This window comes from Gossypium hirsutum, chromosome D11 (genome assembly GCF_007990345.1).
Source record: "Gossypium hirsutum isolate 1008001.06 chromosome D11, Gossypium_hirsutum_v2.1, whole genome shotgun sequence".
In the NCBI taxonomy this organism is placed as follows: domain Eukaryota; kingdom Viridiplantae; phylum Streptophyta; class Magnoliopsida; order Malvales; family Malvaceae; genus Gossypium; species Gossypium hirsutum.
In genome coordinates this window covers 47,658,501-47,730,589 of record NC_053447.1, presented here as the reverse complement: position 1 = coordinate 47,730,589, position 72,089 = coordinate 47,658,501, and the positions used below count along the sequence as shown (strand labels likewise).

The following is a 72,089-nucleotide window of genomic DNA, read 5'->3' as shown; positions in this document are numbered from 1 at the left end:
TTTACCGAAGCTTTATCAAGGATTTCTCAAAAATTTCTAAGCCCCTGTGTTTGTTGTTAGAGAAAGATATAGTGTTCAATTTCAACAAAACATGTTTGAAAGCTTTTAAAGATCTAAAGAATCGGTTAATTACAGCCCCAATAATCGTTACACCTGATTGGAACTCACCTTTTGAGTTGATGTGCAATGCAAGTGATTATGCTATTGGAGTTGTGATGGGTCAAAGAAGAAATAAAGTATTCCACCCCATTTACTATGCAAGTAGAACCTTGACGGGATCCCAACTCAATTATAGGGTAACTGAAAAAGAACTATTTGCTATAGTTTTTGCTTTTGACAAATTCTGTTCATATCTTATAGGTACCGAAGTTACAGTATTTATTGACCATGCGACCATTAAATACTTGCTCACGAAGAAAGATGCAAAACCAAGGCTAATTCGTTCGATACTTTTACTCCAAGGATTTGACCTTGAGATCTAAGACAAAAAAGGTGTCGAAAATCAAGTAGTTGATCATCTGTCGAGGTTGGAGCAAGATAAGGTAACCAAGTCTGGTGTGCCTATCAACGAGAATTTTCCAAATGAGCACTTATCTGAGGTAAGTCAAATTCATGAAATACCCTGGTTTGCTGATTTTGCCAATTATCTTGCATGTGGAATAATTCCTCGAGAAATGGCATCCCAACAAAGGAAGAAATTCCTTCATGATAGTCAGTATTATTTTTGGGAGGATCCGTTTTTATTTAAACAATATGCAGATAATATAATCCAAAAGTGTGTAGCTGAAAGTGAGATTGCTGAGATCTTATATCATTGCCATTCATCTCCAAGTGGGGGACACTTTGGTTGTTCACGTACTACAGCAAAAATTTTCCAAGCAGGTTTCTTTTGCCCTACACTATTTAAAGATGCTTACGCTTATGTGAAGAACTGTGATAAGTGCCAAAGAACCAGAAATATATCAAGGAGGGATGAGATGCCCTTGACAAACATTTTGGAGATTGAATTGTTCGATGTATAGGGAATTGATTTCTTAGGCCCATTTTCATCTTCATACGGGAACAAATACATCTTAGTTGTTGTGGACTATGTATCCAAGTGGGTTGAAGCTGAATAATACCCTACAAATGATTCTAAGGTAGTCATGTGATTCCTACATAAGCATGTGTTTACACGATTTGGGACACCAAAAGCTATTATTAGTGATGAAGGTTCTCACTTTGTGAACAAATAGCTTAAGTGGTTGCTTGACAAATATGATGTGAAGCACAAGATTGCTACTGCCTATCACCCCTAGTCTAATGGACAAGTTGAAAGAGTGAACCATGAAATCAAAGGTATCCTTGAAAAGGTAGTACACCCTAACAGAAAAGATTGGTCTCGAAGGCTCAATGATGCATTATGGGCCTATCGAACGGCATTCAAGACTCCGTTAGGAATGACTCATTATTGGTTAATCTTTGTAAAGGCATGTCATTTGCCATTAGAATTGGAGAATATAGCTTACTGGGCTTTGAGGTAGTTAAAATTTGATCTTAAGTAAGCTGGTGAGAGAAGGATGTTACAACTTGATGAGTTGGAAACACTGAGGTTGTTATCCTATGAGAATGCTAAAATGTGTAAAGAAAGATCAAAGAGATGGCATGATAGTCATCTACAACCTTACGAGTTTAAAGAAGGTCAGAAGGTGTTGTTGTTTAATTCAAGGCTAAAGTTATTTCTTGGGAAGCTGAAATCCTGATGGAAAGGACCTTATACCATCCACCTAGTTTATCCTTATGGAGCTATTGAATTGTACAACAATTATGGAGGTACATTTAAAGTTAATGGTCAACATCTCAAACACTACTGGGATGGTAAAATTGAGCGAGTTGAATCTTTGTTCAAATTAACAGGCCCTTCATTTTTCATAAACTCGTCTTGTAAATAAATAAATAATTAGAAATTATTTTTCTTAATTAAGTACATTTAATTAATTCTGTCTAAGGAGATTGAAACTTAAGCAGGACCGCTGTGACCCCTCCAACCTTTCCTGGGAATTAATTTAATGTAATTTGTTAAGAAGAAATCTTCTGATTAGGTTTTAAAATGTTTTTCTAGATTAAATTATTTTGATAAATTTTAAATTTTTATGTTAATAAAGGGGGTCAAATTTTGCCCAAGTACTAATAAGTTTTTTTAGTGAGATACAGTCTGAGTTTGAGGCCCAATATAGCAAAAATGAGGGAAAAATTTAACCCTTGCCGTCACACCCATTACTTGCCGCCCAAGTAATTTTAATTTAGCTAAATTTTTGCTACATGTTACCCTAATTTTTCCCTATATATACCCCTCTCCATTCTACTAAATTTTAATATCCCTCAAAGTAATTTGCTTACACCCTAAAATTCCTTAAAATCTCTTTTTTTGTGCCGCTAGCCTCAAATCTCGAAAGGAATCTCTAGCCATTTTCTTTTCTTTGGCTGAAACTACCTAGTGCCGCCACAAGCATCGGCGATAACAAGAGAATTGCCGAAGCATCGGCGTTGCTGCTGCACGCATCTGTTATTACCGTCACATACTACTATTACTGCCGCATGTTATCGTTGCTGCCGTAACTCCTTTGCCGTCGCAAGGTTTACCGAAGCAAGATCCACCCTCTTTTTCCTATTTCTCTTTTGCCTCTGCAAGACAAAACTTTACCTAATTTTTGGGAAAATAAAATGTCTCGCAAAAGAACTAGATCGTCAAAAACTACTTTTGAAAACTTGATTTTGATCGATGAAGAAGTGAAAGAGCGATTTGATTCAATTTTCAAGCATCAACCTGTGATGCCAGAAAAGGGTTTTAACCTGAAGAGCAATGATGTGATGGTTGTCCCTGTGTCGATTAGAAAGATAATCAATGCTCTGAAGTGGGAACGATTCTGTGATGCTCGTTCACTTCCTGATGATGAACTAGTTCGAGAATTCTATGCTAGTTTGATTACACAAGATGCTACTGAAGTCATCGTTCGAAAGAAAAAGGTATCTCTTACTTCTGAGTCCATCAATGATTTGTTTAATCTACTTGATGTTGAGGAAGATGAGTACTACCCTATGATGAACAATATCAATTGGGATTTTCTTCAACAAGTGCTTGATGTTGTGACAAATCTGGGATCCCAATGGATTATAAGAAAGTATGGAAGCCATTATTGTCGAGGAGAATATTTAAAACCAGTAGCAAAGGTATGATTTTATTTTGTTCACTACGGTTTTATGCCTATCTCACATAGTTCCACCATCTCGATGGAACGAATGCTCTTGTTATATGCAATTTTGACAGAAAAGTCCATTAATGTTGGGAAAATTATCCTCAAGGAAATTCACGATTGTGCTAAAAAAAAGGCAGGAAGTGCTTATTTCCCCTTATTAATCACTTCACTTTACTTAAGGCACCGTGTTAAAACACAAGAAAATCTAAAGGGGCAGTATGTCCAAGGGTGCATCACAAGTCATGATCTTGAAAGATTAGTAGAGAGAGTGCATGAGTTGAACCAAGGCGAGCACGAGGAACCAATTGATCCAAAAACTGAAGAGTCAACAAATAAAACTGAAACTGAAGTTGATTCAGTTACAGACACTGAAGAAGAAGAAGAATCTGATAAGGAACCAAATAGTCCTCAACCAACTGAAGGAAATGAAAACTCTGAACCAAGGGTTGAGCTAGAAGAAGAACCAGTCAAGCTAAGTGTTGAACCAGAATTTACAACTCTATTGCCGACTCCTGCAAGTACTTCAAAGAAATCAGAGTTGTCAATTTTGATGGATATGTGCAAGTTCATGCACAATCAACAACAAACTTACTGGAAACATGCAAAAATTAAGGATGATTCAATTTGAAATACTTTTAAGAATATCTCTAAAACTTTTGTTCCTGAGTTCCCAAATGCTATCTTTGAGACATGGACAGAAGATACTGACGATGCAAGCAGAAATGGAACTAAAGAAGACAAGAGAAATGAGTCAGAAAAATAAAATGGGGGATTTCTTGTCTTGTTATTTATTTAATTGTTTTTTAGGTCTTTAGGAATTTATTTCTTTAGTAATTAGGATTTAATTTTTGCAAAATAAAACAGAGCAAGCATGAATAAATACTTCTTTAGAAAGAAAAATACTAAGTGATGTGGCAATGAGAACGAACAAGTCTAGGATTGGGTTATTAGGAAAGACTTGGTATTTAAGCAGTCTTAATGACTCACCTCTCTTTCTTTACAACCCTACCTGGTGTTCAATTTTCATTCATTACTTTGTTCTTGCAATGAGGACATTGCTTCTTTTTTAAAGGGGGGTAAGGCAATTAAATTGCTCAAATTTTAAAATTTTCAAGTATGTTTCAATCATTTCTTTCATAAGTATATTTTAATAAATGAATGTTTAGAGAAATTCTTTTTAATAAGATGCTTGTATACAAGTATGAATGATGATTTTATCTGAGTGATTGTACGTTATCATGAAAAATGGAATGTTTTTATGATCTTAGTCTTAGGTAATGTTTGCCATAAAAACTTAGTTTCTCTTGAGATCAGACATGCATAAAGGTTTATATCTGTAGAATTGACTTAGTAACTTTCTTAAGGCGAAATCCTAGGTGACATAAAAATAAAAAATGATATAGGCACCATTTTCTTTGGACCGTTTGAGCCTTTTCAAGCCTACCTTATGATATTAGACCCTTCAAACTACAATTTTGAGCTTTAAGGAATGTTTTTGAAATTAACCTACATTATAAGCCAGTACCATCTTTTTAAAATTATCCTAATTTTGTGCACCTATCTTAACTAAAGTTGTTTTGGGAGTCAACATTTGAGGAAATTTTCATAAAGATGTATATGCTCATGCTTATAAAAAAATAAAAAATAAAAACAATCACAAAGACAAAGAAAGAGCGAAGAAAAGTTCGCCTAGTCTTCAAAAAGGAAAAATGTATAAGCTTGAGTTCAAAATCAGTTTGGGGGTGTTCCAAAGGTTCACTTGAAGAAAAAGGTCGAATTTCGAGAAATCCAGGACAAGTTAAAGGTTAAGATTTTTGAAACTGAAATGTCCCATCTTTTAAAAACCCTACCTTTAACCAAGCCCCATTACAACCTTATAAAAGACCTATTGATTTGATGATTATGTCACCTACATTAGTGGAGAGGAAATATTAAGTTTAACATATGAAGATCATAAATAAGCCTTATGATTGTTTGCTTGATTGATGAGAAATTGTGTTGAATGAAGAATATTATCTATGGTTGTGACATACATGCAAACTATGATTCATGTTGGCATATCTTGAAACTTAGAATAAAATTTTCAAAATGTTTGTATATGAGTTACTTGTTAATAAAGAAGATCTATGAGCATGAATTTGTTAATGCACGATTATGAGACGAAGATAGATACTACTTACACTCTTAGCAAAATTTGCCTTAACAAGACCTTGTGTTGTGCATGAACATTACTCGGGACGAGCAATGATTTAAGTTTGGGGGTGTGTAAAAGGAAAAATATATAAGATTTTTCCCATATAGTTCATCACCTTTTTACTTAAAATTGTTGTTAAAACCAAGTACTTGTTTAATAAATTAATGAAATATATGAAAATATGAAATTAGGACATAGAAATTATTAAAATGTGATTTAATGTTTTATTATATAGTTTTCATGCATAAAATGGCTTATTTTATATTAATTTAATCATATTATATTTTAAGCTATGAAGTGGGCCTTGCATGATTAAATTAAATAATAAAATATAATGTTATATTTTAATAATTCATTTTAAATATTTCATTAATAAAATTGGGTTTAATTACTTAAGTAAATTGAATAATTAAAGTGGATAAATTAATTCATTTGGTCCTCTAAACTATCTACTATTTTTGATAGGTCTAAGAGTTTTCTTCTCATTGCAAAACCATCCAAAGTGGGGACCAAGTCAACCCAATTTTCAGCTGCACATGGCTGATTATAAACCAATTTTTGGTTTAATTATACAAGGCCCTTGAAAAGTTGAAGAAATTAGAGATTTACCTGAAGATTTGTTGGAGATTGAGCCTTAGTCCTGAGTTGTTGTGGCATTCAAATTGACCAAAAATCAAAGAAAAAATTAGCCACATTTCCTCAATTCATGGCCGACCACTCTTGGAGGAGGTTTCAAAGGATGGACACTCCCATTTTTAGCAAACTAGCTCCATTGCCTCACCTATAAATAAGAGCTCATTTCTCACCTTTTTCAATCATCCCTCTCATCTCTCATCCTCTCTCTCAACTCTCTTAGCTCTCACACCTATCATCATCCTTGCATAAGGATTTTAGCAAATTAGCCTCTTAAAGATCCCTCAGTCGGCCACCTTGGAGAGCCATTAGCAAAGGAGCAATGCAAAGAAGCGAAGGAGCCTCGTCAGTCAGAGTCTTGGGTGACGGCCACTCTTTATTGGGTTTAATATTTTTTTCTTTAATTTAATTTAAAGATGTTTGCTATGAATCCTTTGTTCTTGTTTACAACAATGATAACTTAATTTTATTTAAGCTAGGATGATTATTTTAATTAAATAATATTTACTTGATTCATGGTTATAATGTTTGTGCCTCAATTGATCATGTTTTCAATTAAAATCAAGTCTATATTTCGTTCATACGTTATTGAAATGCACTTGAATTAGCTGAGCGATCCTAACCAGACGACAACTAATGGACGCATAATTGAAATGTGTATGCTCAATTTAGATCCTAACTCGATTAAATTGTAGGTTGCATAACAACCCTAACCAGGCTCTGTTATCTGTATAGTTTTTAGATTTGTGTGATTAAATTGTTTCAAACCTAACACGTCCCTATTACCTCACATGAATGTTAAGAAACCCTTAGTAAATAAGGCTCGATTATAGCTTAGTTGAATGTAAGATCGTTATTTATGTAGCAGATTTGTGAAGCTCAGAAAGTTGATAAGGAATTGTTAGCAAAATGGGCTCAATGTGATTTGAATTCTGATTCAGAGTTTCCAGTTGATGCTAATGATTATTTAAGATTCAGAGGTCGAATATGTGTATCGAGAAATTTAGAGTTGATTCAGATGATTTTAAATGAAGCTCATAGTAATTGTTAGTCTTTTCATCCGGGAAAAACGAAAATGTATAATGATCTAAAACAAATTTACTGGTGGTCTGGTATAAAACGTGACATCTCAGAGTTCGTTTCTAAATGTTTGATCTATCAGCAAGTTAAAGCTAAGCATCAGGTACCGTCTGGTTTCTTGTAGCCGATTATGATTCCTGGGTGGAAATTAGATAGAGTGACTATGGATTTTGTGTCGGGATTACCCCTATCTCCAACAAAGAAGGATGCGATCTGGGTTATAGTTGACAGATTGATGAAATCAGTTCATTTCATTCCAGTACGAACGGACTATTTGCTTGATAAGTTAGTTGAGTTGTATATTTTCGAGGTTGTGAGATTGCACGAAGTATCTATTTCTATTCTTTCGAGTAGAGATCCGAGGTTTACATCGCGATTTTGGAAGAAACTGCAAGATGCACTAGATACAAAGCTACACTTCAGTACCGCTTTTCACCCACAGACGGATGGACAATCCGAGCGAGTTATTCAGATGCTTGAGGATATGTTACGATGTTGCATTCCTGAGTTTGAAGGTGCGTGGGAAATGTATTTGCCGTTGATTGAATTTGTGTATAATAACAGCTTTCAATCGAGTATTAAAATGACACCTTACGAAGCTTTATACGGTCGCAAATGCCGAACATTTTTGTACTGGACTGAACTTAGTGAAAATAAGATTCATGGGGTCGATTTGATTAAAGAGATTGAACAGAAAGTGAAAGTGATTCATGATAGTCTAAAAGCATCATCAGATCGTTAGAAATCTTACGCAGATTTGAAACAAAAAGATATTGAGTTTCAAATTGGGGATCGAGTGTTTTTGAAAGTATCTCTGTGAAAAAAATACTTAGATTTGGTAGAAAAGACAAGTTAAGTCCGAGATTCATCGGGCCATATGAAATTATTAAGCGAATCGAACTAGTTGCTTATAGATTGTTGTTGCCACCTGAATTAGAAAAGATTCATAATGTATTTCATGTATCGATGCTTCGACGATATCGATTTGATCCCTCACATGTGATTTCCTCGTCTGAGATTGAGATTCAGTGTGATATGACATACGAAGAAGAATCGATCTAAGTTTTAGATCGTAAGGTTAAAGAACTAAAAAATAAGAAAATTTCATTAGTGAAAGTCTTATGGAATCGACACGGGGTTGAAGAAGCTACGTTGGAGCTCGAGCACGCTATGAGAGAGGAATATCTAAACCTATTAGCTGGTAAGACTTTTGGGGACGAAAATCTCTAATGGGGAAAGAGTTGTAACAACCCAGTTTTAGCTAAATCGGAACAGTGGTTTCGCAAAAAAAATCATCGAGTAAGTCATTTCAGTTAGCATCAAAGAAGTTCTGAGATAATTTTAATAGTTCAAAGGCTACTGTGGGTTATTCTAGAAGAGACTGAGACAGAAACCTGCGAGTTCTAAAGTTAGTTCAATAGCTAGTGTTGGAAATGTCAGATCAAATCAACCTGAGTGCAAACATTGCGGTAAACGGCATCCCAACAATTGTAGATTGAATAATAGGGCTTGTTTCAAATGTGGATCATTAGATCATTTCATTTGTGAATGTCTTGAGTTGGCCGAACAAGATACAATGCAGAATACGAGGTCGAGTAACACTGTATCTAGAGGTAGACCACCCAGAAACACGGGTAATGTGAGTGGTAGCCAGAGAGGAACTAAGGACACTACTGTTAGATCTGAAGCCTGCGCACCTGCCAGAGCTTATGCTATTCGCGCTCGCGAAGAAGCTTCGTCTCCAGATATTCTTACTGGTACTTTCACTCTCTATGATACTACTGTGATTGCATTGATAGATCCAGGATCAACTCATTCTTATGTATGTGAGACTTTAGTATCCAGTAAGACTTTGCCTGTAGAGTCTACTAAATTTGTTATTAGAGTATCAAACACCTTAGGCAGATGTGTTTTGGTTAATAAAGTATGCAAGAACTGTTTCTTGATGACTCAAGATTTCTGTTTTCTGGCCGATCTGATGTTATTGCCATTCGACGAATTCGACATAATTCTGGGTATGGATTAGCTAACATTGCATGATGCGATTGTGAACTACAAATGAAAGATGATCGATTTGAGATGTTAGAATAATAAAATTATCTGGATTGAGTCATATGATTTGAATGGTTTACCGGCAGTGATTTCTTTGATGTTAACTCGAAAACATGTGAGAAAGGGTTCAGAAGATTACTTTGCCTATGTACTCGTCTCTAAAGTGATCGAAAAGAAGATTGAGTCAGTACCAGTTCTGTGTGAATACCCAAATGTGTTTCCTGAAGAGTTACCAGGTTTGCCACCGATCAGAGAAGTTGAATTTGGTATTGAGTTAGTGCTGGGAACAACTCCGATATCGATAGCTCCGTACAGAATGTTACCGACCAAATTAAAAGAGTTGAAAGCTCAGTTGCAAGAGTTGACAGATAGAGGTTTCGCACGACTGAGTTTTTCTCCCTGGAGTGCTCCAGTAATATTTGTGAAGAAAAAAGACAGTACTATGAGCACCGATGTCTGCACCACATCCCGGTCAGTTCCCTCACAAGCACTACACTATGTACCACCATCACATACTGCATCTACACCTCCTCTAGGTGTGTATTTTGCGACACGTTCGTCCCCAGCATATTATGCTTCGATTCTGACACAAATGTTGACACGAATGTCATCATCAATGCGGACACAAATGTGACCTAAATTGTACATAGACGAAGACGGGGGTGAGGATGAAGATAAAGACGAGGGTCGAGATGAAGATGATATCTTTTTTCCTTTACTTTGTGATGTAAATATAATTGATATCAATAAAATATGATCATTTTTTTTGTTATATTTGTGTTGCAACTAATAATTCAATTTGTTAAATTCAAATCTATATTGTACAAAATTTTCCATCTATAAGATTTAATATCAAACATTTAATGATAATTTTATAAATATTTAAAGGTAAATTATTGCACTTGGTTTAGCCTTATTCGCTATTTCACCATGGCAAACAAATATATCGAGGGTAATTTTATTATTATCACTAAATTTCTATGAAAAGTTGAAAGTAAAAAGTGCAATGTGACCAAATAACCTGTTAGGTATACAAAATAATGAACATATTTTATACAAAAAAAGAAGCATTGTAAGAAATTTGTGTACAATAAAAATGAATAAAATTTTTTTTAAAAAATAAATAAAATATGTTAGCAAGGCGTTGTCCTCAATGCATCCCTTAAATGTTGATATGTTGCCTTCATATGCCTTGGTTCCTACAATAGCCGCATTGTAATAGCCCATTTTCCAGTGATTTCGAAAATAATGGTTTTGGGACCACAAATACGACAAGTGAGTTTGTAAATATTATAATTTAATATTTACAAGTAAATTATAATATTATATTGGATTTTGGTTTAATAATTTTTCTAATTGAACGAATAGTAAATAACAAGTAGGTTGTCCCTAAAATCAAGTGGTTTAGAAAATGATGTTTCGAGGCCTCATTTTTGTAAACTGGGCCCGTAAATATTTAATATTATATAGGTGTATTGAAGTTCAGTCTGAAAATTTTAGTGATTTGTTAATTAATTAAAGAAAAAAAGACTAAATCGTAAAAAATGTAAAAGTTATTCTCTATTGATGTTTATTACCTAAATTGCATAATTAATGTTGGTGTAGAGATTTAAATGGAAATTAGACCCTAGTGTAATGTAGGGGGCGGTAATGTTTTGTTTTAAGTGAATTTTCTTAATGTTAAAATAATTTTAATTAGTTATAATGTATGAAATTAAGTAAAATAAAAACCAAATTTTACTTTTATTCATCATCTTCCACTGAAATAAGAAAACATGGCATGAGAAGCCATTGTTAAAGACTTCCAAGGTTCGATCATTGATATTCTCTTGCATGGTAAGCCATTTTCACCCGTTTCTCGTAATTTTTATGTTTTTGATATCATTACAACTAGTTCCAGCTAACCCGTATCTCCGTTTTCAAAACTGTTAAAGTTTGTTAAAATTACCATTGATGATTTTTGGATGTTCCTGATATTAAATGAAAGATTTTGAAACTAGGAAATGTTTTAGGATTATTTTGTTAAGTAATTTTGGTTAGTTTTAAGTTTAATTGCTAAATTAAAAAATAATAAAATTGACATGAAATTCTTGTAGTATTTTAATAAATATGAGCTGTAATTGCATAGGGAAAAATTCGGCTAGCATAAACTTGGTTTACTTGTGATAGATTTAAAAGTTTCTGGTTGATGGACTAAATTGAATAAAAGATAAAAGTGTAAAATGTTGATAAAAGGTCAAATATGTGAATTTTAGTATTTAAAAGTATTCGAATTGAATAATTGAATTAAATTATTATATAAATCAAGAAACGAATAAATCGATAGACAAACGCGAAAAAGTAAAAATTGCTAATTAAACTTTGGAGTCGTTTTTATTGTAGAATCAGTTTAGGTAAGTTCGTATTAAATTTGTTTATATGTGAATAGGTATATAAATATGTTTATGTATGTACTTATAATATACATACTTAACTAAGGTAAGTGTTAAAAATGGAAACAAAGAACCAATTTGTAAAATATGGCAAAGGTATATATATGAATTAAACTGTAAAAATAATGGATTGAAATGTAAAGAACATAAATGTTATGAGTTGAAATTGAATTATATTATGACATGGTGTGTGTTTATCTTGTGAAATATGGGATTATGCCATTAAGATGGAAAGATTACAAAATGTATGTGATTATGGAAAAAGTTGTAAGCATGTATAGGTTATGGTATACAGGATAAGCTATTGTGAACTTAGTGAATAGTTAGGATACAAATGACATGTCACAAGGCGTAGCAGGCTTTGCGTCGGTGTATATTTAGTAGGCTTCGTGCCGGTGTTTTTGGTAGTAAGCGCTTTGTGCTGGTGTTTTATTTAGTAAGTACTATATATCGGTGATGGATATTGTATTGATGGCTTGAGGTCTTACAAGTGTTACAGATTTTGTAAAGCTTGTATGGGCAGCATCGTGTATTGGTTAATGTCCTTATGTTAGCTCATGCGAGCATTACCCTTCCGTGTATCCGAAGTCAATTTACTATTGTTATTCAGGCAAAACAGTTAATTATCAAAATGAAAATGGAATAGAAAGATATGATGATTTATATCTTGATATATGATTATTGACCTGTTATGTTCAGCTATATGAAATTTGACGTTTGTTATCTAATGTTTTAAGGATGTTTGAATGAAACAAAATTGTGTACATGTTTTGATTGAATGCTTGTTGTATATACATTTGAATTGCTGTGCCAATGAGGGCATATTGGTTAGGCACAAAGGTTGATTGTGAATTGGTATGTTTTGGCTTGTTTAGGCATATTTTGGATAGGTTTAATTTTGATTATTGCATTGCTTGGAGCCCAAGTATTTGGACAATTTTTGTGAATAGCAATCTCTTTATTGAATGTCACGGTATAACCGTTATAAAATAAACATGTGTAAATGGAAAAACATATAGGATTTTCCCTATATTGTTCATCATCTTTTTACTTAAAATTGTTGTTAAAACCAAGTAATTCTTTAATAAATTAATGTAATATGTGAAAATATGAAATTAGGACATAGAAATTATTAAAATGTGATTTTATGTTTTATTATATAGTTTTCATGCATAAATGGCTTATTTTATATTAATTTAAGTATATTATATTTTTAAGCTATGAAGTAGGTCATGCATTATTAAATTAAATAATAAAATATAATGTTATATTTTAATAATTCATTTTAAATATTTCATTAATAAAATTGGGTTTAATTAATGAAGTAAATTGATTAATTAAACTGGTTAAATTAATTCATTTGGTCATCTAAATTATCTGCTATTTTTGATAGGTTCGAGAGTTTTCTTCTAATTGCAAAACCGTCCAAAGTGGGGACCAAGTCTACCTAATTTCTGACTGCACATGGCTGATTATAAACCAATTTTTAGTTTAATTATACAAGGCCCTTGAAGAGTTGAAGAAATTAGAGATTTACCTGAAGATTTGTTGAAGACTGAGTCTTAGTCCCGAGTTGTTGTGGCATTCAAATTGACCAAAAATCAAGAAAAAATCAACCACATTTCCTCAATTCATGGCCGGCCACTCTTGGAGGAGGTTTCAAAGGATGGACACTTTCATTTTTAGCAAACTAGCTCCCTTACCTCACCTATAAATGAGAGCTCACTTCTCACCTTTTCCAATCATCCCTCATCCCTCTCATCTCTCATCCTCTCTCTCGACTCTCTTAGCTCTCACGCCTATCATCATCCTTGCATAAGGATTTTAGAAAATTAGCCTCTTAAAGAGCCCTCGGTCGGCCACCTTGGAGAGCCATCAGCAAAGAAGCAACGCAAAGAAGCGAAGGAGCCTCGTCAGTCAGAGTCTTGGGTGACAGCCACTCTAAATTGGGTTTAATCTTTCTTTTCTTTAATTTAATTTAAAGATATTTTCTATAAGTTCTTTGTTCTTGTTTACAACAATGATAACTTAATTTTATTTAAGCTAGGATGATTATTTTAATTAAATAATATTTATTTGATTCATGCTTTTAATTTTTGTGCCTCAATCGATCATGTTTTCAATTAAAATCAAGTTTGTATTTCGTTCATACGTGATTGAAATGCACCTGAATTAGCTAAACGATCCTAACCAGACGATGGCTAATGGACGCATAATTGAAATGTGCATGCTCAATTGAGATCCTAACCCGATTAAATTGTAGGTTGCATAACAACCCTAACCAGGCTATGTTATTTGCATAGTTTTTAGATTTGTGTGATTAAATTGTTTCAAACCTAACACGTCCCTGTTACCTCACATGAATGTTAAGAAACCCTTAGTAAATAAGGATCAATAAAATGAATATTTACTAAGTAAAGGATTCCGAAAGGACCTAATTTGGTTTCCAAACTCATGAAAGATCGAGTTGCCATGGAATGTTTTTCCGAATATTATTAAGCATGATGATAATAAATTAAGTTTAATTAAAGTAATTGTCCTAGTTTATTTATGTTATAATTGTTGCAAGTTGTGTTAAATTTTGCTAAAATCTATTTCATTCATATAGTCTGCATATTAGGATAATTTACATTAGGGATCATTGCATCTAGTTTATACCACTTCTCAACTATATTTTGTTTTTATTTTTCAAATTGTTAATATAATTTTAAAAATTAAGTGACTTAGCACAAATACAATCCCTGTGGAGAGGATAACTCGATACTTACTTATTACTTGATAACGACTGTGTACACTTGCACAAACCCGAGCGTTACAACATGCTACAGAAATTAAATTCGTCTTAAAATGAGGTACATAAAACATGTTCTTTAAAACAATCTGCCTAAATTTATCAAAGTGTAAAATAACTTCTCCCACTACTTCGGCTGAAACATAGCTCCCATCTCCAGTTCGCAACGAGAGGCTCCTATCACGCAGACTTCTCATTTCGCTAAACCATTGTAAAGAAACACACACATGGCTAGTGGCTCTAGAATCAATCACCTAATTGTCAATTGATTATTCCTCTAAGCAAGCTTCAATCACAAAGAGTTTCATACATTTGCCTTTTTTGGCTAGGTAATCCAAATACTCATTACAGTTTTATCTGAAATGCCCTTTCTTGTTACAGAAGAAATATGTGACCTTTATAGGATATTTTGACTTTTTAGCATTTTTCTTATCCACATGAGGTAGAACCAAAGACTTAGTCAATTTCTTCTTTTTTTCCATTAGCTTTCTGCTTCCCCTTAGAAGACGAGGGGCTCATAGCTAAGTTTGCCTTAGATTTCTCCTGAACCGGCTTACAACCATTCAGTATCAATTCATAGGATTGTAGTTCCTTCATGAGCTAAGTCAAGGTAAGTGTCTTGTTCCCCAAGTTGTAAGCGGCTCTAAAACCAGTAAACTCCTTAATTAAGGATTTGAACACTAATTCAATTTGCGTGTTCATGTCTAGTTCAATCCCATTGTCCTTCGCTTTCGCAAAGAATCCAATAAGTTTAAGCATATTTTTTTTGACCGAAGTGTCAAGTTTCTGTTGAGAGTTCATCAAATTTGTAATAACGAATTGTCGAGCCAATGCTACTTTACCTCCGAGCAAATCCTCTAAATTTGTCATGATCTCTTTGGCAGTACAGAAATTCGTGTGTTACAAGCTAACATATAACATCGTGCAATTGGGTCAGAATCTCTCCAGCGATTTCTTTCTTTGGGTTGAGCTTCAAGAGGGCAGGTTTTGCATTTCTCACAACTAAAAATAATCAGCAAGTTTCATTTCCATTCTTGAAAGTTATCCACATTTTATTTATTCTCAACATAAATGCTAATAAGAAATTTGTGTGTAACCATTAACTCAATATCCATCATGAACATGCTCTCATTTGTGAGTCATCTTGGGACAATCTCTTTGAGAGTCATGCATGACTAGTTGTCCTTAAAAGGAAATCTCATCTAGTGAACCCACATGACAAAGTTTACCTTAGGGTACGGCCAGGGTAGGAATCGACTCGAAACTTTATCATGCTTTCACTTAGGAACCATCAATGTAGGCCATGATTCTTGTTCAATGACCTTCTCCCACTCAATATTTTAAAAACATACAAGGTTTTTTATCTCAAATTTCAAGAATGGTCATACAATAGTCCTAGTGGCATTCTTACCTAATCTAAATGACATACTTCCAATATATGCATGGCATGCTATGGAAATTTTATAATACCAATTCACAAGACTCAATCAATCATAAAAATAAACAATTTTGATTCTCCACAGTTTTTCTTTTAAGGGACAAATCGAAGAAGTGAATGCAAACTGTGCACCAGGTAGGGTCCCAGGAAAGGGAGGTGAGCCAAAATTGACCACTTAAAAACCAATTTTTTCCTAGCCAGAGGCAATCCTAGACATGCACATTCTCATCACACTTCTCACAATTATCGAATAACATAAAGAAGTGAATAGAACAGTACAACACATGTATTTTCTCATTAGCACACTTCTTATTTTTTTAATCTATCAGTTGTGGATCATCTTATATATATATCACAATTATAACATTACATAATATAAATATTATAAACAAGTATAAAACATATATATAAGGAGATAGGTAATTAAAATAAAATTGTTAGCCAAGGTTTTCATGGTTCTATTTTTAGAAAATAAATGGAAAAATAAAATTACATAATTTTTCACCACAATGCATTCCTTGGGTCTTCAACCGCCATTGCATCTTTTCCTCTTCATGGACTCTTTTTGGAAAAATTACATTTAAGTCTTATGTCCATTTTCGGCTCAAAAAAATTCTATGAATTTTAAAAAATAGCCCTACGTGGATATGATAGTCCATGGTCTATTTCCTAAGAACTACAACCTCTACAATAAAAAAATTATATAACAAATATATAATATCACATCCATTCCCATATATAACTCAAAACATGCATAAAATCTAAAGAATGTCACTTTCTATGTAATCAAATCATTCAAGAAGAAGAGAAATTTATTTTAATTATCTGTTTATACTTATAGATAGAACACATCCTGGCTCAATACCAATTGTTGAAAAAAAAGGGGTTTTGAAAAATGTAGCGTAAAATAAATTAGGGAAAAACCAGAGTTTTAAAAAAATTTCCAAAACAATATCTTTTTTGCGATATCTAAAGTAATAAACACTTAATCAAAATTGTACATTTTCGATTTGTTTAGGATGAGCACTTCGACCGAGTAGCCTTCTTCGCTATCCTCAAGCTCACGTTTGTCGAGTCTGGGGTAATTACTAATGGGGTAATTTCACAATTTATCTAAATTTTTGGGTCAATTTGTAAATAAAAATCTCTAGAAATTTTCTAGAATAATCTCTTCAGTGAATTTTTTCTCTACAACTTTCTCTTGAATTCAAGTGTGTGTAAAATAATGACCCAAGGCTCTATTCAGAATTAATTCATCTTGGGTCCAGTCCAATGTATCATTCTACCAATGGATACATTTATGTCTCTACTCATGGAGTCAACTGCTCCGATAGCCAAGACTAGCTATCTCCCCAATCGGAATTGTAGATGACATAATAATCCTTCTCAATATTTGAATCAAATGCGTACTTTGATTCTTTTACGGGATTATGGAATCATTTAGATTATTTACTGAAGTAAGTTATCTTTCTCGCAATGTAAACATTCTTACAATGCCACTTATCTTCAGTTTGAACTTTAAACAATGAATGAGCTAATATTTGTAACACCTCCTTACCCAAGACCATTGCCGAAGTCGAGCACGAGGCGTTATCTGACTTTACTTACTAATTCGGAACACAAAATTTTGTTTTTAAAATTAATTTCACTATTCCCCACAAAACTATCCACCTGCGCAACTATCACTAATTTAATTATAAATCAAGTTACGAAACTCAAAATTTAGATTTGTAAATTTTCTCTGAAACTAGACTCATATACCTTCTTACCATAAAATTTTCAGAATTTTTTGGCTTATTCAATTAGTACAGTTTATTTGTTAAATTCTCCTCTGTTTCACTACTCGACAGTTCTGACCTCTTGTCACTAAAATTAAATTATCTTATTGTAAAGAATTCATATAATATTATTGTTTGATTCTTTTGAAAATTTACTCACTAAGGAATCTATACATATAAATTATGACCCATAATTCTTTTTGTTTAATTTTTAATGAATTTCTAAAGTCAGAACAGAGGACTTCAAAAACCATTCTGACCTTGTCTCACTAAAATTCAATTATCTCAAAATATAAAATTTTTTTGCCTACACTATTTCTTTAATGTAAAAATAGACTTGATAATATTTAATTCTATATATCATTCACTCTCTAATTCCATTTCTACTATTTTTGGTGATTTTTTAAATTCACATCACTGCTGTTGTCCAAAAACTGCTTCTTTGTATTAGCTACCATTTAAACATATATAACACCAAAACATGTTCTTTACTAACCATTTCAATAGCTGATCTTTAGCCATATCATATGAACATACTCAAAATGAATAAGTCTCTATACATGCCATAGCTTTAAACGTTTTGAAATTACATAATACCGAGATGTCTGTTGATAGTGTGATACGAAGCTCCGACGATCCCTAATTCGATTAAGCTCAAAACACTATAAAACAAAGGAAAAGAAGAAAGGAGTAAGCTACTAATAGCTTAGTAAGTTACATGTAAACAATAAGCACTCATTTAATAATTAACATTTTTTATCATATAACTAATCAATACATTTCTTAGCAATTTCAATCACTTATATATGCACAATCTTACCAAATTCACTTGCATATACATTTACACACTTAACCTTTATCACATATGTTCATTCTTTCAAATGTACCTGCATACACACATCATTTCATGTTCACTTTAACTCACTATTAATCCCGTTGAACACTCAAAATATACACGAATACGTAGAGAATTAGCACATAAGTGCCACACTGATATGTAGCCGAAGCTACCACTGATATGTAGTCGTAGCTACCACTGAAATGTAGCCGAAGCTACCACTGATCAATAACACTGGAAATGTCAATGGGCCTGCTCATACAAGCTATCAGGTACCTACAACACATGCTAGATCACCCAGCACTCGGGACTCACTGTAACACTGTAACACTGTAACACTAGTCTCTAGTGACATGTCACTTGTATCCACTTCTATTCCTAAGTTCAACCGGGAATTTACACTTAACACTTTATTTTAAACACTTTATCACTTGAATAATTCATGAACAATTTTCCTTCCACATTCAATATTAATTCACATATCAAATATAATTCACAATTTATAAAAATATATAGCTATTATTTACACATAACTTACCTCAGATGCAAAATGACTATTTTCGTAAATTAGTTGATAACCTTCTCTTTTCCCCGATCACTTTCACTATTCCTTCTTTCTTGATCTATATTAACACAATTTAATATATTTTATCAACATTCCATTCAAATACAAGTCATACACAATATTTTGGAAAATTTACATTTTTTCCCATAACTTTTCAAAAATTACACTTTTGCCCCAAAGCTCGAAAAAATAAAATTCACTAAATTTCTTAAATTTTAAACCTCACTAAATCATATTTCATGCTCATAACAGCCCTCAATTTCACAAAATCACAACTTTATGCACACTTTACTATCTTTCACAATTTAGTCCTTTTTCAACATTTTATCGAAATTCATCTAGTAAAACTCATAATTAGCACTTCAATCATTCATTATCTATCATCACTCATCAAATTACAACTATATCATGAATGGGTAAATTTTTTAAACTTTAATTTCGTTTAAAATAAATGGTAGAAATATGAAATTCAAGCTTCAATAAGCATAAAAATACGAAAATAATTAAAAATGGGGCAGAAAATCACTTACAATTGAGCTTAGAAAAATCAAGAACCCTAGCTATGGTGACATGAAATTTTTGGCAGCAAGGGTCTAATTTGAAGAAGATGAACACTTGTTTTCATCTTATTTTGTCTTTTTATTCAATTTTGACAAAAATGCCATTGACCCACTTACTTAGATATTTTTCTAGAATTACCCTTATGTGTCCATAACACTAATTTATGGTCTACTTGCCACATAAACACTTCCAATTTCATGCACTAATTCAATTAATTCCTTTAATCACTAATTAGACACACTTTGCATTTTTCTCAATTTAGTCCTAAAAATTCAATCAGGCATTAAATCATTAAAATTTCCTATCCATATTTTCACATAATATTTCAATCAATCGATAATTAATAAAAATTTATAAAATTAAACTATTTCACTTCGAATTTATGGTTACGAAACCACTGTTCCGATTAGGCCCTATTTCGGGCTATCACAATATTTGCTTGTCACAATTTTGCTATGCATGCAAAATATAAAAGACAAAAAATACAAAAGAAATAATATTGAAACGTGAAATTAACTTTATTTATTTATTCATCATTCAAATAAATAGAAAACAATTATATGTTTACTACAATATGGGTACATTCACCAATAAGAATAAACTTCTAAAATTCAACAAGAGTTTTATTTTCTCTTCCTATATATAGATGACACCGGTAAGACTATTAACACACAAATTTAAGATATTGTTACTCTGCCGAAAAATATAGAGAATTTACTGTCAATTATTAAATACATTTTTCTAGAATAATAATTTGGTTGGTTTCTATTTGAGAAGAGAATTTTCATTTTCACCCCAAAAGAAAATAAAACTATTTTTATTTTCTGTGTTTGATTTGAATTAATCGAGCCCACATTCAAGGCAATTCGTGGTACTAGAATAGCGAAGAAGATTGTTTAGTTGAAAGCTGAGAACGATAAGGACCTATCTATCTGAAAACACAAGTACGATTTTGGTCTAGGGTTTATTGCTATAAATATCATAAACTGAGTCAGTTTTCAAAATTTTTATTTTTTGATGTACAAGAAAATCATTTTTAAACCGAATTTTTTTCCAACAATTGGTATCAGAGTTACGATTGTGGTATGTTTATAGTGTAAATCGAGATCGAAATTCTCTCTCTTCTTCATGTATGATTATTTTTTATAAGATGTGACATTCTCGTAATTGTATGCATGTTTAAGGGAATGTATGCGAATGAATGTATGATATTATTCTATTTTTATGGATGATAAAGTAATTTTGCCAAAGTTATGATTCCTAACAATTTAATTGTAATTTATTGTTATCTCGGGCATGTGTACTTTAGATCGTGAAATATCATCTCTACGCAGGGTTTTTATTTTATTATTTATTTAGAATAAAATATGTGAGCCGAAAATGAACAAAGGAATTTTGTAATCTATTTTTCCCTAACGAAACCCGAAAGATCGAGACGTATCCAAATCGATCGAGATGATGTGAACTTGACCCAAACAAACTGGGAAGTGATCGACAGTGGTCCGATGATAGTGGTCGGCGATGATCGATGGTGACCGACGGTGGTGGAAAGACGGCGATGATAGAAACATGAACTGATACTACAACATAAGTCCATGGTGGAAAAATTGAAGACCCAAAATATGCTTTGGGTGAATTTTGTAATTTTTTATTTTTCTAAGATAGAATCATTGAAACTTTCGTTGGTCAAGTCATTTAATTTTATGCTTTTAATTTTATGAGATAAGCATGATGATAATTATATGACTGCGAATGTATGTTCATGTATATATGAGATAAGCATGCCATATAGATTAGGGGAGAATGTCACATGTATTTTTCATGCATATATTGACCATTCATGATTGAAACCGAACATTAAAAACTTTGCATAGCGAGACTCTAAACAAGACTTATGACCTCCGTCAATATTTTCTTATTATGGCATTAAATGGACCTACCCCAAAGTAAATGTTGTCATGTGAATTTCACTGAGAAGACTTCTTAAAAGTAAGCAAAAATTTCTTATAATAGTATGATAATTGGACCAGCCTTTGTGGTAGGTATTATCATGCGATATATCAAAAAAATTATGTTTGCAAAGAGGACAACTAGTCACAGCATGCTAATTGATGAGATTGTCTCAAGATGACTCATTTGTGGTGCATGATGCAATAGGTATCAAGTGGTTCATTTTTTATCAAAAATAGAGTCCACGTCCCGAGGAACAACCTTTCTTGTCGTAACGTTGATCGACAATGAGTCACATTGTTATCTCAATGACGTCGAGTGACCTGAGGTCACAATGTGACAAACTGTTTTGGGACGTCACAACATAGAGGAGATGATGTCACGATGTTGATCCTGAAATTTTAAAACTTTGCAATTTGGTCCTATTTCATGCTTGGGTCGATAAAAGAGCTTTCATAAGCTCGATTGAGACTCGATATTGATTGTTTATGATTGTTTGAATGTAATTAACATGTGTTTGCATGTATGAATGGTTATTTACTGTGTATCTGTCTGTAGTTGCTTCGACAACAAATATGACATCTTATAGCTCGGATCTAACGATCAAATCAGTGAAGGGTGCTACATTAATAATGTTGATTTACATTTTTAAAAAAATTATATATAAATTACTACAATGATTTATGGAATTTGGGTTAGTAGAAGTGAAATTTTGGTTCTTTTATACAAATTTATGGGAATCTAGTTAACATTTCTGCATAATAATTTTTTATCAATTTTTTAAACAAAGCAAAAAAGACTAAATAATTAGAATTCACGTGGCAACAAAATGTAGTGCCAAATGTCAAAATATGAACTTGTATAACAAAGCTTACTTTCCATTTTTGTGAAAAAATGCTACTATAGTATATATGTTAGACTATTTATAATAATTTCCAAACTATTTTTTTCTAAAAGAATTCCTTTCTAATCTAAATATAAAAATTATAATATTCAAAACATATATTTTCAATTTTTTTGTTTAACTTATATTTCTAATATTTCCAAATTATTAAAAAAAACTAAACATTACCTTGAGACTCCCTGGCTGAGAGTTGAGAGCTGAGGCTGAGGGCGGAGAGGATACTGAAAATTTTACTTTTTATCCGGTCTTTTTACTGTCGACCAATTAAATTTGATTGCTAAACGTGGATGGGACGACCACGAAAATCAGTTCAGACCAGACCGATTTCCGTCCCTTGGAGTTGTGCAGCTGCCGACGCGATGGATCACTAATTGACGTTGGAATCGGGCTGTGTCAAACCAATTTTTCTGTTTACTTAACACGGATTTGATCGGTCTGCAAAACCTAATATAACCTTGGACCATTGATTGAGACCCTGACTTGACCGGTTGACAGATTACCATGACATTTTAATTTTTGAATTTTTATGAGAAAAAAACTTTAGGGATTGATGAATTCGTAGAAAGATGTGAAGATCAATTTGAGGAAACTAATTTTATCTTTCCTGTACCAAATCTTGGCTGTAGTATTTTGGCATTTTTTAAATTAATTTTTTTTATTTTGATAAAAGAAAAAACCGAAATAAGTCACTCTAATAGTAGGAAAAAACTAATAGTACAAGGACCTCTGGTAAAATTGAGCCTTGTTTTTCTTCTTGTTTTGAAGAGGGATCGGATAACGTGGATTCTTTGTTTAGTTTTGGTTCCTTCGAGACCGTCAATCTTGCTTTTTCTGTATCAGAAAATCTGTACCTGAAATAAAATCATGGAAAAAAAGAGAGTGGTAACACGTTTTGAAACTCTTGTTAATGAAAACGGCAAAACCAGATTGGGTTTGGGAGATTCTGAGTAACTGAAAGCTTCGTGCGAGAATTGAAAACTAAAGAGAATGGGTCAATATCTCAAGATGAAAATCCTTTTTGTTGTTGTTTTTTTTCTCTTTTTTGAAGTACAAAAGCCAGAATCCAAAGCGGTGGCCCTTTTTATTTGATGATTATCTTCTTTTGGATTATTCTCCAACAAAACCCCCAAAACCCGGAATCTGGCTCTAAAAGGAGACTCAAAATAATTTTTGATAGAGTAAATTAGTCGATTTTTGAAGATAATGGAAAATAGGCCTATTTTATTTAAAGAAATAGGTAGATTTTAAAGAGAGAAATAGTAAACGTATTTGAAAAAATAATAGTTAATCTGTCAAGTTATTAAATAAAAAGTGTTTTGTAGAAAAAGTCAACAACATTGTTTTTATTTTTCTCTAGGCTTAAATTTCTAATTATTTTTTAAGAACAGTATTTTCTTTAAAACAAAAAACACACCGCATAAACTGCTGCTGCAGCAGCGAAGGAGAGCGAATCTGTGTGTGTTCTTGTTAATTTGCAGAAAAGCGACCACCCTATATGTTTAACCATTTCAGGTTCATTCTTTCCTTTTTTTGCTACCTCAGTTTAGACACTAGACTGTTATTGGTGTTGACCCTTTCCTATGAAAGTAACCTGCTATAATGATGTTGACCCTAGCCTTTGTTGCTGTCTTACACTAGGTGCAATCAACCATGTAACGCCCCCCTCAGTAACCTGTTACAAATTTTCAAAATGTGATCACATAAAAAACCAACTATGGTAGCTTTAATGGTTTTTCTTTTTAACTTTGTTAACTATAAACATTTTGCACCAATAATCTCTGAGATGCTACCTCCTTTTCACAGCTCTCTTCTTGTCAACACTGAAAAAGCTGAGTTGTCTGAGTTTTTCTTTTCTCTTTTTTTTTCTTAAAATTTTGCTTTGTCGGGTACTAAGAATGATTTAGAGCTATTATTATCACTAATTCGTATTCATGCTCCAGTATTTCTTCATAACCATCTCACCATTGTTACCAACAAAAAAGCTAAGAGAAAGAATTAGTTGCAGAAGCCACAAGTGTAGCTTCTTGTTTTCCGGGGCAGCGCCGCTTTGTTCTTGTTCCTCGTGCGTGTCCAACCCACATCTCGATAAGCCATTTGGTTTTCGTTCCTGGATTCCATTTGATTCGATGTTCTTTTTTTTCACCTTTTCTTCAACCGCCAGTTTCTCTCTTTATGTTTACACTTGATAGTTGATACCCTCTTTTTATTGCCGTAAAATAAGAGTTGCAGGGGTTAAATTTTAAACTCGTCAAAATTGACTACTAAAGTGTTGAGCAACCCACGATCAAAGGGAAGTCGGTGATGGTTTTTGAATTGTTTTGTTTGCTTTGCATTGAACCCAAGGTACATTCAAGTTTTCGTCTTGGTTTTTTTTTAACTAATTGATATTTGTAAGCAGTTCCGGGCATCATATCCTTTTTTTAATGTTATAATTTTGTATTGGGATCCTTATTGGTGGTCTACTGGACCAGAAGTTGGTTCCTCGTATCTATCCATGTTTTTAGAATTGTATATTCATATGTTGAATTGCTGGGTTCCAATCCCATTATTTTACATAATCAAAAGAGTAAAATTCGGTCCGTGAATTGGGGGCTTTGAAAGGTATTAAAGGTGGTTCTAGGAAAGTTGTTGAGTTGCATAGAGCTGGTTTTCATGTGGAACATTGGTCTTAAGACATGCTGAGCTCTTATGAGGGAGAAAATGATGTGTTCTTTGATTCCTTGGATTGCTTGTTGGTTGAAGAATCACTTGTTGCGAAACATGGATTAGAGTATGAAATTTGGATTAATGAGCTACAAAGTGTGAAGGAGCGACGTGCAAGTTTTCTGCGATCCATGGATCTGGTTGAGTTTACAGAGTCATCAAGGATAAAGGATGTGAAGAGGATCACAGAGTGCAGTGGTGCCGTCCCAAGTTGTTCATTTTTATCTGTCAACAATGGCGAAGGAAGTATTGCTTGTTGCGAGAGAGAAATGACTTGTCAAGCTATTCCTTTGGTTGATGAATCAGAACTAGGACAGAGCTTCGCTCTCGACCTTGAGAATGAGAGATTTTCCCCTACTAAAGGATGTGAACAAAAGGAAGCTCAAGCATACTTGGATGAATGTGAAATTAATACCAAAAAATTCAAGAAATGGTGGAAACACTTTTTGAGCACGAGGAAAGGAGGAGAAACCAAACGTGCATCTAAGGCATCGAAACATGACATCAAAGTACATAAGTTGAACAAAATGATGGTTCAGCCCAACAAGAAAGGATGCATGGAGTCTACAGCAATTTTTATGGGACAAGAAATACAGGCTCACACCGGCTTCATCTGGACAATGAAGTTTAGCCCTGATGGTCAGTATTTGGCAACCGGCGGTGAAGAGGGAGTAGTACGGATATGGCGAGTCACATCAACAGATGCCTCTAGTAAACCTTTCATTGCTGAGGGCGGTTTGGTTAGAAAGATGAGCAAAAGAAAGTTCGGTTTTGGCAGAAAAAAGTTTATCCCATCACCAGTTGTTGTCCCTAATAAGATTTTTCAGATTGAGGAGTTACCAATGCAAGAGTTTCATGGCCATGGCTGTGATGTTTTAGATCTTGCTTGGTCCAATGCAAATGTGAGTCGATCCTGCAGAAACCTTCTAGTGTATCTGTTTATACTTCAATTCAATGCTCTTTAGACCTCTGTTTTAGCTTTTTTGCTATACTGACTCAACTTTTATTTTTTGCAGTTTCTTGTTTCTTCTTCCATGGACAAAACTGTTCGTCTGTGGCAAGTTGGCTGCAATCAATGTCTAAATTTTTTTATCATAATGACTACGGTAACTATGGAAGGACTCGATTTCTTGTCTCCTCTGAAATAAATAATGCCATGGTCTAAATTCTGACCATGCTTTTTCTTCGGATGGAAACAGTCACATGCATTCAGTTCAATCCCATTGATGACAATTACTTCATCAGCGGTTCAATAGATGGAAAAGTTAGGATCTGGGGAGTCGCCGAGAAACGAGTTGTACATTGGGTGGACATGCGGGACATTATAACTGCTATAAGTTACCGGCCAGATGGGAAGGTACACGCAGTTCTGAATACTCTAATCATTGTTCATCTGCTAAACAAGATTGTTTTGGGTTTCGTAACTTTTTAAAATGGTAATCATTTCATGTCCTTTCATTATTCTAGCAGGAATTTGTGGTTGGTTCCATTGCGGGCACTTGCCGCTTTTATGAAGCATCAGGTAATAAGTTATTGCCAATCAGAGTTGTATTATACTACTTGTAGTTGTTCAGTAATCGTTTTCTTGTTCTGGTACAGCACCGAGTGTATTTTCATTTATTTTTTTCTGTGCAATAGGCATCGGTGTCAATTTGGAGGCAGAGATTCATATTCATGGCAGAAAGAAAACCTCTGGCAACAAAATCACAAGTATTCAGGTTTTGCACTAAAGCCATTGGTGCCATATATATGTGGCTTATCACACTAATATTTTCATTTCAGTACTAATTAGTTTCATTCCGACTTGCAGTTCTCCCGGGATGAATCACGCAAAGTTCTGATAACTTGTGAAGATTCTAAACTCCGAATATTCGATGGCATAGACGTAGTTCGTAAATTTAAATGTATGGTGGATTCAATGTCATATAACTCCTTTCTAAACATCCATCGAAGATAAATTAGAATAGATCAAGCATTGAATAGTAAATATTATCATGACTCTTGCACCATGCTTGGAGTTGAAGGCTATGTAGTACTTTTTTATGGTTTTGTGCATGTGTTGCCTGCCTATGCTTTAATATATATGATTATCTCTATTATTTGTCTTGAATCCTTGCAGCGCTGCCAAAGTCAGGAAGTCAGATGTCGGCATCGTTTACATCAACCGGGAAACATATAATCTCAGTTGGAGAAGACTGTCGTGTTTATGTCTGGAACTACAATGACATGTGTCTCCAAACATCAAAACATGCAAAATCTGTTCGTTCTTGTGAGCACTTCTTTTGCCAGGATGTGTCTGTCGCAATACCTTGGTTAGGCCAGGGTCCAGATCATAGGCACTCGGCACGAGCACCAAGAGAAGGTCGAATGGAGGGTGGTTCCTGGATCAGAGATTCAGAACAGTTCTCCATTGGTAACTGGTTCTCCATTGATGGGTCTGGGTCATCCAAGGGCTCCGCCACATGGCCTGAAGAAAAGCTTCCTTTGTGGGATGCAACAGTTGTGGAGCGTGAGAGTTACACGTATGACCAGCAGCAACTCTGTCACACTGGTGCCAACGACCACACGAGCCTTCCGGAAACATGGGGACTCGTGATTGTTGCAGGCGGATGGAATGGAACAATCAAGACATTCCATAGCTATGGATTGCCTGTTAGGCTATAGAAGTTTGGATTCTGTCAGTACAGGTTCATGAAAGCCATTCTCTTTTTTTATGGTGAACTTGTGTTAGATCTGGACTGTCCTAGTGTAAGCTCAGTTAGCAGTTGCTTTGAAGTTACCAATATCCAACAATTTTCTTAGTTCGTGACACTATGAATCAATTAGAGGAACACTTAGCTTCATAGTTAATGCTAATCTAAATAGATGTACATGGAAACACGTGTAATATATTTCCTTACAATTTAGCTGAAAACATATATTTATATAACTATAGAAAAAAAAAATCAATTTATGTCATTCGTGCCTGCGCTGTGGATATATTGGATATACTATAATTCAGGCAAATTTTGTATTTCTTTTTTCAAATTTGAAATTTTAGTTTAGCTAAATTCATTTAGTCAAATTTTACCATTAGTCTTGTGTTATATTTTTCAATTTGATCATTTTTACTTGAATGGTAATTGTTAAATTCATGGCGGCATTTATTTAAAGATCCCCTTCGGGTAAGATCTTATAGGATACTTTTAAATCAAGGTTGAAGTTAAAAGGAAGAAAAAGTAACACACATGGACCATTGATGATGCTACTTCAGATTTTTATAGATAATTTGTTATTACCATCCCACCAATTCAACTGGTTCCAACTACGAGCAAGTGAATTTTCAGTGAAGCTTCAACTGAAAGAAATACCATTATCTTTCTATATTGTAGTAGAGTTATATGGAAAAATTATACCTAAACCCTAAAAACTATTGCAAACAAGAACCAAATTTCAACATATTGAAGGGGAAAAAAGTACCAACTTCAAGGGTGGTGTAACAGCCCGTTTGGCGAAGTCCTAGCATCCAGTTACTATTTATTGAAATTTGGTATTTAAAGTAAATTCTGAGTGGGTAAGACATTAATTTTGACTAAGCATAAGATTCTGTGAATGCGCCAACTGACAAATCTTGTGTTTGGCGAGCTCGATAGTTTGGCAAACTTTGTTGTGGAGTATACGCCACCTTAGTTATTTAGGTGTTTAAGTTAAGTTCATAGTTTGATAGAATTATCTATTATTATGGTAAGGTGATTTAGTTAGTCTAGCGAGAGATAGTTAGAATGGAACTAAGTTATTGTAGTTGATAAGACTAAAATTATAGTGAGAGTATTTAGTCACGATGTAACACCCCTTACCCGAGACCGTTGCCAGAGTCAAGCACGAGGCGTTATCTGATTTAACTTACCAGTTCGGAGCATAAAAATTTGCTTTTAAAATTAATTCGCTCACGTTCAATCAATATGTCCCTAAAAATGACCCTCGAAACCCTAAAACATGCAACAAAAATGATTTGGGTCCAAACCGAAAACACTAAAAATTTTCCGAATACTTAAACAAATCAAAAATAACTTATATCACTATTCACAGTAAAACTGTCCACTCGCACGACAGTCACTAATTTAATTATAACTTGAGTTACAAAATCGAAATTTAGATCTATAAATTTTCCCTGAAACTAGACTCAAATATCTTCTTACTATAAAATTTCCAGAATTTTTGGGTTAGCCAATTAGTACAGTTTATTAGTTAAAGTCTTCCCTGTTTCTCTACTCGACAGTTCTGACCTCTCTGTACTAAAAATCAATTATCTCATTGCAAAGAATTCATATAATGTTCTCGTTTGTTTCTTTTGAAAATAAACTCACTAAGGATTCTAGACATATAAATTATGAATCATAATTCTTTCTGTACAATTTTTAATGATTTTCTAAAGTCAGAACAGGGGACTTCAACAACAACTTTGACCCTGTCTCACTAAAATTCAAATATCTCCTAATATAAAATTCTTTTGCCTACAACATTTCTTTCATGTGAAAATAGACTCAATAAGATTTAATTCTATATCCGATTCAATCTCTAATTCCATTTCTACTATCCTTGGTGATTTTTCAAAATCACGTTACTGCTGCTGTCCAAAAACTGTTCCATTGCAAATTTTTACTCTTTTATAATTTCTTTGTATTTACTATCATTTAGGCATCCATAACACCAAACATGTTCTTAATTAGCCATTTCAATAGCTAACCATTAGCCATATCATATAAACACACTCAAAATGACTAAGTCTCTATACATGCCATAGCTTTACACGTTTCGAAATCACATAATACTGAGATGTCTGTAGATAGTGTGAGACGAACTCTGACGTCCTTGTGATCCTTGAACTGACTTGGCGATACTATAAAAATAAGAAAAATAAAGAAAGTAAGTATAAAGCTTAGTAAGTTTACAAGTAAATAAATAACAACATTTATTATAAATAATCATACTCATAAATTTCATCAAACATTAGAATCTTTACTCGCTTCTTTACTTACTCACTTACTTGTTTACTTACTTGCTTACTTAAATAACTCATGATTATAACTTACTCCTCCCTTGCTGAAATTTCTTTCTCAACTGGTAACTGAGATATTCTCAATCCTTATAACTCACCTGAATTTATTATTATGCTTTTATCTAAACTTTCATGTAACATGGTCTATTTACTATCCCGTTGAATCACTTGGAATACTAAGGATACTCGAGTCTCTTGTCTGATAATACATGCCAAAGCTATGTCCCAGACATATTCTTACATGGGATGCTTTCTGTACTGCCAATGCCATATCCCAGATATGGTCTTACATAGGAGTTCTCATATCGGTGCCCATGCCATGTCCCAGACATGGTCTTATGGGGGACCTCTCATCTCGGTGCCAACGCCATGTCCCAGACATGGTCTTACATGGGACCTCTTGTAATCTCAATGATGCCAATGCCATGTCCCAGACATGGTCTTACATGGGATCTCATTCCCTTAATGTCATGACATTTGTATCCGATACATTCCCAATGTTTCAACGGGGCTTTTATCATTGATTCTTTGTCATCTCATACTTAAGTTGACATTAGATATTTTCATGAAATAAATACATAATTGCTGAAAAATAACAGCATTAATAATAATTATCAAAATATTGCATTTATTTACAGTAAACTTACCTCGATACAAAATATGATCAAATCTAGTACTTTAGTCTTCATCCTTTTTCTTTCCCCGATCTAACTCTGGATTTCATTCTTCTTGATCTATAATAGCAAATTTATCTTAATTAATACTCACATTCATCAAAACAATCCTTGACTCGAACTTTGGAAAAATTATGATTTTGCCCCTAAACTTTTGCATAATTATACTTTTGCCCCAAAGCTCGGAAATTAAACTTCATCCCTTAGTCTTATGTTTTATGACATGCTGAACATTTTTCCCTTCTATGGCAACATCAAATTCCCACTCTAACACTTACTTATGAACATTAGGTATTTTTACCGATGTCGTTTTACTTGTTTTCACTTAAAATTGCTCAGCAAAAGTTGTTTAACATGATTCCAAGCTTCATATTCTATCATAAAACATCAAAATAACACATTTCACCTATGGGTATTTTTCCAAATATGAACCCTGGGTTAAATTATTGCTAGAATAAGCTAAATCAAGTTACCGAGACTCTAAAAATGTAAAAAAACATTAAAAACGAGACTTAGGATCACTTACTATGGAGCTTGGAAGCTTGAAAACCCTAACTATGGCTTCCCCCTTGCTAAATTCGGCCAAATGAAGAAGATGGGCATATTTTGCCATCTTTTCCCCTTTTTAATTCTTTTTTATTACTAAATGACTAAAATACCTTTCACTTAAAAATATCCTATTTCACTTATCTCATGTCAGTTTTTGTCCACAATTTAACCAATGGTATAATTGCAATTTAAAAACCTCCAATTTAAAATTTCATAACAATTGGACACCTCAACATGTAGAACTCAACTTTTGCATTTTTTTACAATTTAGTCCTTTTGACTAAATTGAGTGCCCAAACGACGAAATTTTCGAACGAAATTTTGACAAAATTATTTCGTGAAATTGTAGACCATAAAAATACAATAAAATAAACTTTTTTCCTCATCGAATTTGTGGTCCCGAAACTATATTCCGACTAGGCCCGAAATCGAGATGTTACACATGATTATCGAGAGAGGGTTAGTGGGATAATTTGAATTTTCCACTAAACCTTATTTCTGTGTTTAGTTGTATAAAGTTAGTAGTGACTTCTTGGCAAGTTTTATGTCTTCTTGGCTTTCATTTTCCTTCTAGATTTTTCTCTACTCACTCACTTTAAAACTTAAGACCAGAAACCTGCTTGAAGCTGGGTTTGCTATATTCAGCCAACTCCTTCGTTCGTTTTAGCACCCTGGTACTATTAATGAACTCTAGGTTATTTTCTTGGTTATTTACGTGATCTTAATGCATGCTTTAGTGTCAGATTTGTATGTAATGAAGGAAACTTCCTGAATTTGGGTTTTATGATAATGCTTCTTGCAAGCATGTTTAGTTTTAGTATAGTGATCTAATAAGTTTAACTATCTATATTATAGTTCAAGACACTCTTGAAAGTTCCTGTTATAAGGGCAAAGGTCATGTTGTTTAGACTTGTTACACTTTCTAGTGAGTTCCTTCTTACTTCCATCTATATTCTATCTTTGTTTATACTTTGTTTAAGTTAAGTATTCATACTCTATAAAGATGAGATATCTATACATGAAATATGATTATTTGGAGTCGTTAGTCTGGTTTTGGTTTGTCTGTGTAAAAGAGTAAAAACTATTCTTCAAGTTTAAACTACTACCTTTTACTCTAGCAAGAACGATATGAACTAAATCACGGAAGTGATGATTAAGGAAAATGTACTCATGGCGTTTCCTTCAATGAAATGTACATTGAATAAGCAGATCGTGATACATGAAAATGGTTGTGTAGCCTCTAGTAGGGCAATTATACATTGCAGACCAGATTGGCAAATCACAACAAAGGAAATAAATTATATGAATCTAACTAAAGGATTTATGTACATGGTTAATATGAAGAAAGTTCGTCTAAATGGTTTTATGGGCATATTGTATACGCCAAAGGAAAGGCAATGGGCGTATAGATTGTCTGTGTACAGTACTCGTTATCTGGCGTATTGTGTGATTGTTTAACTCTTTGAAATAATCCGTTTGGGTCTACTAGTAAATATTTGATATGTTTTCTGTTAGAACTCACTAATTTCTTTAAACTTACTTAGTTACCTCTGCTTCTTAGGCTTACTGTTGAAGTATTTTTTAGGACTATGCTAGAGGACAATTGCTGTTGTGAGATTTCTATTGTTTTGTATTATGCATGACATGAGGGCGATGTCAAGATGTTTAATTTTGAAGAATGAATCTTGTATTTAAACTTGTGTTCATGAAAGTGTGATTTTTAATGAAATTACAGTGAAGTATTTATGGTGATAAAATGTGCTATTTTATTTAGTCTTGTACAACAAATGGTTTATTCGTAACAACTTATACTATAGTTTAAGTTAGTTTATACCAAAAATAATTTTTAAGATAATGGATTTAAAGTAGTGACACAACATTCTCAAATCCTCCTTAAGGATCAAGTTTGGAGTGTTATAGGTGGCCATTTGCAAATCTTTAAAAACATAGGTTAATCAAGCTTTTAGTTCAAAGTATTAGGGTAATATTGAAACTATTGTCAAGCACCTTAATCAATAAGTACATTGATTTATGTGATTTTGAATGATTAAATGTGAAAAATATTGGGTTTGTATAGTTTTCAAATTTGGTGTTTAGGGATAAATAGGATACTGATTAGGAATGACTAAATCTTCAGGACAACACAGAGATAATGTTAAATAAAGAATCAAGACAAAGAATGCCAAATATTTTTTTGGAATAGATAGGTTCATGATTTTTTTTATTTTAACTACGCTACTTAGATAACAACAGAGGAAATGAGAGGAATGAAGTTCAGTAACTCAAATGAAGTTCAATCATTTTATCTAAATTATGCTCATATGCTTGGTTTTAGTGTTAGGCTTGAAGAAACAAAGACAACCCAAAACATGGGATGTTGTTGCCAAATATTTATACTGTAAAAAGAAGGTGAGTGGTCGAAGAAACAAACCAATAATAATAAAAGGAGTTAAAACCCGAAAAATATAACTCAAATTGGTATAAAGCAATTATGAGAGTTGCACTCAAAAAGTGTAAAAGTAGATGGGTTGTTACGAACTTCATGAAAGAGCACAATCATGAATTGTTGTACATCATGCACAGGCGAAGCTAATAAAGTCTTTGCATGAAGTTCCAAGCCCTAATTACATATGTCCAATCGGTCCCTCCACTAGTTTATTTAAACCAGAAATAAATAGCATGTTGAATCAAATGAACATAAATGAATAGAAATGATAGGGTTAGAGAAATGGGTTGCATTCGAAAATGAGTGTGGTTTCTCAGTAAGTAGGCAAATGACCTGAGAATTAGTTTAAGTTTTTCGAATTATTATTTAATTAATTGAAGTTCGAAAATGGAATTAAAGTAATTTGTCATTGTGAATCCGTTGGATGAAGAAGTTAAATATATTTTCTCATAGATTCTTTTATAGTAAAGTTTCCATGATTTTAATGAAATTAGAATTGGATTGAGAAAATTATTTAATTGAAATTTTAATTTATTTAAAATAAATAAATAATATTTATTTTTGAAAATAAATAAACATGTATTAGATTGGATTAAAGTATAAATTGCTAGGTTAAAAGTCTAGGAAGCACTTATAATTGGACCAAATACATGTATTTTTTTTATAAAACTTATCAAAATTACAAATATTACTAAAATAATATTAATAATTTTTTCAAATATTTAAAAATATTTTAATTTTCAACAAGATATTTACTTCTATGACTGGCATACAAATAGACTGCAACGTGAATGCCACATCAGCATGTATTTACCTTTTTAATATAACTTATTAAATTTGAAAGAAAAATACAAAAAGTGTTTTTAAAAATAAAAATTATAAAAAAAGTTACATTAATATTAACATATTTAAAGATTATTTTATGCTTTAGCAACCTATTAATTTCTTTGAGTGGCATACACGTGGACGTTAACAATCTAGAGGATGTCTATATTAAGATTATATTAAATATATATTATATCAAAAAGATGGACAATCAAACCTATTTATTTCTCAATTCAATAGAAGAAAAAAAGAAAAGAGGTGAATAGGGTCTCAAATAATGAGAGATATGTAAAAAGAAGGCCCGATTACGCTCATTTCTAATCCTAAATGGAATGTAACGACGTAGGGATACATATGTAAACATAGTATCTATTTAGATACGCTCGAATGATCCCTTCTCATAATCATGGAATGAACTTATAATCATAGAATCGGCTCGATCATCAAATTATAGATTATAAGTTCATAACCCCAACCCATTCTCATTTTGGGCGGAACAGATCTACTAATTCTTTGATTCCAGTTGGTAAAGAGGGACCTTGAACTAAGAAATAGATTCTAGAAGTTAAACTAAAAAAGGGTATCCTGAGCAATTGCAATAATCGTGTTCATTGATATTCCTGGATAAGTAGATGCTATCACATATACAATCATACTCAATTCGATGGAATTGTTTGATCTTAAAGGGGATCTTCTATAATTTCGCACGTGAGGGGTTATTTCGTGGTTTTGTCCTGTCATTAATAACTTGATTATTTTTAGATAATAGTAGATAGAAACAACGTTTATAAGGAGTCCTATTGAAACCAAGAAATGTTGGTCTCCCTGCCATCCACTATTTATAAAAGTTAGTTATTATCTTTGGAAAAAAGTATTTAAAGTATTCTTACATATATATAGAAAGTATTATAATAATATTAAATTATTATTAAAAATTATAATTTTTATAAATTTATGCATGGACCAAACACGAAAGACTACTATATAAATGTCACGTCAGTAAAATTAACATTAATTTAACTTATACATCCTATTTTAGAATGATTTGCAAGTTTAATGGGTAAACTATAGTGAGCACAAGTCCTTTTTTAGTCATATCAATTAAACTATTCACTATTTCATATATAGAGAGATTACTATATCAGCAAATATATCAATAACCACTCTTTATTTGCATATATATAGAGAGAGAGAGACACCATTATAAACTATTCACTATTGCATATTTTCAATATCTGCCCCTCACTTCCACTTGAATCAAAATGGGTCACCAAGTTCTCTCGCTAAGAGGCAAAGCAAAGAGACGGAGGAAGATGTTCTATGCTCGGAGGCGCTAGGATCGTAAATAGCCAGACAGAGACTAATTGGAGAACGGAAGGAGTGGAGGAAAAGTCATCCTGCGGTAAAAAAAATACTTGAAACTGAACCCTTTCGCTTTTATGATAAGCAAACCCTATACACTAGTTCTTGCTAACATTTATTTGTTTTTTCTTTTACACTTTTCAGAGTTTCCATGCAAAACCGGTGGTACTGTACCTTGAAAATCGAATTACTTTGATGCATTGGCAAAGCATCATTCCCGGATCGGCAAGGGTAAGTCAACATTTTTTTTAATGCAAAATTGTAGTCAAATTTGGTTATTGCATGATTCCACGCGGCATAGTTGTTCATTGCATGATTTGAGGCATAAATGGGATCCTAATCATTCCCGTAAAATTATGTAACCAGTTATTTTCAAAATTTTCTAACCCCTAATTTGCAAGAAACTTGAAAAATGTTGATTTATTGTTGTTTAATACTTTGGCTTTTTTTTTTCTTTAACAGACTTACTGGCAGGAAGGATTTTACCTTGTGGTGCTGTTTTTCACTAGAATTATCCGATCAGGGGACTCCAGTTGCCCTGTTTCCTGCTTCCTTCTTCCACCCGAATGTTTACCCAAACCGGATTGTTTGCACTCCTCTCCTCTCAGAAAACGGCGTAAGGACATTCAAATATATTACTTTTTAATGTAATTACTTGTAATTATTATATTTATTTTTTTATTATAATGTACTTAACTATTGCGATTTTAATCTTTCTATTATATTTTTTTATGACGGAAATAAAATTTTCTTCAGTCTCACTAACATTACAAACAAATAATAATCTCAAAATCAATATTTTACAAATAAAAATATTTTTTAAAGATAAAGAATAATTCCTCTTATAGATAAACAAAGTAAATTAACTTAAATAAATTAAACATTTATATTTAATTTAATTAATCTGATAAATTTTAACCGTGTAGTTCACTTTTATTCATGATAAGTTACTTACGAATTTTCAGAATTCTATTTGTATTAAAATATTTTTATATTGGCTATCTTAGTATAATTTCAATGTTAACTCAAAAGTTATTTTCAATCAAACATAAATCTTAATAAAAATATATATTCTCCTAAACCACCTTCCCATGTGAATTTTTTTTTTCCTAAGATGAGGTTCAAACCCAAGCGACGCATAGGTTAAACCATCCAAACTTATGCCACAAAGGACGGTCAGATAGGTTTGAATAAAGTTTACCTCCTTAATCAAATAAATAGTACAACTTGCCCTTATAGTTCACTATTCTATAAAGGTCAACTACACAGCAACTGTTTAGCATATCTTTGTGCAACATTTCACGTACCACTTACAGACCTATAAACGTCCTATCAAGTTCTATAAAGCTAGTACTTTACCTATCACAAGTCTTGTCAACATTTGATGTTTCTTCTTCGATAAGGCTTTCTTTCAATTCCTCAAAAACTTCTTATAGCATGCATATTGTGTACCACAATTTACTAGGATTAAAATTAGCATTTGGAGTCAGACACCAACGTCGTTTGTTTATACAAACCCTGCCTGCTGGAAGGTTAGTTTATTCATTGGAGCACCCAGTTTATCAGCATCTTTTTAAATAATAAAGTCAAATATTTTAGTGCAATTACGTAATACTTTCAATGAAACTTTAAACTTTCAATTAAAAATTTAAACGCATTTCCCTTAATTATCGGTCCAACCAAATAACAATACGACCTTTTAGTCTCTTACTATAAAATTTATAGTTGAGAAAGAAATTTAATTGGGTTTAACCGCTTAATCCTTAAAGATACTTCTTACAAGTAATTTAAGTTAAACAAGTGGGAGATACTGAATCATTTACTATTAAAAGCCATCCCAATGCTCTCTTTTTTCTTAAACTTCTATTTTGTCTTACTATAAATGACATTGTTTTGACTTATTTGGCCTACCGAGATTCTATGTGGTTAGTGAATATATGCAAAATATTCAATTTTGTTTTATAGAAATAAAATGGAGGTTAAGTTCCAAATTCAAACAAACAATGTTAAAATGCTTAAAAAACCACAACCTTGCTAAATTTCATCCCGCATTGTCAGCTTCATCAATTTCACTTCAAATTGGCATTTTGGGCATTCGATCCAAAATTCACCTATCCCTAAAACATCATATTCGTCGCCTGAGCAGTGTCCACTCTCTTTGTCGTCATCAGGGCAGATCCACATTCTTGGAACTAATCTTGCACTATCGGCAGTCAACCTGCTCCAAAGCTTCTCTCTACTGCATATTCTTTGGCTCTTGTGTGGATCACTTTCATATATGAAATGCATAATGAACATACCTTCAGCAGTACGTAGGTCTATATGGCTACCCTTACCTGTCACAATTAAACCTATGACCATTCAATACAGTACCAATGGAAGAGGTGGCTCAGCCGACACTGCGTGCCTCATAATTTGTGTACCCTCTTCATTCCTGCCTTAATTGAAGAACATTGCAGTTCCCACCATAACCAAGGCTTCACTGTTTATGGCCTCTGCGAACTTCATTATGAAGTCACATATTTGTGGCAGAATATGCATGGACCGGACACGAGGGGCCATCCTATCCACGTTGAAGAGAAACAGAATGAATATAGAGTATCATGAATAGCTTTTTCATTAACAGAAAGAAACCAAAAAAACTATTCTCAAAAGTCTGAGTTAAAGGAATTTATACAAAATTTGTTAACTGCTTAATAAATAATAGCTAACCATTTCTTAACAAACTAACTACTAACAGTTCATTAGTTACAACATGAATCATTCCTTAATATTCACCCAACTGGTGAGTACCTTTGTAACCACTCGGTTTTGCTGACAACCTTAAGTCGTGTCTTGAACCTATTAAAAAACCTAGCTAACAAAGGTTTTGTAAGCACGTCTGCCACCTGGTCTTGAGCTAGAACATAACCAACGATCAGTTTGCCAATTGCCACCTTTTCACAAACAAAGAATATATCCAGCTCTACATGCTTGAACTTGGAGTGTAGAATCGGATTAGCAGACACCGCCAATGTACTTGAATTATCACCCCAAAGAACTGTCTTCCCTGCAACGTGAACTTGTAATTCTCCCAATAATGATTCCAACCAGGTGACCTCGACTGTAGCATGAGCAAGGCTCCTTGTTGTTTCTTAGAACCCCATGAGACCGGGTTCCCTCTAAGAAAAATACAAAAACCTGATGTGGATCGCCTATCATTAGGATCATCACCCTAGCTGGCATCTGAGTAACCCTTAAGAGAAAGTCTAGGGGCAGCAGTGAAACAAATTCCATGATCAACTTTGGCTTGTAAAAAGCGTAAAATACATTCAGTAGCTTTGAAATGATGATCAAGGGGCTTGTGCATAAACTGGCAGACCATGTTTATTGCAAACGTAATCTCGAGACTAGTGATCACAATTTACTATAATGCACCCACTATACTCTTGTATTTAGACTCATTTTCAATAGGGCTTCTAGTGTTCGCAGACAACACAGAAGAAGAAATCATAGGAGTAGGCGTGCCTTTGGAGTTATCCATGCAACTTCTTTGCAGCAAGTTTAGAATATACTTTCGTTAACTGAGAAATATCCTGGAAGCAGTGCAGGTGATTTCGATGCCCAAAAAATAGCTTAACTTTCCCAAATCTTTTAGAGAGAACCTCGAGTCTAAAGAGTTCACGAAAGCATCAATACTTGGATGATAGTTACCCGTGACTATGATGTCGTCCACATAAACAAGAACATAGAGAAGAACATCTCCAAAAATTTTGATAAAAAGTAAAGCATCAGATTTAGACAAAACAAACCCTGTTGTAACAAGGTGGTCTCTCAGTTTTTGAAACCAAGCATGAGGCACCTGTTTAAGGCCATACAAGGCTTTCTTGAGTTTGCACACCAACGAAAACCCTTCACTATGTTGTTCAAACTCTGGGGGCTGTACCATGCAAATTTCTTTCAGTAAGATCACCATTGAGAAAGGTGTTATTTATATCAACTTGCCTTAAGGTCCAGCCGAATGTAATAGCAAAGGATAAAACCACTCAGATTGTTGTAGGCTTAACAACCGAACTAAACGTTTCATTGAAATTGACACCTACTTCTTATAGATATCCTTTCACAACAAGTCAACATCTGTAACGAGCCATTTCCCCATTTGTATGTCTTTTAATCTTGAAAATCCATTTGCAGCCCACTACCCCTCTGTCAGAAGGCAAAGGTACAATACAAGCTCTCACGTGTGATTTTTTAAAAGCGCGTCATATTCCTGTTGAGTAGCGTCAAACCATTTTGGACTCAAGAATGTTCCATTGATTGTTGAGGGCTCATGATTAGCAGAAGCAGTAATATAAAGCTTTGGTTTAAAAATACCATGCTTTGACCTTGTTTGCATGAGGTGTGTGTTGACAGGAATAAGAGCAGGAGCAATTAAAGGAGTAGTCTCTAGATGAGGAATTAACCCTTCTTGTGAACCAAGTGAAGTATTACCAACCTGCTCCATAGGAATACTAATGGAATCTAACCTTGTGCGAGAAGTGGACTCTCGGAATGACCCTTTAGAAAAGCCAAAGGTTTGATCAATTGGTGGTGATATGTCAGCGACAAAACCCTCATCAGAACTACACAAACAATCAGCAATAAATGGCCTTTCAGCAGGAGCAACTGGTGACTATGTGTTAACAGTAATATAAAGACTGTTACGGTTGTTAGTCTATTATAGAATCTGGTAATCAGTTGGATATGCAGTTAGTTAAGAATAGTCATTCTTGTATGAGTATATAAACATAGACAATGTATTCAAAGAAAGTAAGTAATAAAGATTGATTGAAAGTATTACTCTGTAGTTTTCATACATTTTCTACTTAGTACCTAACATGGTATCAGTCCCCTAGTTCCTCCTGGTGTCAACGTCTGTTGTTTTATGGCTAATTCGCAAGACTCTACGTCTGTTGATCGTCCTACTACATCATTTTCCAATTCGTGATTGATTCAAGTTTTTCCTCATCATGACACAATGAAATTAGATGTGAAAAACTTTGTGCAGTGACAGCAACATATCAGACTAATTACAGAAGGATATGAGTTGCAAGGTTTTTTAGATGGTACTCTACCTACTCCGCCTAGTTTTGTGGCCTCACCGGATAGTTCATTGACTCCAAATCCAGATGCGGTTGCCTTTCTTCAATAAGATAAGCTCTTAGCCAATTGGCTACTATTTACTGTTAATATGTCTCTGTTGTCTTCATTTACAGCTGCTAAAACAGCGTGTGATATCTAGACTACTGCCAATCGGTTGTTTGTTGCCTCAATCTGTGCTAAAATCTCAAGAATCAAGCATGAGTTGTATTCACTAAAGAAAGACGCGTTGACTGTTACCGAGTTCATCGCCAAGATTCAGAACACCTGTGCCCTACTTGAAGCCTCTAGATCTGTCGTTTCAGAGGCCGAAAAGGTAAAAGTGATCCTCGCTGGTCTTCCGTTTGAATTTGATGCGGTATTGACTTTTACGTCATTTTCATCGGAGACGCTTCTATTTCAACAGTTGGTTGATGTGCTGATGGAGTTTGAGACTCGTCAGATGCAAGCTGTGCAAGATGTACCGATGCATACGAATGTGGCTTAAGCTTCTCCAACTGTGTCGGTGACTGAGTCGGTTCTATGTTCTGGGCGTGGTGGTTGCTCATTTTTTAGCTCACGTAAGCGCGGGTTTCGTCTTCCGGTGCAGTGTCAAACCTACAGTCGATATGGTCATCTCGCTCAAATGTGCTTTTATCGATTCAACAGCGACAACGGTGGTCCGAGCGAGTTCACTCCGGTGCGTTTTCATTCTTGTCACACTGGTCAAATAAATCATCTAGAAGGTGAGTAGTCTTCATGGGTGCCATTGACTTCTGGATATGGGGTTTCTAATTAGAGAAACCCTAATTACTTTGCTGCCAGTCGTATTTGGTCTCCAGCTAGCCCACAGGTGGTGTATGGCCCGTATGTACAGTCGTAAAGTGGGCATGATTATGGGAACAGTTTGGGCCGTGTATTTGGGCATGATGTAGAGCATGGATTCTGACTTTTGTTTGGGCGTGTTCTGCAACAGGATTTTGGGCCTTCCTTTGGGCTTGATGTACAATGCGAATTTGGGCGTAACTTGGGCAAGCAACAGTTTGAGCCCACTGTTAGGGTGCTTAGGCCAACTGTTTCAAGTCAGCCATGTACGCTAAATAATCATAATAGGCCACACAATGGATAGCTTAATGTTGGCCAACATTTTGCACAAAATTCATCTAAGCCCATTTCTAATTTTGTGGGCTTGGACAGTTCTCGACAACATAATGGTTCCAAGGTTCTGTGGCGAACCAAAACTCGTGCTTGAGTATTTGATTTTGACTCCTCATAGGGTGTTGGGCTGCCCTGAATTCCTGACTTTTGTGCATCTGATTTTTTGGATGCCACACAGTATGATTTTAATTTTGATAACACTGATTCGTATATTCCTGTGCCAGTAGGGACCTCGTCCTGGTATCCAGATTCATGAGCCACTTATCATGTCTGTCAGAACCCTTCTAGGCTCAATACGACAACTCCATATTCAGGTACTTCTTCTTTGGTTATAGGGAATGGAAATCCTGCTAAAATTTTATCTATTGGTAATACGGTTCTACCTACAACAAAAAAGTTATTACATCTGTCTAATGTTTTGTGTGTGCCTAGCATACGAAAGAATCTTATGTCTGTGTCTTAGTTTGCTACTGACAATAATGTGTTTTTTGAGTTTCATCTGTCTTATTGTGTTATTAAAGACAGCTAGACTCGGGAAACTTTGTTACGGGGCCAAGTATGTGATGGTCTATATCAGTTTTCAGCCATTAAGTCAGCTCCATCTGATTGACGTTCTATTGTTCACAACATCGGGGTTCAAGACTATTCATCTGTTGATGATGTTTTTACTCTGTGGCACAACAGACTTGGTCATCCGTCTACTGCAGTTGTTAAACATGTTCTTGATAAGTGTCGAATTGTTTCAAATAAAAAATGTCTTGATAATGTGTGTATTGCCTGTCAAAAAGGAAAAGCACATAAATTGCCATTTTTACATTCTACTACTGAATATATGAAATTGTTTGAATTGGTTGTTTTCGATTTGTTGGGACCCATTTCTGTTGCGAGTGGGGGCAATCTATATTATGTCTCGTTTGTAGATATGTGTAGTAGATTTGCCTAGGTTTATTTGATTAAACGTAAATCTCAAACAGTTGACTATTTTTTTCAATTTTAGAAAATGATTGTTACACAGTTTGGAAAGAAAATTAAAAATTTTCAAAGTGATTGGGGTGGTGAGTTTCGTGCTTTTACGTCTGTTCTAGCTAGTCATGGGATTCTCCATCGAGTTTCCTATCCACATACTTCAAAACAAAATGGGGTAGCTGAGCTTAAACACAGGCATATTGTGGAGACTAGTCTTACACTTTTAGCCCAAGCTAATCTACCTATGGAGTTTTGGGGATATGCATTCTGCAGTGCTGTTCATCTTATCAATCGTCTACCTACTTTGGTACTGAAAGGTCAGTCTCCGTATTAGAGTCTGTATGGTCACGAACCTACATATGATCATTTAAGGGTGTTTGGTTATTGTTGTTTTCTGTATTTACGTCTTTTTTTTATCATACAAACTGGATTTTCGTTCTCAACCATGTAAGTTTCTGGGGTATAGTTCTCAATATAAAGGTTATCATTGTCTCACACCAAAGGGTAATGTTGTTATTTCTCGTCATGTTGTATTTGATGAACGTCGATTTCTGTTTCACTTGCCTGCCCTATCTACTATTCAGTTCCCTTCAAGTTCTCCTACATATGTTCCTGTTGTTTGCACTTCTTCTATTCAGTTTTCTGCAGAACCTAGCAATATCAGTGTTTTGTCACCAATGACTGCTCTTCTATCTTCTGCTCCAAACTTTTAGTCTGACCAGTCTGTTCTGGTTGAGTTACCAGATACATGTCGTCCTCGTCAGTCAGTCTCAGTTGATTTACTAACTGAATTTGGGAACAGTATTAGGGAGCAATGTATTTCGAGTTCGTTCACAGAAGCTAGTCTAGTCAATCAATCCAGTGTGTCTCAAATTATTCCTTCTCTTCCTATAGGAAATACTCATGCTATGGTTACTCGATCTAAGGCAGGAATTTTTAAGCCGAAGGCGTTGTCAGTTGATGTTATAGATTTTGAGCCTCGATCTATTGAAGAAGCTGTTGCTCATATAGAGTGGAAAAGTGCTGGTCAAGCTGAATTTGATGCTTTAATGGCCAACGCTACCTGGGAACTGGTTTCTCTACCTCTTAGTTGAAAAGCAATTAGGTGCAAATGGCTTTTCAAAATCAAGAGGAATCCTGATGGGTCAATTAATCATTGGAAAGCACGGTTGGTAGCAAAGGGATGTTCTCAGGTTCCTGGGTGTGACTTCAAAGAAACATTTAGCCCAATAGTCAAACCTGCTATGATCCGAACCATTTTATCTGTTGCTGTATCTAATGGTTGGAACCTTCGTCAGGTTGATGTAAACAATGTTTTTTAAATAGAGATCTGACTGATGAAGTATTCATGCAACAGCCTCCTGGATATGTTCAATACAGACCAAATGGTGAGACTTTAGTATGTCGTCTGATGAAGGCTTTGTATGGCTTACGACAAGCTCCTCGTGCTTGGTTTGAAAAGTTGAAACAGTTTCTTATCTCTTCTGGTTTTGTCATGTCTAAAGCTGATGCTTCCTTGTTTGTTAAAGTTTCAAACAAGTCCACTATTTATATCTTGGTTTATGTGAATGATATTATTATTACTGGTAGTTCGACTAATGAAATCAACTATTTTGTTCAACAACTACATTTCAAGTTTTCTCTAAAGGATATGGGTGAGCTTCATTATTTTTTGGGAATTAAAGTCAGTAGGTCCTCCAATGGCAGTCTGCACTTGTGTCAACGCAAGTACATTCGAGACCTTCTTGACCGGAGATCTCTGGCTAATGCTAAGAGTGTTCATACGCCAATGGTTAGTTCACTAACTTTGTCTAAGGATGAAGGTGATCGGCTTACAGATCCTGCTGAATACAGAAGTCTAGCTGGTGTTCTTCAATATGTAGTTCTGACTCGGCCAAATATTACCTATGCTGTAAATCATGTATGTCAGTTTATGCATGCACTACTACGATTCATTTGATAGCATTGAAACTTATCCTCAGATATTTACATGGTATCATCAGTCATAGGTTGGTTTTTCGCCGATTTGAAAGATTATCTTTGGTTGGGTATGTTGACGCCAACTAGGGACTTGATTTTGATGATTGTCGGTCTACTACAAGGTTTTGTGTATACTTCGGTCATACGCCTGTTTCATGGTGTTCTAAGAAAAAAAAGTTATTTCTCGGTCTACAGCAGAGGCTGAATATCAAAGTATTACTGCAGCTTCTAGTGATATTACGTGGTTAGTTTCTTTGTTGACAAAGTTACAAATTAGTTATTCTGATCCTCCAATAGTTTGGTGTGACAATTCAAGTGCTGTAGCTGTTACAGCTAATTCAGTCTTACACTCTAAGTTCAAACATGTTGAACTTGATCTATTTTTTGTTCGCGAAAAGGTGGCTGATGGGTCTCTCTTTGTCGGTGAAGTGCCAGCGTGTGATCAAGTTGCAGATATTCTCACTAAACCTTTCTCTGTCTCGTTATTTGCTTGATTTTGAAGTTTGCTTCAGGTCTTACCTCTTGAGAAGTTGGGTGAATGTTAACAGTAATATAAAGACTGTTACGGTTGTTAGTCTGTTATAGAATCTGGTAATCAGTTGGATATGCAGTTAGTTAAGAACAGTCATTCTTGTATGAGTATATAAACATAGCTAATGTATTCAAAGAAAGTAAGTAATAAAGATTGATTGAAAGTATTACTCTATATTTTTCTTACATTTTCTACTTAGTACCTAACACTATGTAGAAAATTGTTGAGGCAAAATTGGAATAGTTGGCTGTTGACGAACCATTGAAGAAGTGTCCTTAGTACATGAAGTCCCTATCACTGTCCCTCTCTTGGCAAACAGATAGCAACCTGCATCAAATACGACACAAACTTTTCCATTTTCATCAAGGCACTTATAACCTTTATGATTAGAACTAAACCTAAGATGAGTACAAGGTCTAGAACGGTACTGTAGTTTATGTTTGTTATAAGGCCTAAAATATGGATAACAACAACAACCAAAAACCTTAAGCACCATATAGTCCGGTAGTGTGTGATACAACTTTTCGTAAGGAGACTTTCCTTGAAGAACTAGTGTAGGGAGCATGTTTATTAAGTAAGAAGCATGTAAAAATGTATGACTCTAGAGATGTATGGGTAGAGAAGTTTGTGCAAGCAGCGTGAGACTCGTCTCTACCAAATTTTTGTGTTTCCTCTCGGTAATACCGTTTTGTTCAGATGTATGTGGACAATTAGCCTGTGTTGTATGCCTAGTTAGGAAAGAGTCATAGTCAATGGTCTATACTCACCACCCCAGTCACTTTGAAGCCTTTTAATCTTGTACCCAAATTGAACCTCTACAAATTTTTGAAACTGAAGAAACTTATCAAGAACCTCAGCTTTTGTCTTCAAAAGATAAATCCATGTAAAATGAATGTAAGCATCTACAAATGAAAGGTAGTAAAGACAACCCTCTGAATGTAATGAAGTCGACCCCTATAAATCGGATACAACTAGCTCAAAAGGTGATGAATATACAGTTTGAGAATCAGGAAAAACAAGTTTATGAGATTTCCCATACTGACAAATAGCACACACTTTTTTCAAAACACACTTATTCGATACACCATTACAATTTCTAAGCACTTGAGTAAGTGTTCTATTACACGGGTGACCAAGTTGTTTGTGCCACAACTCAAATACAGAAGTGCCAATTGCAACCGAATGAGCGCGTGGTAGCCCAACTCCAGCATCATTCACCCCTGCATAACCTGTATGATATGTTGATAAAGCAAACCGATTCAGCCCTTTATGAACATGTCCCACCAACAATACCATCCCTGTCTTGATGTCTTTCACAAAGCAATGATAGGGATGAAATTCAAAATAAACCTTGTTATCTTTTGCAAATTGACCTACAGAAATCAAGTTTTTGCATACATTTGGAACATGTAAAACACGGTTGAAGTACAAAAGTCTATTACTAGTGGTAATCGAGGAGGTCCCTACATGAGTGATAGGGATAGGAGTCCCATTGCCCATCAAGAGTTGACTCATACCTGTATATTCAGTATGATGACTAAGTGAAGAGATATTTTTGGTAACATGATTTGTGGCTCCGGAGTCGGGGTACCACATCTGATCATCACAGCTAGTTGAAGACCTAGATGGTTGACCACTACCTCCTTGAGAGCAAGGAAATTTATTACAACAGTGATACACCCCATAGTTAGATACAGTCTGTCTTGGATTGAAAAGATGATGATGATTTACTGACATCGACCTATCGCCATCAGAGATACCTGTAAAATTCTCATCAAGTCAGTAATAACACTTTTGAACAACATGTCTAACTTTACCACATAACTGACATTGGGGTCGATTATGTGAAAATCGACCCCCACATCTTCTACCACGATGAAAACCTCTATTTAGTTGAAAATCACCTCTATACGATTGAATACTCCGTTGATAATCTCTGTCAGACCTTTTTCCTAATCACCGCCTTCATGAACTTATTTACTAGCCAAGTTTACCTGTACTGGAACACTAGTTAAGAACTCAAGTTGTCTTGTTTCGTAATTAAGAAGTAGCTCTGTTAATATATCAAGGGACACACAAGTAGCTGAAGCTACTACCTGCACTGACTTATATTCGACTGAAAGGCCTGTAAGAACTATACTAACATGTTCTTATTTAGAAATTGAACTCGCTATCGCAACCAACATATCACTCATCTACTTGATCTTGGAAAAATATTCATTAACAGATAAGTGACCCTTCTTCTGAGAATACAACGCATGTCACATACTGGAGAGTTTAACAGTAGACTTAGCTACAAACTTCTTTTCAATGGCTGTCCATACATCATAGCTAGTACGAGCACTGGTAAGATAGACTAAGATCTGATCACGAACAGTTGAAAACAACAAAGAAGCCAATAGTTTGTCTTGTTGGACATGTAGAACATAACCAGAATTCTCGATTAATTTCCCTTCTTTATCCACAACACCGTGTCCTGAAACACTAATAGTACCCAGAACGAAATCTTATAGTACCCAGAATGAAACCTTACACACCATAACCTTCAAGAATTAGCATAACTTGATGCTTCCATAAAAGAAAATTACTCTCACCAAGCTTGATAGTATCATGTTTAAATAATTACTGAAGTTGTTTGTTAACAACAGAAGTGATTGAACCTGGATTTGAACAAGGAAAGCTTTCATGCTCGCCACCAGTATTAGAGAAATGATTTGGGCTCTCTTCAACCTCCTCAGTCGCCATGGCGATTCAAAAAATCAACAACAAAACCTTGGCTCAAATACCATGAAGAGAAATAGAATGACTGTAGAGTATCATGAATAGCTTCTTCATTAACGGAAAGAAACCAAAAAAACTATTTTCAAAAGTCTGAGCTAAAGGAAATTATACAAAATTTGTTAACTGCTTAATAACTAACAGCTAACCATTTCTTAACAAACTAACTACTAATGGTTCATTAGTTACAACATGAATCATTCCTTAATACACGTTGACAGCCTTCATTACATTTTCTCCTTCAAGGTCTTCCTCAATGCTCAACAACTATAACAACATTGCAACGGTTCATATAACAAAGATATGTCTAGTAAGAATCAACAAAAAAAAGGAAGTCACATTTCTACTACGAAGTCAAAGAAGTCTTTCATTTCTACAACCTTAAACCCATAACGTCTTCTAAACCGAAGGGGGAAACAGTTAATAAAAAAAATTTCTTTATCTATAATCCCCATTCAAAACACAAAAAATCAAGTAAGACAAAAATCCAACATCTAAACTTATTAAGACAAAAAAATGAGTAAACTTCTAAGGACTCATAAACCAACCTTAGTAGTAGACTGTCAAATCCATTCCCGTCCTTTGCAACACAATGATAGCAAATCTCCGCAAGGATGCCTTCAGGCAACGATAGTAATCTAGAAGATTCCTGCTCAGATGTTCATGATTGTTTCATTTTTTCCGTTTTGTGAACACGATTATGTTTATACAACTCCCTCTCAGAAAAAAAACCTTAAAAAGGAAGGATTTTTCGGTGGAAGAGGCTGTAATAAATTTTCTTCCACAAGGAAGGAAAACTTTAAACAACACCCTTATCACAAAGTCTTGTTTCATAGACAAGATTGATTTTTTTGGACTTCTCACTGATTTGTTTAGTGTGGGGAAATTACTTTTAAAAATTATTTAGTAACCATTAATCAAAATTAATATATTGTTATATTGGTAACCCACGTTAGTAAACATAATTATTTGTACCAAGTTTGATTCCTCTCTTATCCATATATATTCTTTCCTTAGATGACTCATTATCCATAATGAAAAGCCTGACCTTTTTTAACTATAACAAATAAATGTGTTGAGTTTGACCTAATACATCATCTCACACCAACCTTCAATAATTACAAAAAAATTATTATTTATATAGGGGTGTGAACTCTTCAAATTTACTATAAATAATGATACACATTGAATATGTACAAATTAAATTAAAATATATAATTTTTTAACTTATTTTTTTAATCAAACATAATTGTCTGCTTACGTAATCAATATTATGCTTTAAATTTTTAATTTATTTATTTTCATTAATTTTTAGTGTTTATTTTTAAATATATAGTTAATGTCGTTAATATTTTTTTCAAACATTCCAATTTCTAACTACATCAACTTCAACTTTCCAATTAAATTTGCTTTTCGTTTTTTTTTTCATTTCATCGTGTTCATTTTCCTTACAAAATTATACTTCATTTTCCTTACAAAATTATACTTCTTTCAAGTTATAAATTTAATTTTAAATTATATTAGAAAACATATCACTTATGCATTATTGTATAAATGCTTAATATAAGCAACTACTTAAATTTAATCTTGACATTTATTAATATCATATAAAATTATTTTAATAATCTTCTAATCATTATATTTTCAACGTTTAAACTTCATAATCTAAATAAAACAAAAATTAAAACTTCATTACAATCAAACCCTAAACATTTCTATATTCTCTCCTAACATTAAGCTTTATCAACTCTACTTCAATGTAGCAATAAGAACATTTGACACCAAATTCAGCCTCCCCATCCACTTCAAATGTGTACCCTGAGCAATGGCCATTAAAGAAGTCCTCCCCATTGCATAACCACAACAATAAACATGCAATTGTGTTCCCACCCTCCACGTTTAACATCTCTTGCAACAAATTCCTACAAATTCTCCTATCTGGATCTTTTTCAAAAAAGTGTAACATATTTGTTGTAACACTCATAACCTGATCTGGTCGTTGGACCGATTTACAGAATGCTGTAGTCATAACCGGAACATAACACATTCAATTCATATTGATTACCTTAAATAAATGTAGAATACTTCATAAATGCATAATTATTACTCAAATTAAACAAAAATCATCCAATCATTGTCAGTTCAATTTATAATTAACAAATACTTCATTTCTCATATCATATACAGGTTTATGTATGCTCCAATATCATCTAGAATTTAACTAGGACTAATTTGCAACATTTTTAAAATTTTAGTTCAATTATAGCTTAAACAAATCCTTTAAATAATCATTCATATCATAAACACTCAAGTATTATGATTATAATTAATTCGAGTACTAATCGAGCTTACGATAGCTCTAAAAAAATTCAGAACTAAGTATGGACTAATTTGAAACTTTACATAAAAGTGAGGTAAAAATGTAAAACAAAGGTCACACGGCCATGTGGCCAGACTGTGTGGACCTAATTGTAAAACTTTGCAAACATTCACACGGCTGTGTGCCTAGGCCATGTGAGAGACTAAGATCGTGTCAATAACCTTGCATCTAAATTACCAGTGGCACACGGCCGTGTCAACCAACCTTGTATGACACACGTCTGTGTGTCAAACCGTGTGACATCAAAAATGGCCACTTTTGCAACTCATACAATCCAACCCTTAAGCATTACCAAACACATGACTGTATACATTAAATCTTGCCTAAACAGTTTAAGAGTTCAATCCAAATCATGATACAAAACAACCTAAAGTACCTAAGCAATATGTCATTTTGGCACCATTACAAACAAATCATAAATCATTGCCAAAACATTCAACATTTATAAAACCAACATGATTCTTTCCAATGATTCATTCAAATATTGTATCTCAAAATGAAATGGTACATTCTTACCAAGATAAACATACCAAACCTTACCTTTTAAACAAAAATAAGACATGCCATACACTTATCAATGTTCACCATATAAATCTCAAGCCAACAACTAACCTTATATTATATATATATCTAATAATCAACCACTCATCAAGCATTGCCAATTCATATTCTACCATGATTCAAGGATAAGCACACAATCAAGAACCAAGTACCAGCATTCAAGATTGGCCAAAAATGAATTGCCTATATACATGCCACAAAATCAAGTTTTTTTAAAAGATAGAAAAACTACATAATCAATACCAGGATAGTGTGGGCTTTTCAACGATTCGCCTAACACGTCCCACAAGTTTGCTCTACAAGGAAAAAGGAAAACAATGGAGTAAGCATTAAAAATGCTTAGTAAGTTCATGGTTATTAAAACAACTTACCTCATTTTATGAATTTATACAACACATTATTCAACTTGACGATTTTGCCTAAATCTGGCAATCCTATATCAACAAGGTAAGTTCATCCCATAACCAATTCATATAATAATATGAACATTTAGCATTTCAAATAATTTTAATACCAATTTCATGGAAATCAACAACTGAATACCATTCACAACATTCCAATCAACATTTCAATTCACAATTACAACTTAAAATCTCAATGGTACACATATATCAATGTATACATGCTTCAATTAATCAATCTAAAGATTATATCGTATCATTTTGTTTTGTTTTCAATAGTACATCCAATTTCAATATAATGACAATCATTATTCCATTTTATCGTTTGAATTTTGTATCAAATTCATAGATTTATCACATTTCTATATTGGCCTTCTGGCTCGTATATCTGATACATGAGAGCATTCAATACTAATGATATTTATTTATATCATTAATCAACTTTGTATTATCATATCACAATTATCAATCCAGTTTACATCTCACAAACCAAATATCACATTACTTTACATTTCATATTTATTTGGGATCTCGATTATCCAATAACACTTTTCATTTCAGATTTTCAATATCATAATTTTGAGGACTCTATCATCATCGTTTCAATTATACTTATCCCTCTTTTACCATTTATTCCCCCTACTAACTCAATTTGGACTCGAACAGATATATGGATCCAACCAACACACTAGTTTGGCACTAATGCCTCATCGGATAAATTCGAAGTAAATAGTTTGCGCCCAACATTCATTAATAAGTTTGACACCCAATGTCTCATCGGTATAATTGAAGTAATTTAGCACCTAGTGCCTCATCAACTCATAGTAGAGGTTGATTAGAGGTTGTTTAGTGGGGAAATTAGGGTTAAAATGAGCTATGATATATATAGAGTCCGTTCAGGTTGTATAGAAATTGGGTCAAAAAAGTACAAACTTGAATCGATGTCGCAACACTGAACTTCGAATGCTCCGGGTTTTTTTAATTTGTAATTACGAGTCACGAAACTAACCCTGATTTTTAAAATAATTTAGGCTCAAAATGCGATGTCGCAACACCGGGGTTCATAGTCACAACACTAGTTTGGAATTTTTGAATTTGGATGCTTTAAAGTACCATATCGCGACATTGACATGCGATGTCACGACATGAACATATTTTTGAAAATACTGGAGTATTAGAAGTTCTGTGTCGCAACACCAAGGTTCAGTGTCGTGACATGGCCAACATTTTTCCAAATCTCGTGTTCTTGGGAGTGTCGGTCATTTTTGTTTACTCCTAATTTGAAAATACGTCCCAAATAGCCACACTTTGGCTGACTAAGGCCGCAATCCAATCCTAATTAAAATTACTAATCCCAATTAAAGTTCCAAAACACGAAAAATTCTAATTTACACTCATTTACAACACGGATTAAAGATTTCAATTATTAAATTAGGTGGGGCTACCGGAGTCCGATAGCCCATGAAGTCCCTTTATTGAATTCTTGTTCCATTGTCGCTCATCCCTACATGCATTGAACCAAAACCGTACCTCTGATCAAGGCTATTAGGGGTGATATAAAAAATTGTGTAATAATTCTTTTATACTTTATTTTGGGAATCATGGTCACATTTTACGCATCTATTTCACCATTAATTTGCATAATTAATTCATTTTTCTCAATATCAATGGTCGATCTAGACATAGCTAAAAATGGCCTACCAAACAGAATGGGAATGTCTTGGTTCTCTTTAAAGTCTAGAATGAAAAAATTGATAGGTATAATAAAACACTCACTCTTACTCATACATCTCCAAGTACACCTTTGGGGTGTCCTATCGGCTAATTTCAGTGTAATCAATTTTTTTTAATTCCCCCAATTTGAGTTTTAAATAAGTAGACAAGGGCATAAAATTAATATTAGCCCCTAAGTCTTAAAGGGCTTTACTAAAATGTTTGTCCCCTATTTCTACAGGAATTGTAAACTACCCAAAATTTTCAATTTTTGGAGTAATTTTCGGGAAATTATCACACTACAAGAGGCGTCAATATTAATTTGTTCACCCTTCTTTGATTTCTTATGCCTAGACATTATCTCTTTTAAGTACTTGGCGTATTCAGTATCTTATCAATTAATTCCAATAGTGGCAAATTAACGTTAGGAGATTTAAATAAATTCAGAAAACTTACGAATTCCACTTCATCCCTTCATTGTTTTTCCTCTAACCTTGATGGAAATGGTATGTGATTGACACTGGCTCCAAATGTTCTACAATTTCTGGTTCAACTAGTTTCTCCATGTGGACCTTAAGTTTAGGCTCATTAAGGGTTTCGTTCTACCGTTTCGACCTTATCATCCTCCTTTTGCATGGGCATATTCGGGTTTGCCAAAGTCTTACCTGAACAGAGTGCGATGGCATTTACGTGTTCTTTTCCTTCCTTTCAAGGGTTATTTTCTGTATTACTTGGAATGCCCATGCCCATTTTGCCTTCACATTTCAATCAACATGCTTACGATGTTGCACATTTCTTTTAAGTTGGCCACATTGACACGAGTTTAAGTGCATTCAAATTTCACTTGTTGAATGTCAGACCTCATTAGTTGTATTTCTCTTTCGATTCGATCCAATCTTTGACCACAACTAACGTGATCATTTCCCATGGATCTTTCTTTATATCTTTGAATATGCGGAGGTTGATACAGTGGATTTCGTCTATTCTGAGTCAGGTTTTTGCTACCTTGATTGCCTCCCCACTTCAGATTGGGATGGTCCTTCTAACCAGGGTTGTAAGTGTTAGAATAGGGATTTCTACCTCCATTACCCAAATAATTGACTTCATCTAGTTGGGTTTCAGAGTATGGAACATAACTTCGAGCTATGTCGTTTATAGACGACTTAACAGTGGTCTCCAAGTGGTGTAGCTTTTCCAATATTCGTTGATACTTATCATCCTCTTTGACCGCTTTAGTCACCAATGGCTTTGGAGTATACAAAAATCACTCGTTGGGCAACATGTACGAGTTCATATCCCTGTCCTCAATTAATTGAAAGATTTCTCGTATCTGTTATTCATGAAAGCCCCACCGGATGCACCATCTAATCTGTCTCTCAAGCTACCATCTGAGTCATTGTAAAACATTTGCAGTTGTAACCAATCTTGCATTCTATGATGTGGGCATTTCCTTAGTAGTAACTTAAAACATTCACATGCTTCGTATAGGTTCTCGCCTTCGATTTTCTTGAATTTGGAAATGTCACACCCTAACTGGATGGTTTGACTAATGGGAAAAAATGTAAAATTTTCCCTACTAATTTGTCTCGTGTAGTGGTTGAACATGGCTCTTGCAAATCAAGTCATTCGTACGTGTTGTCGCATAATGAAAAAGGAAAAAATCGAAGACAAATAACGTCATTGGTGAGCTCGTTATACTTGAAAGTATCAGAGAGCTGAAGGAATCGATTTAGGTGTTGATTTTGATCTTCCATCATATTACCCCAGAACTGCAAGTTATTCTAAATCATTTGGATGGTGACCATCTTGATTTCTTAATTACTAACGTTAATTGTTGTCCTCTCGATATTGCCTCGAACAGCGTCTAAAGTGGGTAGCACGTATTCGCGCAATGTTCTCTATTGTCGAGCCATTGGTGCTCTCTTTAAAGTTGTTATAATGGTTTGAGTGGTTCTTCAAATAGGGGGTTTTCCAGAGGTAAATCAGCTACTACGAGTGGATTTTTTTACATTTGTTGATGGGTGCATCTCAGAATCCTCTCTAGTTCAGGATTTGGCTCAATTGGAATGATTCCGTTTCAAGTTATGCACTAAAATTAGAGAAATTAAAATTAAATAAAATTAAAATAACTAAAATTAAAATTTTTATCTATATTTCTAGATTTTCCTATTTATCTTATTAAATTGTAGAAAATAAAATTTTAATTTAATACTGAAACCTCCCTGGCAATGGCATCAAAAACTTGACCATCGACAGATATGCAAACGTTTAGACTAGAAATATTGTAGTCAAAAGATAATTAATAAAACAACGCTGTCCGCAAGTATGCAGGTCAAATTGTAATATAGTAAAGTGTTACGACGAAACACTTCAGGAAGTATTCCCAGGATCGTACCAAAGGGAGGTCGAAATAAACTAAATTTCGTTTTCTACACTAACAGGGCTAAACAGTAATAACTTAAAACTATAATATGAAAAATCAATTTAAAATTAATTAACCAAAATAACATAAATTAATAAAATTCACTAAAGAAAATTAGCAATTGAAATTAATCAAATTAACTAAGAAGAAAATTAACTCACTTTAGTGTTCCTTATTAACTTCAAAACTTGGGTTTTATCGAGTTAGCTATTAGTTAACCAGTTATTACCTTTCGACCTCTAACTAACTAACTAATCGACCAATACTCACTTATCTTTTGCCCACACTTTCTTGACCGAGATAAATTATGATTTACTCGGTAAACTTATCATTTGACCTCCTTTATCTTAAATAACTTCCTAGGGTCATTAATTCTAGGATTTAATCACACATAATTTAAGCCAACTAACTTGGATTCAAAACCTAATTCTTCCATTATTCTCTCATCTAATCGTTAATCTCCCTAAGGAGATTAACCACTCATGGATCTAGATGCAATTTTCCCTAATTTCATATTCAACATGCAAAGCAGGAAATTAAATAGAAAAAGGGAAGAGAGAAATTGATCTGTTTCGATATCGATTTGCACGCGAAAGTCATATTTCCTTTGATATTGTGAAGATAATCCCAATTGAAATTGAAAACTGAAAAGAAATATATATAAACTACTTAAATAAAAGCTTGGATCGAAATTGAATCCAAGCTAAATAAAGAAAAAAATTATGGTTTATAACATAAAATGACTAAATTGAAATAAAGTAAAAACTAGAATAAAACCTAAAACTAAACTAAGTGGCTCAATCGTCCAACCCCCTAAAGTGAGGTGAAACACATCTATTTATAGCCAAAGTTGTCTGACCTAATTTGGTTAATTAAAGACCTAAAAACTGATAAATATTTATTGTGCGGATGAAAACACCTTTGGCTTAACTATTCAAGTTCATTGCCCAATGTCACGACACCACAGGATCGGTGTCGCGACATTGCCTTTTGAAAGGGAATTCTTTGGCTTCAAACTCCGATGTTGCGACACCACATGTTGGTGTCGCAATGCTGCCATTGTCCTCTGCGTTACCATCCCTGAAATTGTGTCTTGCACACTCAAGTAGCCCGCTAATTCATCCCAAGGCCCGTATTCGCCTGTTAGGTCATTACATGGCTAAAAAATGCGTAAAAATGCTTATTTTATTAAAATTCAGCTTAAACTGCTAAAAACGGAAAATGTAATAAAAACATATAAATGAGCTAGAAAACAAGCTTGTTAAGTGCTGAAAAGACCCTAATTTGCCACAACGAATTGTGGAAGATCAATATCATAAGTGGATATGTTGATATTTAAGTAGAAATGATTTACTTGACATAATCAAATGGTATTGAAAATGTTATGTTTGAGATGGTTGAAATTGAAATGAACTTAATATGAACATGTTATTTTATGTTAAAAGAAATGACTTGGTACCAAATGGTCAAATGGTTTAAAATATAGAATTTTTCATATGTAACAAAATATTGAATGACATTTTGAGTAATGTATATGTTTAAAAATTGGTTTATGGTTTGAATTGAGCATGTGAATGTGGAATTTTTGGTTAAATGGCTAAATGGAAGAATTGGTTATGTGTTTAGGTGATTTGAATAGGTACCAAATCAACCCTTTTGGAAACAGGCGGTCTCATCGCGATGAAAAATTGTCAAAGAGTTGCACCGCAATGAGGAACCCCCAAAGTCATGATGTTAACCTGATATTTTGCAAACTTTACAATTCGATCCTAATTTAACCTCAAGTTAGCAAAAGATCTTTCATAAGCTCATATAAGACTTGGAGAATATTGTAGTTGCTCCAAAAATGGATCTGGAATCCCGTAGCTCGAACCCAACAATTGGGTCGAGTATGAGGTGTTACATTGAAAGCCTGAGTTTAATTGGTAATAGAGCTAAAGGTTGATACGTTCTATATATGACTTTTGCATGACATAACTTCATTTACGATGGCAAAATTGATAGCTTAATAAAGGGTAAAAAATATCCTCTCATAGGCATTATATGATAGATGGAAAAGTAATATCGTCACGGGTCATTTGTTTGGGACAAATGATTTAATTACTATGTGTTAGTATTTAAATTTTTCATGAAGGAGTATGCAATGGTTACCATAAGATAAAATAAGATCATATTGGGTGAACGAATTTAACCAATGAGATTAAGGATATCCTAAGATGGTAACACATATATGATAAGGTCATTAGACGAGCACTTGATAAAGTTGTTTTCGTAATGGTATATAATAGGGAGAGCTCGATCATGGTAGTTTAGTAGAATGATTCAATGACTAAATAATATTGTAATCAATAAATGAAAAGTTGGAATTTAATTACAGATTATTTGAGCACTAATTATATATGTCCAATCAATCCCTTTGGTAGCTCGGTGTAGCCCTCGTGGTGTGCTTTTCAACGATGAGATGAATAAATGAAATTGAGAAATTAAAGAAATAGATTGCATGCATCACTATCTGCAATGAATACGTTTTGTTATTATGAGCAAGAAATGACTTTTAGGGATTAATTTAATTTCTTCAAATTATTATTTGATTGATTGTAATAAAATTTTCATGACTTTAACAAAATTAGAATTGGGTTCAGAATATATTTTAATTAGGAATATTAATTAAATAAATAATAGTTTGGATATATGAAATAAGTTATTAAGTTGGTAAAATTATATGCGTTGGTTTAAAAACCAAATAACACATATAATTGAACTGAATACAGAAAAAGGCCTAGTAAGCCAATTTGTAATGGGATGAGCTGCATATAAGGATTCTAGGACTAAATGATTTCTATTAGAATATTATTGTTTTGCTTCTTATTGTTCAATTAAAACTCTTATGATTTTCTCTATAAATAAAGACCATGGGCTTTGTCAAAAATATTATACTTAGCATTGACAGTTTGTCAAATTTTAGTGAGATGTATTCTTCAAATAAATTTGAACTTTGGAAAGTTTTTTTTGGTTTCTAGCCTCTGAAGAGTAATTGATCTTCCCCATATTGGAACATCAATAAAGTTTTTATTGTGTTCATCAGTTCGTGAGTTAAAGCCCACACTTTAAGTAAGCCAATGTTCTAGAATAATGGAAAAGGTTATGTTGGTAGAAAGCAGAGAAATAGCCTAGACCTCCTATTCCTAAACATAGGTATGAATTTGGTAAAAAGTTTATTGCTATAAATAACGTAATTTTTGGAGAAAATCTTGTTCGAAAATGGTTTTCTTGCATAGCAAAAAAATAAAATTTTGAAAAACCAAGACAGCTTGTGATATTTATAGCACTAAACTTTTTCCCGGAATAGTATTGTATTTTGAGCTAAACGGATCCTAGATGTTCCCGGCTTCAACTGAACGAATTTCTTTGCTATTCTTATACCATGAACTACTTCAAGTGTAGGTTTAAATAATTTTGAATCAAACATAGACCCAAAAATAATTTTCTTACTTTTAGTAGGAAAGTAAATCTCTCTCTTATAGAAACCAGTAGAATAATTATTCTGGAAAAATAGAATTTATATTTAGAAATAAATTCTCACTATTTTTAGGCAGAATAAAAATATCTAAAAGTTTTTATATAACTTATTGTGTTTTTAGTCCTACCGGTATCATCTATTTATGGAGAGATAAAGTGAAGCCTTAATTGAATTAGTAAAATGCATTTAATGCCTATTTCATAGAAAAAAACTCTCTTAGTTAAACTAGGAGAGAGAGGGTGTAACCCCTAACCCCTCTCTGTCACCGGATTGGGGTCATAGGCATTATTAACCAATCACCAACATTTACTTCCATTAAAATCGAAGGTGCAAGCTAACTATTAACATTATATCATACAAGGGAAATATATATAATTTAATATTTACGTAATATTGTCTTATTCAATCTAATAATGAATCATATTATACAATGCTAAACTTGGTCTTCCACTGTCTACACTATTATCACAATTTATCCCCTCTTGAAAGCTAGAAGTGAGATGCATAACAAAACCATTCCAATTATTAGCATCAGAGTATTGGTCCATACTCTGACTATTATTATCTTCGATGATATTAGTAGAATGACCTACTTCACCTAATTCAGGTTTGCTAATTCATTCTAATTCAGAGTAAAAGTTATTCTTACGGCCCTATTACGAGTCTACGGGACCCTAAAAATAGTTTAAAAACAGGCAATGACTAATTTGGAACAATTCTAAAAGTTTAGGGCCATTTTCAAAATACCTAAAAATAAGGGACACATGGCCGTGTGAAATGCCCCAGACCGTGTGACTCTCTAAGTTGGGACACATGGTCGTATCCCAGCCCATGTCTCCTCCCATGTAACTCACTAACTTGAGACACACGACTATGTCCCAGCCCATGTCTCCGCCTGTGTAACTCACTAAATTGAGACACATGATCGTGTCTCAGCCCATGTCTCTACCCATGTAACTCAATGACTTGGGTTACATGACCATGTCACAGGCCGTGTGTCAACCTATGTGGAAACTACACCTATACTATTTTTTTTAACACGCTCAGGGCAGACACCCTTGTATGTTTCCCATGTGTGACACACGGCCGTGTGACAGACCATGTCTCAGGTCGTGTGCACATTTATACCTTAAAACTCAAGTTTACCATTTCCTATTTACTTAGGAACTGAGCAACTCAATTACCAAGACACGATTAAGCATGCTTAAAACAAGCCAAAACATATATGTACATTCTTACATATAGACATTGGATGTACTTAATAGGGTTCCATTTCACTTTTAAATACATCCAATGTCCAAATCTCATATATGTACATTCTCACATATAGACATATATTCAATTCAATATTCAAATAAGTAACACATTTTATGATATACAAAATCAACCCATTTCAATCAATTATGAATTCAATTCAATCCCAAGTACCAAAGTACTCACCTTAAATGATTAACACATGCAAACATTTAAATATGCAACAATCTACTATTTAGTTCGGATTATAGAAATACAAATTGTCTATTCCGAGCTACTCGAAGTCAACCTTGTCTTTCCCCTTCTTACTCGAGGATTCTGGGATGACGTTTGCTATGGAATAAAATAATTACAATAAATTAATATCATATCACTAAATTCACAAGAATTTTAGTTTTTCTACTATATTTATTTATTCTTCAATTTAGCCCCTAAATCGAGACTAATTTTAATCTCACCTTTAACCTTAATTTTTTATAATAATTTCACTCTAACCTAATTTAACCCTTTATTTTTCAATTCTATCCCTAAATTTTTATTTTTTTCTTAATTTAGTCCTTATTGCTCAAAATCAACAATTAACTCCACAATTTAGTCCTTTTACACTTTTAATTTAAAAATCTATCAATTTAATCCCTGATACTTAAAATACTCAACCATGGAAACATCCAAAATCTTGAACAATACTAAAGATTACAACATGAGTCGAGTAGCTCTAAGTACCAAGATTCCAAAAATGTAAAAATTACAAGAAAAAAGACTAAATTACACTAACCAAATTGAACTTGAACTCCTAGTCCCCAAAGTCGTGTGTTGTCCCTTTTACTATTTCTTTCTTTCTTTTCTTATTTTCTTTTCTTTCTTTAATGTTTGCATGTAATAGTTTTGGTTTTTTATTACTATTATTTGTTATCATTATAATTATTATATAACATATATGTTAAAGTTAATTTAAATCATATTATATATGATAAAATTAGAACTTTAAGCCACAACCGTCCACTTTAAAAGTAACTAAGGTAAAATTACTTCTTTAGTCCCTTTAATTTATTTAACTTATAATTCAACTTTTAATCCTTATGCGATTTAGTCCCTATTCCTTAATAGCTCTTAATTCATGCAAATTACTTATCCAAAATTAATATTTTATTTTCTAATATGACTCCGTAAATATTTAATAAAAATATTTACGGTTCCAGTATGAAGAAATGGAGTCCCAAAACTACAATTCTCGGCACCTCTGACTATCGGGTCGTTACAGAGGAGCTAATCGGGTGTGCTTTCCCTCATATGTATTATGATGGGCATTAGGGCCTCTCTTGTATTGAGTTCAATTATATGTGCTTCCTAGACTTTTAATCTAACATTGTATAATTTAATCCAACCCAGTACATATTTTCCTATTTCTCAAAATAGACATTATTTTATTAAATTAATTTAAATAATTTAATTTTCCAATTAAATAATTTTCTCAACTCAATTATAATTTCGTTAAAATCATGACAACTTTATTGTAAAAGAATCTATGAGAAAATATATTTAATTTCTACTTTCAATGGATTTCATAATGGCCAATTAATTTAATTCTATTTTTGAACTTTAATTATTTAGTTAAATAATAATTCGAATAACTTAAATTAATTCTTAGGTCATTTCCATACTATGGAGAAACCACATTCATTTTTGAATGTAATCAATTTTCTAACTTTATCATTTCTATCCATTTTTGTTCATATGATTCGTCATGCAATTAATTTCTAGTTTCAACGAGCTAGCGGAGGGACCAATTGGACATATATAATAAAGGCTCAAATGATTTATAATTACGTTTTAACTTTTTGCCTATTATTTATAAAATCATTTAGTCACGAAGTTATTCCATTATAGTATCATGATAGTATCGTGTCTGAACTCTCCCAAATGACATACCATTATGAAAGTTACTTGATTAGTGTTTGTCCAATGACCTTGTCATAAGTGTGTTACCCTCATAGGATATCTTAATGTCTTTGGGATAAATTCATTCTCCTGATATGATCCTATTTTATCTCATGGTAACAATTACATCTTCCTTCATAAAAAGTCAACTACTATAAAATAGTAAGTATGTAACACCCTAAACCTAACTGAGTTGGTTCAACCCGAATCCGACCGACGTCATATTAGCCATCGAAGTGACTCTCCATTAACTTCCAACCTAACCTCCAATATACCATGTATAAACAACATATAATGTCCTAAGTTATAACATAAAAGTAAAATAAAATCATGCATAAAATGTAAAACGTACGAGCTTGTCAAACAATAAAGGAATGAGTTCGCATGTCACCTAACAGTAAAACTTAAGGGTTGTATGAAAGAAACAAATAGGGTTCTTTAGAGTACGTGCATTCAAACATATATATATCAGAGCTTAAAATTTATTATTATGGTTCGCATTCATCTTATAATATAGGTACACATGAGTTCGTATAGCAACATTCACAAAATTTTTAAGGTTCACGTATGTACTAAGTACGCACATAAACATACATGTCTAAATTTGTGTACAAATAGGCTTCACAAAAAAAGGAGTCAATCATGTAAGGGTTCTCACACTTTTATAAGGTACGCTAAATAGTAAGGTCATCACTATTAAGGGTTCACAAACATACAAGGTCACATGAAGTAGTATTTCGTAACATAATTGATTCGCATGTGGGGTTAAATATACTTGACAAAATTAAAAGAATACAACATGGACATGCACGCAAGGAAAAATAAGGAAGCATGAAACTTTATTTTTACCGAGAAGAAGAAACTAGAAATAAGAGTTTATTCTCCAGGATTCGCAGAAAAAATAAAATTAAACTTAAGGAAATTGTTTCAATACAAGTAACAACTATAATAAAAATAACCCCACACAAATAACCTCATTTCCTTATTCCCAGATTCACAGATATCTATTAAGGGATTAGTCTCGACTAGGCCATCGACCTTGCCACTGCCATCTACGACCTGCCTTCTTGTGAAGTAAGAGAGGAGTGGGTGAGTTCATTGAGAACTCAGTTACTATTCAGAAAACATCAGAGTATGCTTAAAATATGGAGTTTAAAATAGAGGGAAACTTAGTTTGAAAATCGTTTGGGTTTACCGTGAAGGTGTGAGACCTAGTACAAATCATGTATGTGCTTAAAATGTGGCTTGTTCTTTTTCATATACAAATCATGTATAGCATGAAACATGCTTATTTACTTGTCTTACCAGAATAGTTGAAGAACATATAACATGTTTTTAACATTTGTCTTAACTTACTGTGGGATAAGCGAATCTCCTTATAACGCCCCACTTGTGACTTAGAGAGTCCTTAACATGTCCCATAAGTGTAGCATAATCTAAACACTCTCATATATGCCAACATGTCCCACTGAATGAGCATAGCTCGACATTCACTTATCTCTCCACATGTCCCAAGGCCTCAACGCCCAAATCATAGAGCTTATAAGTGAATACTCATAATCCTATAACATGCCATTATATCCAACACATATAGCTTACATAAGGAGCTTGCATAAAAGCACTTTGTTCATAAAGAGCTTGTACAAAAAACTCGTAAAAACACAATTTATAGAACCATACTTTAAAAACATATCTTAAACCATAGGCTCATAGGAGCATGCACATAACTTAAAAACAAAGTCTCAAAACTTGAAAACAGAGTTTTATAGAAAGACCTACTCTTGGAACTTATTTTAGAAACCCAAAGTCATTTGAAAACATAACAGTTTGCACATAGTAACGAACCCTGAACACTATTTTAAAACCATAATTTTCTGAACACATAGTGGTTTGCACATACGAGTGATGATTCCAGAACACTCACCAGAAAGCTGAGAATATCATATAAGTTTTACTTTTCCTTTACCCTTTTTAGTGGATGATCCGATTGGTTTGCAACATACATACATGAATATGCACAATTTACTCAACAAACAGAACTTGCACAAATATACGAGAGAATCTAGCTTACTAGACAGTCAAACCTAATAAGACAGAAACATACCTTGGTTTCTACAAACTTGGTTCTGAATAGATACTTGACAACATAATAATCAATGAGAGAATTTTCAAGGAATAAAGGTTGTATTTATAGGCACTAAGTGACTTAGTATTCTTAGGATACCCTACTTGACTTAGGAACCTTATTCGGTTTAGAAGAAGGTGACGTACACAAAAAGTATCCTAGATACACAATATCTTAATTTCCTAATGTAAGTCTGACTGAACTGTAATTGGCGAGCCCCAATACGCCAAACCAACTGGCAAACACCAGCTCGCCAAAACCAATTGGCGAACCCAACTTACAATGAATCTGGTGAACCCCCTTACTGATTCTTTTAGCGTACACTACTTTGTCATATCTCTAGTGTACTCTTTATTGATATTCTTTTGGCGAACCCTCACTTGCGAGGCCAAAACTTCCAGGCTCTAACTAAGGATGTTACAGATTAAGTCATTGATCACAAAGACAAATGACTCGTGACCACATTTGTTTTTCATCATCTATCATGTAATACCAATGAGAGGATACCATTTACCCATGTTATGAGCTATGAATTCCACTGTTGTGAATGTGGTTACATACTACAAAAGTCGTATACTCAAAGCACCAGCTTTTGGTTCCTTATCTATTCGAACTCAGGCTTTTACTTACATCAAAGTATACGAGTCACACATACATAGCCCATCATCCATAGCCCATCATCCACTTAGGATTAAGGTTTGCCACACTGTGAATGTCACAAGTGAATAAATCCATAATCGGATTTATGATCTATTCTACTTGAGTCTATTCTGATGTACTATTAGTCCAATTAGTCACATCTATGTCTCTATCTTTTGGGAGTTATCCGCTCTGATGCCCAAGACAAATAATCTCCCCAATTCAATTTTTTCATTTTCGATTAGACTAAGGATAAGTTTAGGTTCGTTTACTATTGTAATTTGTCTTTTTGTATTACGATCCGACCACGCAATGCAGCTTTGTATTATACAAAGATTAGACAACCACTTGAGGACATTATAAAAGGATATTAATTCAATTCATGAATAATTTTATTAACTAATCTGTTCAAAAAAATTACAAGTGTACAAACGGATATCCTACACATAGGGAACCAGGTCTAATAATCACTTGACTTTCAAAAAAATATTTTTGTTGTGAAACAAATTTCTAAACTGAATTTTTCCAACAAGGTGTGATGCTCGACACTTTGTCCCACCTGGTTAGCTCTATTGGTAAGTGTCGATCCGGTGGGGCACGACTGTAACAACACGTTTTCAGTGAAATCAGAATAGTAGTTTTGGGACCATAAATATGAAGTCAAAAAATTTATTTTCTTACTATTTTAGTGTCTACAGCATTATAGTGTAACCGTATGAAAATTTCGTTAAGAAATTTTACCGTTTACATGCTTAATTTGATAAAAATGACTAAATCGCGTAAAGTGCAAGAGTTGGGTTCTGACAGCTAAAGGTATTAAATAGCTATAGAAACTTAAAAAAGAAAACCTTATTTGGTAATTAGAATATTTAACTTGATAATGGAAGATATTGTCTTGGAAATTGTGTATTTATTAAAGTTTATAAAGGTTAATTAAGTAAAATAGTAATTAATGATAAAAATAAACAAAACAAAATTATTATCATCTTCCGTTAGCATCCCCCACCAATTTTTACAGAGGAAAGAATCCATTTATGTGCTAAATATTCATCCAAGCTTGTAAGCTCAATTAGGTATGCATTTTTGTCTCATTTTTGATGATTTATATGTTTTCGGGATCATTGTAGCTTAATATAGCTAGCCTGAGGACTAATTTGAGAAATTGTTAAACTATTAAGGTTTTACCATTGATGAATATATGAATTTTGAAGTTTGATGATTGAAACTGAATGGTTGTTGTTAGATAAACAACTTTTGTAAATGAATTTGTGATGAAATTATCAATTAGGGGCTAAATTGAAATTTGTGATAAATTCGTGGTAAATTTGTTAATTTGTGAAATATATGGGCTGCTATTAGTATGTATAAAAATCGGCTAGGCTTAGGTAGGGGTAAAATTTTATGAATTTCAATTTCCAAGCATAGGGACTAAATTGCAAAGAAATTAAAAGTATAGGGGTAAAATGGTAATTTTGCCAAAATATGTGTTGGACTAAATTGAATGAAATATATATTAAATTTAGTTAAATTTATCCATATAGATCCAATCAGACCTCGTACGGAGTTAGATCGAGGTAAAGAGAAAATATCAAATTAATCGCCTCCGTACCTACGTATACTTGTCGAGGTAACTTCGTATAATTAAATTGAGTATTTATATGTTTTAATTGAATTATATGTATGTGATTTGTATAATTGTCATATATAAATACCGATTGCATATTCAACGACGTACGATGATTATCGAGTCCCGTTTGAACCATAAAAATTTGTAGGATACAAATGACACGTCATTAGGGATTACCAATTGCAACTCATGAGAGCTTATCGATTCTCAGCTCGTATGAACTTACCGATTGCAGCTCGTAAGAGTTTTTCGATTCTCAGCTCGTTTGAGCTATCTCGATTCTCAGCTCATATGAAATTACCAATTGTAGCTTGTGAGAGCATATCGATTCATAGCTCGTATAAGCATACATGTACAGGCATTGATGGATTACAGTTTAGCACACTATGTGTGGGCTATCTCGAGTATCCAACAATATTCTAAACAGTTCGACGAGCAATGTTTTGTTACAAGATTATATGAGTTCAATACGAACTATTACAAGTATATACACGAAATACATGAAAATTATATTACATGATATATTGAAAGATGAAATGGATGATACATGTATATGTTCATACATGGCTAACATGTTGGTGAATATATGCTTAGGAATTTGGCCAAATTGAATTGGGATATGCTATGTTTACTTAGCTAAATTATGACTAAATGGTAAGTTAACTTCTATGTTATACGAACTTACAAAGCTTAAATACTTACTCGGAGTATTTTCCATGTTTTTAGTGATTTAGAAGCTCGTTCGGGTTGGATGCTTGTTGGAGCTATATCGTACTATCTATCGGCTCACTCGGTACTTTCGGTTGGTTTAAGTTTGGTCATAATGGCATGTATAGGTTATTTTGGCTAATGTTGTCCTATATGTTTTGTTGATAATTTCGCCATTTGTTTGGCTAGTGTTTTGGCACTTTGATGATAGTATAAGTCTAGTATATGGTATGTAAATATTTGCCCTCTAATGGTTGATGAAAAACTTGGTATGGTTGAATTATGGAAGATGAAAATTGTGGTATGAATATGTATATTAAATATGTACTTTGTGATAGGACATAATTATGGTAAATTGGTGTTTTAGTGGAAATGATTTATATGGTCATTTGATGCTAGTTTTAGAATGGATTTTTGGTACCAAATGTTATGTTTTGTTAAATGAGCTACATGGTAAGTTTTGGTGTAAATATGCATATAAGTTAGTTGAACAATTGGTTATATTGAACACATGATTAATCATCTTTATAAGTTGTCATTTGATCTGCCTAACGGCATATTGGTTGTATATGATCATTCCATATGTATAAGACTAGTTTCTGCTTGATTTGGATGCCTTGTAATGGCTTGCAAGTAAGCGCAATGCTTCGTGTAGGTACATGCCAATTTGGGTGAGAAAAATGGCTATTAAAATGGCCTATTTTTGTCCATACGGGTAGAGACACAGTCGTGTGTCTCAGCCATGTGTAACACACGGCTAGGTGACACGGTCGTGTGTCCCCTGTAGCTTTTAAAAGGGTTGCAAGTCAGACTGTTACACGGCCTAGCACACGGCCAGACACACGGGCGTGTGAGGTTATTTTGGATGGTACATGGCCCAGTACACGAGCGTTTGGCTTGGTTGTGTGACCAAGTTAGTGAGTTCCACGGGCACGGACACGAGTTGGGACACGGCTGTGTGTCCCTATTTCGAATTCCTATACGACTTAAGATACAAGTGTGTCTCTTGGCCGTGTGAGTCACACAGCTTGGCCATACGGCCGTGTGACCCCTACAGTATTGAAAATTTTCAATTTTTTTTGAAAATTTTTTTGAGTTTTCGATTTAGTCCCGACTTGTTTCTAATGTGTATTTTGGGAGTCGAGGGTTCGTATAAGGGACAATTTGTATGTTTTGAATTGGTTTTAATATGAATATTGATATGTAATGAAATTTTTTAAATTTCTATCTATTTGATTCGTAATTTTCGGTAATGCTCTGTAACCCTATTCTAGTGATGGATTCAGATTAGGAGTGTTACATTTATTGGTATCAGAGCCACGATTTAGTCGATTCTTAGACTAAACGTAGCGTGTACGAGTCTAGCTATACATGTCATTATATAACCTGTGATAGTGTGTTATCTCTTGACCTTTTTAAAACATGTTTTTATATAGCAATGACATCTAACCGAGCTGACTCCGATGAAGTAGAAAGAAACGCTCAAGCCTCCGTTCACAGAGTAGCATCGAGCGGTACAAGGCCCGTATCTGAGGGCCAAGAAGGAGAGGGTAAGAAATCCTTCTTCCATATGATGAGTGAATAGTTCACCGAGTTCGTACGGACGAACCCAGCTGCTCAACAACCTCCACCTCTTCCTGTTCCTCGACTAGTTCCCTTTATTCCTAAAGGTTTAGAACCAATCCGAATTAGTAAGCCGTCTGTCGATAAGATTCCTGAGTAAGGGGCTGAAGAATTCTGAGCTACTGCTGAGGATGATCTCAAGAGAGCTGAATTCTGGTTAGAGAATACAATTAGGGTTTTTGATAAGCTATCCTGTTCACCGGCTGAGTGCATTAAATATGCGGTATAGTTACTAAAATATTTAACGTATCAGTGGTGGAACATGTTGATTTCAGTTGTGCTAAGAGAGCGGATCACCTGGGAATTTTTCCAAACTGAGTTCAGAAAGAAATATATCAGGCAGAGGCTTCTGAATCAGAAACGTAAAGAATTTTTGGATCTCAAACAGGGTCGTATGACTGTATCAGAATTCGAGTGAGAATTTTTCAGATTGAACAAATATGCTCAGAGTGTATTCCAACTGAAACTACGATGTGTAAGAGATTCGAAGATGGTTGAAATGAAGACATAAAGCTTCTGGTTGAAATTCTTGAGTTAAAAGAATTCGTGGCATTGGTTGACGAGGCACATAAAATTGAAGAACTAGTTGAAATGAAGACACACTGAATTTGAAGCTAGAGATTCGAGAAAGAGATTGATGGGAAATTCATACTAGTCAGCATCAAAGAGGTCCAAAGAACACTACAATTGTTCTACTGCTTTTATGGGATATTCTAATAGAGACAGAGGTACCCAACGCTCCAATCTTAAACCTCAGGCTAAATCTGTAGCGAGTGTGGGTAGTGTTAGAAATGTCAGACCTGAGTGTAAGCATTGTAACAAATTACATTATGGTGAGTGTCGAGTGAAAAACATAGTGTGTTTTAGATGTGGTTCCTTCGACCACTATCTTAGAGATTGCCCAGAGAAATCCAAGAAAGAGAAAGTTCAAACTACGAGACCGAGCAACATAGTTGGGAGAGGCAGACGACCTCGTAATCCTAGAAATATGTGTGGTAACTATGGTGTAACGAAAGATTCTACTGTGAGATCTGAGGTACGAGCACCAGCTAGGGCTTATGCTATTCGTGCACGAGAGTATGCTTCTGTGCCAGATGTTATTACCGATACTTTTTCTATTTCTGATACTGGTATTACTACTTTGATTGATCCAGGATCCACTCATTCATATGTGTTCACGAATTTAGTGTCTAGTAAGAATTTATCTATTGAGTCCACTGAATTCGTGGTTAAGGTATCAAACCCCTAGGTCAGTATGTGCTAGTTGATAAAGTCTACAAGAATTGTCTTTTGATGACTCAGGGTTACAATTTTTCGTCTGATTTGATGTTACTACTGTTTGATGAATTTGATGTGATTTTGGGTATGGATTGGCTAACTCTGCATGATGCTGTTGTAAACTGTAGATGAAAGCTTATCGTATTAAAATGTCAGAACGGTGAGACACTTCGTATTGAATCAGATAATCCAAGTGGGTTTCCTATTGTTATATCAACTATGTCAGTGCAGAAATATGTGAGAAAAGGTTGTAATGCTTATCTTTCTTATGTACTGGATACTAAAGTGTCTGAATATAAACTTGAATCAGTGCTTGTGGTTTGCAAGTATCCTGATGTGTTCCCAGAGGAATTACCTGGATTATCGATGATCAGAGAGGTTGAATTTTCTATTGAACTTGTACTAGGAACATCACCAATATTGATAGCACCTTGCAGAATGGCACCTACCAAGTTAGAAAAGTTGAAAGAACAGCTGCAAGAGTTGACAGATAGGGGTTTTACTCGACCTAGTTTTTCACCTTAGGGTGCACCGGTTCTGTTCGTTAAGAAAAAGGACGGATCAATGAGATTGTGTATAGATTACTGTCAGCAGAACAAGGTTATAATAAAAAAAACAAATATCCATTGCCTCGTATTGATAATTTATTCGACCAGCTGAAAGATGCCACGATATTTTTGAAGATTGATCTTCGTTCTGGTTATTATTAGCTACGAGTGAAAGATTCAGATGTGTTGAAAACTGCATTCAGAACCAGATACAGACATTATGAATTTCTTGTGATGCCATTTGGTTTAACTAATGCACCTACAGTATTTTTAGATTTGTTGAACAGAATCTTCAGACCTTATTTAAACAGATTTGTTGTGGTATTCATTGATGACATTCTCATATATTCTTGAGACGAGTTCGAGCATGCTGAACACTTGAGGATTGTGTTGCAAACTCTGCGAGATAAGCAATTGTTTGCCAAATTTAGCAAATGTGAGTTTTGGCTCCCAGAAGTCGATTTCTAGGACATGTAGTGTCAGCTGAAGGCATCAGAGTTGATCCGAATTAAATTTCGGCAGTTGTTAACTGGAAACCACCAAAAAATGTATCCAAAGTCTGAATTTTTCTGGGATTAGTTGGTTATTACTAAAGGTTCGTCAAAGGGTTTTCAATGATAGCTACACTGATGACACGGCTTTTATAGAAAGATGTGAAATTTGAATGGTCCGAGAAATGTCAACAAAGTTTCAATCAATTGAAAGCATTATTGACCGAGGCACCAGTTTTGGTTCACCCTGAATCAGGTAAAGAATTCATGATTTTCAGTAATGCATCTTTAAATGGTTTAG

At 33.8% G+C, this 72,089-nt stretch overlaps 2 long non-coding RNA genes and 1 pseudogene across 2 annotated transcripts; 2 read left to right on the top strand and 1 right to left on the bottom strand.

The window, feature by feature from the left end:
• Positions 1–23,860: 23,860 nt before the first annotated feature.
• Positions 23,861–28,113, top strand: LOC107913575 (WD repeat-containing protein YMR102C-like; annotated as a pseudogene).
• Positions 28,114–35,944: 7,831 nt separating this feature from the next.
• LOC121223127 (uncharacterized) lies at positions 35,945–36,665 on the top strand. The gene is made up of 3 exons (XR_005920541.1): positions 35,945–36,089; positions 36,194–36,280; positions 36,512–36,665. It is a non-coding gene; the product is annotated as an uncharacterized lncRNA (long non-coding RNA).
• Positions 36,666–37,987: 1,322 nt separating this feature from the next.
• LOC107913576 (uncharacterized) lies at positions 37,988–41,983 on the bottom strand. The gene is made up of 2 exons (XR_001688569.2): positions 38,843–41,983; positions 37,988–38,612 (listed from the first exon to the last, which is right to left on the bottom strand). It is a non-coding gene; the product is annotated as an uncharacterized lncRNA (long non-coding RNA).
• Between the last annotated feature and the right edge of the window lie 30,106 nt (positions 41,984–72,089).